The 72,089-nt window shown below is 40.0% G+C and overlaps 2 protein-coding genes and 1 long non-coding RNA gene across 3 annotated transcripts; all 3 read left to right on the top strand.

Moving 5' to 3' along the window:
- The first annotated feature begins 33,182 nt into the window (after positions 1-33,182).
- On the top strand, positions 33,183-34,913 carry LOC144987813 (uncharacterized). The gene is made up of 4 exons (XR_013651484.1): positions 33,183-33,422; positions 33,561-33,578; positions 34,743-34,766; positions 34,888-34,913. It is a non-coding gene; the product is annotated as an uncharacterized LOC144987813 (long non-coding RNA).
- A 688-nt stretch (positions 34,914-35,601) lies between these two features.
- On the top strand, positions 35,602-43,449 carry LOC144987812 (dendrite extension defective protein 1-like). Its single transcript, XM_078937265.1, has 26 exons — positions 35,602-35,731; positions 35,976-36,254; positions 36,403-36,498; positions 36,587-36,752; positions 36,889-37,041; positions 37,447-37,470; positions 37,608-37,622; positions 37,754-37,777; positions 38,304-38,327; positions 38,481-38,596; positions 38,841-39,119; positions 39,268-39,363; positions 39,452-39,617; positions 39,754-39,906; positions 40,312-40,335; positions 40,473-40,487; positions 40,619-40,642; positions 40,985-41,008; positions 41,159-41,274; positions 41,519-41,797; positions 41,946-42,041; positions 42,130-42,295; positions 42,432-42,584; positions 42,990-43,013; positions 43,151-43,165; positions 43,297-43,449. Exons 2-26 carry the CDS (start codon positions 36,024-36,026, stop codon positions 43,440-43,442), a joined length of 2,625 nt encoding a protein of 874 aa, XP_078793391.1. The 5' UTR covers positions 35,602-35,731; positions 35,976-36,023; the 3' UTR covers positions 43,443-43,449.
- A 932-nt stretch (positions 43,450-44,381) lies between these two features.
- On the top strand, positions 44,382-59,751 carry LOC101160444 (alpha-tectorin). Its single transcript, XM_078937066.1, has 33 exons — positions 44,382-44,394; positions 45,224-45,247; positions 45,399-45,514; positions 45,760-46,038; positions 46,187-46,282; positions 46,371-46,536; positions 46,673-46,825; positions 47,051-47,074; positions 47,212-47,226; positions 47,360-47,383; positions 48,129-48,146; positions 48,291-48,406; positions 48,620-48,898; positions 49,836-49,931; positions 50,020-50,185; positions 50,476-50,876; positions 50,961-51,537; positions 51,629-52,209; positions 52,807-53,356; positions 53,432-54,024; positions 54,346-54,500; positions 55,218-55,618; positions 55,701-55,897; positions 56,337-56,732; positions 56,812-57,095; positions 57,181-57,452; positions 57,533-57,652; positions 57,827-58,011; positions 58,093-58,253; positions 58,628-58,873; positions 58,953-59,112; positions 59,192-59,285; positions 59,379-59,751. Exons 1-33 carry the CDS (start codon positions 44,382-44,384, stop codon positions 59,471-59,473), a joined length of 7,053 nt encoding a protein of 2,350 aa, XP_078793192.1. The 3' UTR covers positions 59,474-59,751.
- The last annotated feature ends 12,338 nt before the right edge of the window (positions 59,752-72,089 follow it).

Here is a 72,089-nt window from a genome sequence, read left to right as displayed (position 1 = left end):
TAAATAATGCCAGTAACAGTAACTTTTCACATTTTCCATCAATTTCGGTATCCACACCGCGGGATATTTAGCAAAAAGAAAATCCACTTAGTAAGTGAAAATGATTTCCCCTCCACAAAGTTTCCGCCTGTGGCTGTGGGGAAAAATACGCCGTGTCCGCGAGCGCCAACTGCCCCGTTTATCAAGAGCAAACTTCCCACGGCAGAACTACTCACCGCTCTTCGCGGCAATTCATTAGAACTCACCGCGGTTACCGCTGAGTGCCTGCGGCGTCAAAGTACAATACACCGCGCACACCTCCCTCTACCTGTTGTACTAGAGGGCTGCGGCCGAAAGGGGCAAAAGTGGCGCGCGCCTTAACTTTGATAACTTCGATACAAGTGGATTACAGAGCTCTTCCCCGTGAAAAGTAACAACATTAATAATAAATATAACATCTCCCACTTCCCTAAATGAAGTTGTTAAAGTAAATTCAACTTACCTTTCACAAGTTCCTCCAGCCAGCAGGTGCTAGCAGCTTCTCCAAAATGGCTGACATAAAAGTTTCTCCTCCTGGAATGCTTCTTGAAAAACAGGGTTTACCAGTCCAAAATTAAGGGGCAAAGGCCAAAACATAACTGTTTCAACTTTTGTCAACGTGGTTTAAATATTTAAATCTAACACTGCTAAAAATCAAGTGTGATCTTCAAGATTGTAATATGTTTCCAAGGTAAACATAATTTGTTCATATTAAATAAGCATGCTTAGTATTTGCAAATTCAACAACCCCACTTTTCCCCGTTTTTTTCAATGTACATAGGAGGCCGACATCTAACATAACAGCTCCATCAGATTGGTCAAATCTGAGTGAGCGAACCTTACAACTGCGCAAGCGCGGTGAGTGAACAGTGTCTGTATGAATAAAATAAGTTTTAAAATGTGTTAAAATGTAATTTACAACTGTCTTTATCTAGATTCTCAAGAACGTACAAGTTCAGACAGAGGTCTGACAGAAAACGGCTTCCACCCTGGACATCACCTTTACTGTCCTCTAGGTGGCACAGATCATTTTCAAACAAGGACAAATAGACTATGAGACAGTGTTTTTCAACCTGTTTTGGGCCAAGGCACACTTTAACCTTAACAAAAATCCCACGGCACACCAGCATCCAAAAAAAATTAAAAAGAGGTCATAGTCTGTATTGATGTACAGTCGCTGCACAATCTCACATGCAGATTGGTGTTAATTGTGGCAGAAAAAGCTGGAAGTTGCAGCTATTTTTTCTAAAAGTTGTAATAAAAGTTAAGTTAGTTTTCCATGATAATTTTTAACTAAATTATTTGAAATTTTATCCTGGAAGTTGTTTTTCTCTCCAGTTTATTAACATTCATTTTTATGTAACCTGACAAAAAACAAACATATTCTGTCTAAATAGTGATTTAGTTGTATGCGGGCGATGTCGGCCTCCTCATCCTTTTTGTAATGGTGGCATCAAAACAGATCACCTAAAAATAAGTAGAAAATCCAAACAATATGGGTCCATTTTTGCATTTAAAAAAAGCTAAATAAATCTGCCATTGGTGTAAGAACAAGAACTTTTATTTTAGTAAAAATAACTTTTTTTGATAAGATTTTTTTTTTGCAAGGAGGAAAATAAGACAAAATCTAGCCACAGGGGTTGCAAGCCAGTAACTTCTGTGCCGGTCCCAAGCCCGGATAAATAGAGAGGGTTGCGGCAGGAAGGGCATCCGGCGTAAAAATTGCCAAAATAACCATGCGAATCATCCACGAGAAAGATTTAGACATACCGGATCGGTCGAGGCCCGGGTTAACAACGACCGCCACCGATGCTGTTAACCTACAGGGTGTCGGTGGAAATTTGACTACTGTTGGTGGAAGAAAGAGGGGAGGCAGAAGGGTCCGTGGCCAGAGAGAGAAGGGAAAAGGCAGGAACATAGGTTTGAGAATAGGGACTCTTAACGTTGGCACAATGACAGGGAAAGGCAGAGAGCTGGCAGACATGATGGAGAGAAGGAAGGTAGATGTACTGTGTGTGCAGGAGACAAGGTGGAAGGGCAGCAAGGCACGTAGTATTGGAGGAGGATACAAACTGTTCTATCATGGTGCTGATAGGAAGAGAAACGGGGTAGGAGTGATTCTGAAGGGGGAGTTTGTAAACGGGGTTCTAGAGGTGAAAAGAGTCTCAGACAGGATGATGAGCCTAAAGTTAGAAATTGAAGGGGTGATGGTGAATGTAGTCAGTGGGTATGCGCCACAGGTTGGCTGTGAGTTAGAAGTGAAGGAGAGATTCTGGAGTGAGTTGGATGCGGTCATAGAGAGTATCCCCAGAGGAGAGAGAGTTGTTATTGGAGCAGACTTTAATGGGCATGTTGGTGAGGGCAATAGAGGTGATGAGGAGGTGATGGGCAGGTTTGGTGTGAAGGAAAGGAATCTGGAGGGACAGATGGTGGTGGACTTTGCGAAGAGGATGGAAATGGCGGTAGTCAACACTTACTTCCAGAAGAGAGAGGAACATAGAGTGACATACAGAAGTGGAGGTAGGAGTACTCAGGTGGACTACATCCTATGTAGACGAGGTCATTTGAGAGAGGTTAATGACTGCAAAGTGGTGGTAGGAGAGAGTGTAGCCAGACAGCACCGCATGGTGGTGTGTAAGATGACTCTGGAGGTCAGGAAGAAGAAGAGAGGGAAAACAGAAAAGAAGACCAAGTGGTGGAAGCTACAGAATGAAGAAACTTGTGAGGAATTTAGGCAGAAGTTGAGGCAGGTCCTGGGTGGTCAGGATGAGCTTCCAGAGGACTGGGAAACTACAGCAGAGATTATCAGGGAAACAGGTAGGAAGGTGCTAGGTGTGTCATCTGGAAAGAGGAAAGACGGTAAAGAGACTTGGTGGTGGAATGAGGAAGTACAGGAATGCGTCCAGAGGAAGAGGTTGGCTAAACGGAAGTGGGATGTAGAAAGGACTGAGGAAGGTAGACAGGAGTACAAGGAAGCGCAGCGTAGAGTGAAGAGAGAGGTGGCAAAGGCCAAACAGAAAGCTTACGATGAGCTATATGACAGGTTAGACACAAAGGAAGGAGAGAAGGACTTGTACAGGCTAGCCAGACAGAGACAGAGATGGGAAGGACGTGCAACAGATAAGGGTGATTAAGGACAGAGATGGAAAGGTGCTAACAACCCAAGAGAGTGTACAGAAAAGATGGAAGGAGTATTTTGAGGAGCTGATGAACGAGGAAAATGACAGGGAAAGAAGGGAGGAAGATGTGGTTGTTGTGGAGCAGGAAGTAGCACAGATTGGAAAGGATGAGGTTAGGAAGGCTCTGAAAAGGATGAAGAGCGGAAAGGCCGTTGGTCCTGATGACGTACCTGTGGAGGTATGGAAGTGCCTAGGAGAGACAGCAGTGGAATTTCTAACAAGGTTGTTCAATAGGATTTTAGAGAGTGAGAAGATGCCTGAGGAATGGAGGAGAAGCGTTCTGGTCCCGATCTTTAAGAACAAGGGTGACACGCAGAACTGCAGCAACTATAGAGGAATAAAGTTGATGAGCCACACAATAAAGCTGTGGGAAAGAGTAGTGGAAGCCAGGCTTAGGAAGAAGGTGGAGATTTGTGAGCAGCAGTATGGTTTCATGCCCCGTAAGAGCACCACTGATGCCATTTTTGCTTTGAGAATGTTGATGGAAAAGTACAGAGAAGGTCAGAAGGAGCTGCATTGTGTGTTCGTAGATTTAGAGAAGGCGTATGACAGGGTGCCATGGGAGGAGATGTGGTACTGTATGAGGTCGTCTGGAGTGGCAGAGAAGTATGTCAGAGTAGTTCAGGACATGTATGAGAGAAGTATGACGGTGGTGAGATGTGCTGTAGGTCAGACAGAGGAGTTCAAGGTGGAGGTGGGACTACACCAAGGATCAGCTTTGAGTCCTTTTTTGTTTGCTATGCTGATGGACAGGCTGACAGACGAGGTAAGACAGGAATCTCCCTGGACAATGATGTTTGCGGATGACATTGTAATTTGCAGTGAGAGTAGAGAGCAGGTGGAGGAACAGCTAGAGAGGTGGAGGTTTGCTCTGGAAAGAAGAGGCATGAAGGTCAGTCGTAGTAAGACAGAATACATGTGTCTGAACGAGAGGGATCAAGGTAGAAGCGTTAGGTTACAGGGGACTGAGGTGAAGAAGGTGCAGGAGTTTAAGTACTTGGGGTCAACAGTTCAGTGTGATGGGGATTGTGGAAAAGAGGTGAAGAGGCGAGTGCAGGCAGGTTGGAGCGGTTGGAGGAAAGTGTCAGGAGTGTTGTGTGACAGAAGAGTGCCAGCAAGACTCAAAGGAAAGGTGTACAAGACAGTGGTGAGACCAGCTCTGCTCTATGGGTTAGAGACGGTAGCAGTGAGACAGAGACAAGAGGCTGAGATGGAGGTAGCAGAGATGAAGATGTTGAGGTTCTCCTTAGGAGTGACCAGGTTAGACAGGATAAGGAACGAGTACATCAGAGGGACGGCCCATGTTGCCTGTGTTAGCGACAAAGTCAGAGAAGCCAGACTGAGATGGTTTGGACATGTTCAGAGGAGGGATAGTGGATATATTGGTAGAAGGATGTTGGAGATGGAGCTGCCTGGCAGGAGGGCAAGAGGACGGCCAAAGAGGAGATACATGGATGTCTTAACAGAGGACATGAAGTTGGCTAATGTTAGGGTAGAAGATGTTCATGATAGAGTGAGGTGGAAAAGGATGATTCGCTGTGGCGACCCCTGATGGGAAAAGCCGAAAGAGAAAGAAGAAGGAAAATAAGACAAATTTTCTTGAAACAAGGGATTTTCATTTTTCTCAAGAGGGTTAGTACAGCCAGCTAAATGGTTTTTAGCATGATAATAAAAGACTTTTTCTGAATTTTTACTTACTTTTGTTTTGTAATGCAAAAATCATACACCAAACCTAAATAAAACCTCCTCTCAAAAATGGAAGGAGCTGAATGGCTGGGCGAGTGAACGTAAACCCAAAAAATCGTTGCACCGCAAAAATGCCCCTCAGATCGTTTGTCCAGACATACCTTCTTCCATCGCCCAAGTGCCACACAGCCCCTATCTGCCTGTTCCGACTCCTCCCAGGCGGCATCGGCCATCTTCAGGAGACAGCAGCAAGTCAGATAGCGAGGCAGATACTGGAGATATGGACTACGATTCCGCAGATGATGATGCTTCTGCAACGATGTTGCCGGTCTATTCCAGGCTGTATTTATCGCATGTAATCCTATTGAATGGCGCCTATTCATAGACAGTTCATCCCGGAGCCTCAAAGCCGTGTTGCTTCACAATGGAAACAACTAACCGTCTCTCCCGATGGCCCACTCTGTGCATCTCAAAGAAGACTACACCAGTGTCAAGATGTTGCTGAGTGCATTAAAGTATGAAGACTATGGATGGGAGGTCATTGGTGACTTCAATGGCAGACGTGGAGAAGGGAGAGCTCTGGAGCAGGAACCAGGTGGACACTCGTGGATGTGGTTTCCTGGAGGCAAGGCGTAACAACAAGATTAGCAGGAGGCATAAGGTATGTGAACATGATACATGGATGACCAGACTGGGCACCGTAGAGGAGCAACGAACTACCGATGAATGCTGGATCTGGATCTCCTTAAGTAGGACTGGAGGTGATGGGCTGAGTGTCCACAGCTGGTGATGATCAGGAACAGAGCAGGGAGGGGAGGGGGAGGAGCGCTGCCAGAGGCACCATGATAAACACATCCCAGAGATTCTCCATAAATAGATAAGTGAGCCAAGGATGCCCAATTTCTCCATTTTTCTTTTTTAATTGTTGCAGAACTACTTTCATTAAGAATTAAAATGTTTCCAAACTGATTTGGTTTATCTATATTTCAGAAAGAAATCAAAGTGACACAATTAGCAGATGCGAACTTGCTTTTTTCCTAAAAGACAGAAACCAAATTGACCTTGCTATAAGCACAATTAATTCCTTTTCAAATGCTTCCGGTTTGCATCTTAACCTAGGAAAATGTGAAATAGTAAGTATTAAAAATGTAAAATATGAAAAAATTCATATTATCCCGATTAAAGATGTAGTCACATATTTAAGTCAATGAAAGTATGATCCAGGATGAGGAAAAGGGAGCTCCATGAATGTTCCTCTGGACCATAACCCTCCCAGTCCACCAGGAACTCGAGGCCGCGCCCACGGTGCCGGACGTCCAACACCCGGCTGACGGTGAAGGCCGGGGCGCCGTCCATGATACGGGCGGGTGGAGGGGAACCGGACGGCGGGCATGGAGGGCTCTCATGGACAGGCTTGATGTGGGAAACGTGGAAGGATGGGTGAATCTTGAGAGCCACAGGCAGCCGAAGGCGGACACAGGTCGGGTTGATGATTTTGTCAATGACGTAAGGTCCAATGTAACGGGAAGCCAATTTACGGGAGGTGGACTGGATGGGAATGTTCCTCGACGAAAGCCATACCCGTTGACCTGGTTGGTAAGTGGGTCCTACCACCCTGTGACGAATGGCAATCTGGCAGTTGCTCTCCGTGGTGCGGAGGAGAGCGGCCCTGGCTTGGTGCCAGATCTGTTGGCACCGTTGGAGATGGAGTTGGACTGAGGGCACTGCCAGATCAAATTCCTGTGACGGAAACAGAGGTGGTGAGTACCCTAGGGAGGCTTCGAAGGGAGACAATCCTGTGGGGGACCAGTCGCTGTTGTTCTGAGCGGCAAGGCATCTGAGGGCGGCTTCCAACTCCTGGTTAACCCTTTCGGGCTGGCCGTTGGGTTGCGGGTGGTAACCTGAGGAGAGACTGGAGGAAGCCCCCAGAGCAGAACAGAAAGCTTTCCAAACTTGGGAAATTGTTGCAGAACTATTTAATTAAGAATTAAAAATTTTCCAAACTTATTAGGTTTATCCATATTTTAGAAAGAAATCAAAATAACACAATTTGTAGATGATACTGCTTTATTCTTAAAAGACAGAAACCAAACTGACCTCGCTATAATCACAATTAATTCCTTTTCAAATGCTTCCGGTTTACATCTTAACTTATGAAAATATGAAATATTAAGTATTAAAAATGTGAAATATTAAAAAAATTCATAGTATCCCAATTAAAGATGTAGCAACATATTTAGGTATTAGTATAACTAAAGACATTAAATCTAGACAAAAACAAAACTTCTCCTTGAGAATTAAAAAATTCCAGATGTTATGAATATGTGGCTTCAATGAGATCTATCTGGTTTTTGGCAGGATCCTCTTGACTAAAGCGGAAGGGATCTCAAGAGTAGTGTATCCTGCCTTATCTTTATTTGTTCATGATTCAACTTCCAAAGAAATATACAACCTCTTAGTTAATTTTGCATGGAAAAATAGATGTCGCAAACACCAGAAAGAACAACTTTATGCCCCTCATGAAAAGTAGGGTATGAACTTGTGAAAGGACTGTATTATATTAGTTCGTACCCTCGTCTTGGCTTGGCATATATACCTTGCATTTGCATATTCAGAACCTCATTCGATGGATCATGGTGTGAAAAACCCACCCACAGACTGTTGCAGGCTAGATGTTCGAAGGTCAGAGCACCTAAAGTGTCAGATCTCTCTGAGGTTATCACAGACATTTGCCAGAACGATACACCAGAACACACAAAGATGAAAAGGGAGGATGTTAAAAGAGGTTTGCGAGACAATAGTCTTGGTTGTGCTCTGTCTGGAGTGTAATATAATTTTGAGATGATAATACATAGTGAATCGAGTTTAAGCCATTAATGTGATAAAAGGTAAAAGTTAGTATAATAAAACGTAAAAGGGAGTTTCTAACTGTTCTGTTTCTAATCACTCCTAACAGAACTCATACATTTTTCTGATTTGATTTATACATTTAAGATTAACTGGATTAAAAAAGGCCTTCAACACTCAAATTCAATTTGGTACTTCATCCCTTTCAATATTTTTAATAAAATTGGTGGCCTTCAATTTCTATACAAATGTATTTATAATATTAAAAAGATTCCCATCAATCTCTCGAATTTTTCATCAGCAGGCTCTTCTTGCTTGGAAGTTATGTTATATCGTAATGTTATATCACAATGAAGACATAACAATACAGAATAAATCTTTGTTTAAATAAAACTGGATTGACAAAAAAATACTTTATGTTTCGGATCTTTTTGATGAGAATGGTTAGCTTTTGGATTATGGCAGGTTTCTAAATAAAATGTGTTTTCCAGTAACAATCAAAGAATTTAACATGTAATGAAAGCTTTCCCCTCAAGATCAATTCAGCTGATGACCTCTCACCGTAAATATCAAGAAGCCTCTAAAATTGACTCTCCTTTAATAATTAATGGTATTGATATTCTCAATAAAAAGTGCAACAACAAATATATTCGTAATACTTTAAGTGAAAAAAGAAACATTATGCCGAAAGGAGAAATCTTTTGGAACAATCTTTTAATGATATAAATTGGAAAAAGCATGGCTACTGCCAGATACATTTTGTATAAATAACAAAATTAAAGAAATACATAAACAAATTCTACACAACATTTACCCCACTTATATGTTTATGTCCAAATTCCTTAATATAGAAAATAATTGTAGTTTTTGTACAGATTTCCCTGAATCAGCTCTTCACATTTCTACTTTTTTAAATTTTCCCGTGAATTTTTCCCGTGAAGCAAGCAACACTGGAACAATTTTTCCTTTTTTGTTTGATATATAATCAACTCCTCTAAGAAAACTTTGTATTGTAAATATTATTATTTTTTGTATTCCCTTTTATATATTTTAAGATACTTTATTTTCTTATGAGCAAGTTCTATTTTTGATATATTTCTCCTACGTTTATTACTTGATGTGGTTGAATAAGTTTGGAAAGATGGCATTGATTATTGCTGCTGAAAAAAAAGAATTATGCAAAGCTTTTTGCATGGTGGATGTGAAAACTAAAATGCAATCCCGTCTTTGCGTTATCACTTTAATTATGTTACAGAACGAGCGGTGAAGTAGAAAATAAAAAACATTTTGGAGGATTGATCCTTAATTTTATTTTTGAGCCACTTCATTTAGTTATATTATGAAAATGAAAAAGCATTTCTGTTAATCCGTTTTAATTTTCAAATTAGATTTTCTAATTGAATTTTGCTACAATTAGAAAATATAATTTGAAAATGAAAAAGCATTTCTGTTAATCCGTTTTAATTTTCAAATTAGATTTTCTAATTGAATTGTGCTACACATGTACCAGAGAACCTTTTAATGATGAAATGTCAAATACCACCAGAATGAGCACTGTTGAAGAAGAAAAAGAAAGCTATTTGGCGGATCGATTTTTTATTTTATTTTTAGTGTCGACAAACACAGCTTCATTGTGAAAAAGACAAAAAAAATCCATTTCCTTTCTGTTCAAGGCACACGTGTTCAGTTGGGTGATGTCTTTTGGAGCGACAGCAACTGCACACAGAATTGCACCTGCACCACATCGGGCATTAATTGTATCAGTGAGCTCTACTCTTTCCCCGAAATCTGCGTAGCGACAAACTTTCAGTTCCTCTGCTTCAACGGTAATTCACATTAATGTTCATGAAGAACTCGACCAAACTGAAGGTCTGAAAGAGTTAAGAAATACTGACATTTAAAAAAAATGCTAAGACTCAAAATGTTTATACTTAAAATATAACAAATCATAATTCAAAGTAAAGAAAGAATGGATGGAGTTTTAAAGGAAATATACGCCAAGAGAACAGTTGCCTTGATCAGCAAATTCTGTTTGACCGTCTTGATGTTGGAAAAAAAGTCCCCCCAGTTTGACATCCTGGGGCCAGTTGTTCAAAAAGTTTAATCTGGATCAAAATGATCCGTATTTGGAAATCACATTTTTTCCTATGCAGGATCAGGTAATCCGTCTTACTTTTATGCCGGTTTTTCAAAGCAACATTGGCCTGGATCACCCTGATCCAGATACACAGTTTTCAAGATTACCAAATCCAGATTACCTGTGCTCTAAATGGGACAACATATCACAACACGGGCTACCAGCTATGTAAAGAACAGGTAGAAGAGCCAACATGGGGTCACTGTAAGAGTTTGTTATTCTCAGACAAAACTCAAAAATAACAAACATCCACTTCCATTCATAATTTCTTTTATGACCCCTCATCTGAGTCACAAAAAATAAAAAAACAAATATACATTAACAAATACATTGTGGATATTTTGAAAACGTCTTAAATAAAATGGCTAAATGTTCAATAGTTAACAAAATAAAGAATGTTCAGGGAGTTTTTTTATCTGAGGAGGAGAGACCAGCATTTCCAAACTCTGCTTTTAGGAGGCGGATCTGCAGTTTTGCTTTGGTTTGCTGCAGTTTGGTCAACTTGATTTGTTCCTCTGCCAGGAGTGTCTGTGCTTCTGCTCTTTCAGTCTCTCGTTTTAGAAGTAATTCATAGGCATCATCGTTATTTTTCGGCAAAGGATGCTTCAAGCATCTTTTTCTGAGCTCCTGTGACTGCTGCCTCTACCAGTGAGGGTCCAGGTTGAATTTCAATAATAGGGCTGAGATCCAGAATGAATGTTTCCTCTGCATTAGGAGGAACAGGCTCACTTTCCTCTACAATCGTCGGCTCACCATCCCCTACAACACCTTGAATCCCGTGCAGAGCCTTAGAGTTCTCACCTCCAATAATGTCCAGAACCACATCTGTGTATTCACCTTTCTTAAAGGGTTTGTTGCCTGTTTGGGGCTTTTTGGCTTCACCAAGGTCTTTTGTTGTTCTGGCCCTCAGATTCTTCCATCTAAATTTCACTTGCTCCAAGGTCCACTTCTGGCCAGACCCCATTGCATTCACATTCTGGGTGATTTCAACCCAGATGTCTTTCTTCCTTTTGTTAGTCACCATTCCAACCGCAACAGAGCTTCCTACTATTGAGGCATAATGGCACTTAACACCCTCCAGCAGTGCATGGGTTTCTGCAACAGTGAAATTAGGTCCTTTTGAGTCCATGGTTCCACCTCATCTGTTGCAGCGAACATAGTATTTATAGGCCTGGGGCATGATGGATTTAATTGAACACAAGCCACAGCACGTCGCCCAATTGGTCTGTGGGAAATTGACAGCCATCTTATATTCAGCCTTTCTCAGAGGACTTAGAGAGAGGCGCTGACATGGCAGGTATTGTCCATCGCTACCACCGTTTTGGTGGAAGAGGATACCGTCAAAGTGTGTATGTTGAGCGTGCACAACCACTGGAGCAGTACACCACTGAAGAACTTTATGCTCGCTTTCGCTTTGGGAATGCTGATATTAAGTACATTGCAGACCTTGTAAGGCCAAAACTTCAACGGAGAACCAGAAGGAGTCACAGTCATTCTGTGGAACAACAGGTCCTCATTGGTCTGCGCTTTTATGCATCTGGGACTTTCTACCAAGTAGTTGGTGACAATATAGGAGTGGAAAAATCAACTGTGAGTGATGTAGTGAAAGCTGTGTCAATTGCTTTGGCCAGCCTGGTCAATCCGTTTGCATCATTTCCAAATGATGTCCAGATTGCCCAGACCAAGCACAAGTTTTTTACTCTGGGGAACATGCCCAATACTATTGGGGTTATTGACTGCACTCATGTGCATATCCAAGCACCTCATGAGAGGGATTGGGAGTACATCCACCGAAAGGGCAGGCACAGCATCAACATCCAACTTGTGGGCGATGCTGACCTCATCATCACAAACTGTGTCGTGAAGTGGCCTGGGTCTGTTCATGATGCACGTATCCTGAGAGAGAGTGCTTTATACAGAGAGGTCCAAACCAACCGACCGGATGGCATAATATTAGGAGACAGTGCCTAACAACTCCTACCATGGCTGATAACTCCTTTTCTTGCAGCATCCACACCAGTGCAGGCATGCTTCAACACTGCTCATTGCAAAACAAGATGTGCAATTGAGCGTTTAAATGGAGTTCTAAAAAGGCGCTTTGTATGCAACATAATACTAGCATGTAACGTGCTGCACAACATCGCTACCAGGCGCAATGTCCCTCTCTGTGATGATGTTTATGATGCACCTGAGCTATTTGAAGAACCAGACCAACCTCTGGCATTCTGTCAGAATGAGGGACTGAGTGGACGCATAGTAAGGGATGCAATTGGTAGACATTATTTTTGACAGGCTCATCTTTGATGATTGTTTCTTTGAAATTAATATATGGTGTTGAATTGAATATGTTATTTTTGTTTGTTATTGAAATGTGTTTCGGGGATTATTTCATATTTCATTGTTTTTACTTTACTGAATAGCTTCATTGGTAGCCTATGTCTATTATATCTACTTCATCACTGTCACAGGGGTTACACAAGTCAAGTGCAAAATATAAATAAAAGTATAAACACTAAATGAAACAAATGTATTATTTAACCAATTTAAAAGTTTTTCTACATTTCCCTCCTGGAATCCACCTTTAAATCCTACCCCCTGTTGGGATCAGGATAATCCAGTTTTTTTGGATCAAAGTTATCCAAATCCTACTGACAAGTTTTGAACAAAAAAAAACTGAAGGTTTGATCCAGATAAGAACTAGGATTGGATTCTGTGATCTAATCTGATTTTAGATTCCTTCTTTCCCTTTTGAACAACCCATTTTCAAGATTTGATCCAATCCGATCACCAAAATCCGATCAATTTACCTTTGAACAATTGGCCCCTGGGAGATTTTCGACATTCCATGAAATTTCAAGCTGGGCTGATGCTTCATCTTCCTGGAGTGTTGCTGCCTTTTTGTGGTTAGATAAAGAAGTGCAGACTAGACATATGGGATTCTGCCCTGTTATTATTATTACATACACAGAAGTTTTCTTTACAAAAAAGACGATAATATTCAAGTTTTAGTATTTTTAAATTTTTTTTAAAATTATTTTTAGGGGGGAAATACTCAGAAAGGTCATTTTGAGCTTTTAAGCAGGGAGGAATTTTATTATTACAATCCAATCAAGCATTGGATTCATAGAAAAGAAATATTTTGAACTTTTCTAAGTTACATTGGTTCTGGATCTTTGCTATACAATAGTTTACCAGTGAACTGGACTCATCCTTTAATATTTATTCCAGCTTGTCGCGTATTTGCAATGCAGTTTACATTGTGATGTGCACTTCCAGTTCTTTCCTACAGAAGCCATCAAAAACCTTACAGAGGCAAGAGATGGAATGATGCACACTGTTGCATATTGTTATCAATCTCTGAAAAGCCCTTTAAAGTTAATTATTCAGAGTTTTTTTTCTTACATTTGTAAGGTTTTTTGTGCGTTTGTAAAAACTTCCTTTGGTTTCAGGTGTTTTTGTCAACAGCAAGAGTTTTGTTGCAGGATTTTTAAAGTTTTAAGTCATAAAATATTACTGTCACAAGAACAGGGAGACGCATAGGCCCAAATGCAGAAGGTTTATTAGCTCAGCTAAAGTCCACAAAGTGAAATCAGGGTCAGGCAGGCAGGGGTCAACAACAGGAATAAGATCATCAGAGGAGAGACTGGGTAGTCAGGCGGCAGGCAAAAAGAGTCAGAAACAGGATCAGGAGAAACCAGAACAGGTCCAAATATAACAGTCGGTAATGAAGGCAGAGTAGCACAAACAGTACTTCACACTGAGCTTAGCTGTGGTTAATAAATGAAAGAGAGTCAGGTGTGTTTAGAACTTTGGAGACAGTTCCCGCTGGTGACCAGAGGGGGAGGCAGAGCTCTTACTTCTGACAGTTTTGTTGGATTTGATTGGTTTTAGATATCAAGTTAATACTTTGATTAGAAAATAAAGAAAAAAAATGACAAAATGATAACCTTTTTTTCAGTAAATGCATTCAGAATACAGATGTCACATTAGTTTGATAAAATAGAATGATTTTCAAATAAAGTCTAGTACAATTTGATTTGTTGCTTGAAAGGGAGTAGGAAGAAGCGAATTTATAAAATCCCACCCCTTGTGCTATTTTAAAATATATATTTTTATTATATATATATTCTGTAATTCTCTTCAGTTATTCTTTAACCAGAAAATTCTAGATATCCATCAGCATCTCCATTCCTCCACCTCTCCTCCCATCCCGTCAGACTCGTTTTCTGTATCTCATATATTCACTTCCTTTCTCCTCCCTGATCCCAGTGAGATATCCCGCCTCATCCATAAGTCCAAACCATCCACATGTTTGCTCGATCCCCTACCAACATCCCTGGTTAAATCTTGTCTTCCTTCTCCTCTTCCCTTCATTTGTGCCATTATCCACTCCTCATTGACATCAGGTATTGTCCCCTCACTCCTCAAGATCGCTGCCATCAGACCCATCCTAAAAAAACCCGGCTCAGACCCCAATTCCTTTCATAATCTTCATCCTATTTCTAACCTCCCCTTCATTTGAAAAATTCTTGAAAAAATAGTCGCCTTCCAACTTTCCCATCATCTCACCCAAAATGATCTTTTTGAACCCTTTCAATCTGGTTTCCGTACCCTTCATAGCACAGTTTCTAGCACAGAAACTGCCCTACTAAAAATCACCAATGACCTTCTCCTAGCAGCTGATTCTGGACTCATCACCATCCTCATCCTCGTTGACTTGAGCACAGCATTTGACACCATATCTCACTCCATCCTCCTCCACAGACTTTCAGCCCTCGGTATCGAGTCCACCCCCCTCCGCTGGTTTCATTCTTATTTTTCAAGCCGCACTCAGTTTATTCATCTGAATTCTTTTAAATCCCAACCCTCACTCATTTCATCTGGTGTTCCTCAAGGTTCTGTTCTCGGCCCCCTCCTCTTCATTACCTACCTGCTACCCCTTGGCAATATATTCCGTAAATTCAATATTGATTTTCATTGTTTCGCGGATGACACACAGCTCTATCTGTCCAGTGGCTCACCTTACCAACCTGAGTAGCTCGGTTGGTAAGGTGAGAGCTACCATACAGGAATCCAGGGTTTGATTCCCGGAGGGGAAGAAACAATGGTACTGGGGGCAATTACCATACCAATGGCGAGCAGTTAACATCACTCAGTGAGTTTATTTGCACCTTAGACATGTAGGGTCCTTGGTAGGGGGGGTGCTTGGACATCACTGCAAGCAAGCAGCAGATGTCCTCCTGGCACCCTACCCGCCAATTTTAACCGCACCTTAGACATTTAGGGCCCCTTTGTGGGGAGGGTGAAGGGACATCACTGTGAGTAATCAGGAGATGTCCCCTTAGTGCCTTACTCGCCAATTTTAACTGCACCCCCCTTAGTACACACACCCCTCCCCCTTCAATATATACATTCCAACATAAACACGCACACACACACCCTCTCAAACACACATACACGCATACACATTTTGCAAGGAAGGTGGGACCTGGGTCCATCTGTCCCCTACCCCTTCCCTGGTGGGGGGTGCGGGCCCCTTGGCGACGGCGGCCGTGTCCCCTGGGTGCCGGCTCCCTGGGCCCGGCGGTGCTCTCACCGCACGGTGGGGGGGTTCACATTACACCTGGGCCGGGGGTGTTCGTGTCCCTGGGGGGTGGGTCCTGGTCCTTGCCCCTGAGCGCTGGGCACCGCCAAACTTCCAACAGTGGCCGAGCCTGGTCGGGCCATATTTATAACACCCCTTGTGGGCCACCCTTTTTTCCCCGGGGTTCCTCCCTCCTGGGCGGGGGCGGCGAGCCCCTGCCTTGCTCCTCCCTGGACCAACCGTGGGCTGGGTGGGTGGCTGCCTGGAGTGCGGAGCGGGTCTCCCTTGGGGGGTCCTGGTTCGTACCTGGGGTTGGGGCGGGGGGATGCCCGGAACTCCTGGGTGGTGGTGGGGTGCTCGTCTGGGGCTGTGGGCGTCCTTCTCCGGTGGGGCCCTGCGTTGGGCTCTTCCGGCGCGGCGGGGGGGCTGCTTTCCTGGTTGGGCTGGGGCGGCGCTCTCTTTCCCTCCGCGCCTCCCTGCTCTCTGGCTCTGGGGGCCTCGCGGTGGTCCTGCTGGCCCTGGCCTGGGTGGCGGTCTTGGTTGCCCGGGGGGCGGTTGTTCCCTGCCTGTTCCCGTGTGGCGTTGTGGGGATTCCGGCTGCCGCTGCTGCTGCGGCGGGGGTCTGGGTGTGGGGGTGGCTGGGCGCTCCTCCTCCTTCTTTTCACATTCCACCATCCATTTTAGAAGAACATAATCACTCACCTGAGCACAGGTGTTAGCTCACCTTTGCACTAACAGTTTGCATGATTGAATGAATGAAAGATTTCACACTAGTTGGTTTAAAGGTATAGGTATGCGTTAGTGAACACTATCTGTTTTGTGTACATGTTGACATTTGGACATTTTTTGCAGCTAGCAGGTGTGTTGATAACATTTGAGTGTGTGTGGACAGGCCCCGCCCTTTTTGTACTACATTTGAACCGTACCGTAATGATAAACAACCAGTAAACCTGTCTGCTCTATGCTGCTTCATGGTCTTACCCCCCCCCCACCCTCTCACTATCAACCCCCCCTCTCTAACATCCCTCTCTCTTCTTCCCTTCTTTCCTTTTCCGTCCGGTCCAACACCAAAGGTTTTCAAACATGGTTGAAATTAATAAAGTTTGGCCTCAATTACAAAAGGGGTTTATTCAGTCATGCCTTTGGTTTATCTGAAGATTAATAACCCCTCTTGTTAAAGTAAAATATGTCCAACACAAGAGGCCCTCAGCTCTCATCTGCCTGCCTGGCTGTTGGACAGGACAAGTTAAAAAAATAAAAATAAAAAATAAAAATAACATCACACAGTGAGGGTGCCTTAGGCAAGACCCTTAACGCTACCGCCTCCCAAGCGCAGTTCAGCTGCAGCTCACCGCTCCCCCAGGGGATGGGTCAAATGCGGAGAAGAATTTCCCCATTGATGGATAAATAGAGTATACGCAAAATAAATAAATAAATAAATAAACCCAACTCTTCTATTCCACCTGCCTCCCTTTCCTCCTGCCTGTCTGAAATAAAAACCTGGTTTACCCTCAAACTTAACAGCGATAAAACCGAATCACTCCTCGTAGGTTCCAAATCCACCCTTCCCAAAGTTTCTAATTTTAACCTTTCCATCGATTCCTCTCCAGTTTTCCCCTCCCCTCAAGTAAAGAGTCTGGGTGTCATCCTTGACAGTACATTATCATTTCAATCCCACATCAATAGCATTACTCGGTCAGCCTACTTTCATCTACGCAATACTAATCGACTCCGCCCCTCCCTCACCATCCACTCCGCCTCCATTTTAGTTCATAGTCTGGTCACTTCTCGTCTCGACTATTGTAATGCTCTTCTCTTTGGTCTTCCCAACAAACTCTAAATAAGCTTCATTTGGTCCAGAATTCAGCTGCCCGCATCATCACCAGAACCCCGTCCTTCCATCACATCACTCCCGTTCTCCAGCAGCTGCATTGGCTTCCAGTAGCCTTTAGGATTAAGTTCAAGCTCCTTTTCTACACTTTCAAAGCCCTCCAAAGCCTGGCTCCCTCCTATCTCTCTAATCTCCTCCATATGAACACTCCCTCTCGCTCTCTTCGGTCTTCTTCCTCCCTTCAGCTCTCTGTCCCTCCGGCCCGTATGGTCACCAAGGGGAGCCGTGCCTTCAGTCGCTCTGCTCCCCAACTCTGGAACTCTCTCCCCCCAGACCTCCGTAACACTGACTCCTTTCTGATCTTTAAATCAAGACTAAAAACCTATCTGTTTAAGCTTGCATTTCCGGAACACAATTTCTCATTCTCTGTCAGCTGATTTTACTAATGAATCCAATTTCTTTATTGTTTTTAACACGTTGTGATTTTATTGTGTTTTACCTCTAACTTTGTACGGTGACCTTGGATGTTTTGAAAGGCGCTTTTAAATAAAATGTATTATTATTATTATTATTATTTTTACATAGTTGCCATAATCTCAATCAATAATCACAATTCATGCATTGTCATGCTAATCCAGCAATCATTGCTTAACATTACTGATCTAGTAAAAAAAATCAATAGTTCATGGATCATCATCAGAAAACACTTCATCATTTTCAGTAAAATTAACAAAAATTTACTATTCATGTTTGTAAACAATGAAAAAAAAATTAGCAGATGGTGAAAATCACTGATATTAAGCATCTTATGTTCATCAAACAGTGTTATTGATTAAAAAATTAGTGCGGGATTGTGAGTTCAAAGTGTTGCATTTCCTTGATGAGTAGAATCCAGTTAGAGCGGTGTTCTGTACAAACACTGACAGGAAAGAATGCTTATGCATGACTTATAATAAAAACACTGCTGTTCAATGCTGTCACCACAACTCTTTAAAACAGAAACTTTATAGACAATGAAAAGATAACACCAAACATTCTTCATCAAGAACAACTTGTTCTTTACTTTGTTTTGAGAAGTCATCAGAAAAATTCCCACTTGTCTCCAATCTGCTTCTGTTTCATGTAACGGGCTTTGTTCAGACCAAATGTCAAAGTAATGCAGACAAAGAAGTATCTTAATGGTCTTCTTCGGGGCCATGGTGAAGAAGGCTCAGCATCCTGAAGACGTGTCACCTGCATGGACCAGAAGCTGCTGGTAAACTTCTACCATTCCTTCATGGAGAATACCCTCACCTACTCCTTAAATTTGTGGTACCACTTGTGTGTGTTATCACTCCCTTTTTCCCTAATGTGGTATTTTCTTACAGTTGAAAATAAAGTAGATTTTTGTTGCACAACTGAATTAGTGTTGTGCGATGAACTCAGAATGACTTACACTAAATGCAAAACAAAAGCCACTTGGAACTTAAAGACTTGCTGATGCCGTGCCAAGAATAACATTTAGTTTGGAACATTTCTTGTTTTCAGCATTTCAGAGACACTTGATGCAAAATTTTCTTATGGTGGTGTACGAAAAAGGTTGCATTTTACAACGGATATTAAAGTAATATAACATCGACATTACTCTAAAAGTCAGAGAAAACAAAACCAATCAAATTACGAGGAAAGCATGATCAAAAAGTTGGAGCAAAGATTTTCTAACTGAGACGCTCATTAGAAAAAAAAAGAAAAAAGTCTGGGATGCAGTTTTTCCTTACATCGCTGATCCTGCAAATTTGGATTAGGTGGAGGAACAAATAACATGAAAGTACAAAAATATGCTTGGTTGTGTGCCTTAAACGGCAAGAGAATATGTGAAAAAAGTAGAATCATCCCTAAATTTCAAGCAATTGATCATGTAAGAGACAAGAGGAATTATTTTTCTTATTATGCTTGGATAGGATTAAAAGTAGCAGCTACAATCTTTTCACATTATAGTTCTGTGCTCATTGAAAATATGACTTGATTGACAGGCAGATGTAAGTCTTGAGCTTGGTTTATCAGGATTAAAAGGAAGATTTTTATCAATTGCTTCTGTTGTCGATCAATTAAAAGTCCAAATAAATGTGGCCAGTTCGTAAAATTCTTTTTGTTTAGACTCAAATGTTGTTTCATGTCTTTAAAAAAATGCTAATCTGGAAATCATTTAAGAATTCTGAGAAATCAATCCAGCTCAGAAGATTAGGAAACATCAATAAACTGTGTGGGTGATTAAAAAAGAGAAGACAAAAAAAGATTAAGATCAGTTATTTATTTTATTTGTTAAATTCTTAGGTGTTAAGGTGTGTCTTGTTTGACAGCTAAAATCATGTGCACACATGCAAATGCTTTCTTGTGGTTTCTTCAAAGACAGCCAGCAAATTCCTTTCCTGGCTGTCTTTAAAGAAACAGTTTTTGTGAAAGCGGAATCTTTGTCTGATTTGGACTGGAGCCAACTTATTTTGGAAGCATGAGCCAAGAGTTTTTAAGAGCCAGGAATTAATGGAGGTTGAAACTTTCATACAGTAGAAAATAAAAAGTACTTTTTAGTAGTAGTATCAGGTTTACTTCAGATTTTCTTAGAGCCCAATTTTACAACCAATGTGTTAAAGTGCAAAAAAATAAACCAAAATATCAGACAGAACTTTATTTATTGTGATCATTTTATTTTAAAAATAAAACAATCCAATGAGAACAACTTAATCAGAATCAGAATAAGTACTTTAATAATCCCACACATGGGAAATGTGCGTGTTATAGTATTATTGCAATCATAAATAAAAAAAATATTTATATTAAAAAAACTGTAAAAAAAAAAAGGTGATATCATTTAATGTAAAAACTATTTTCATATAGTCCAGGCAAAAATGTGCAAAGATTATCAATTACACAGTGAGTTATTGTAAAGGAAAATTATTTTACAAGCCACCCATATTGGTGACCAATTGATTACATTAAATAATTTTCAGTGCTGATCATGCAAAAGGAGACAATGGAAAGGAAAACTTGCAAAATACAGATTCAGGAAGACAGCTCTAGAGGAATCAGACTCCATCAGGGTGATCTGTAGGAAGACACACAGGCAGAGCAGTAAATGCAGCAATGAAAGAAAAAGCAGAGGAATGCACACAAAATCCATGAGATACCTGTTATTGGAGAAAATAAATAAGTTGGTCATTACAGGAGTAAGATACATCTGTTGTACGACAAAAGAGATATGTTTGGTTTAGTGCAGAAGAATATTCATTTGTCCGTACAGCAGCGAGAAAACTGGAAACAACAATAACATTACTAGTATATTTGTTGAAAGAAAAAATAGAAATAACAGCTACTGCTACAACAACAGAAAAGGACGGAGAGTTAAAGAAAACCAAAATTATTACTAAAAATGTAAAAGATTTCAAAAATAATGAAAAGAGGTGGATCTTGGTTAAATTTAACAGCAAAACGTTTTTCTCCTGCGACTGAAGTTGTGTTTGAACGCATTTACTGTTGATAGAAGCTATTGATTTCATTAAAGGGCCTGCTTTTAAAAAAACCATAAAAGCATTCTGTGAAGGGTATTCCTTTGTGAATCATCTTCCCGTCATCTAACTAAAACAGGTTGAACTGGATCACTGGTGTTCACTGTTCCCACTAAAAGCAGCTTAAACACATTCATCCATTGGTACTTAGCTGATGTCATACATCATTGTTTACAAATCTGAAAAACCTGAACAACTAATCAGATCTTTAGCTTGACATTTGTTGGAAAACCCCCAGCGGAGCTAACCAAACAGGTTTTGTCATTGTGGAAATGCCTAAAAAGCACACAGTGAAGGATGACATCCCGGGGCTTTACCAGGCATCTGATTGAAAGCTCACACATCAAAGTTTTGTCGCTGGTTTGAGGCTCTAGTTCTAGAACTTCAACTGTGTCCAAAGTTCACGGCCTGATATTCCTGAAATTTCTACCGACTCGCAGGATGCAACACCCATCGCTTTCTAAAAACTGTGTAAGATTTCTTGATTGTAATTGCCTATATTCTGCTATAAGCCACTGTAAGCCTGTGACAACCAAACGCGCCACGTCAGTCAGTGGAGTGTGAGGGCAGACGACGGCCAGCTACTCCAGAGTGTTTGCAAGAGGGCGGTGCAGCCACTAAAAAACAATGGCAGACAGCAATGCCTAAGCAGTGGTGTAAGCTGTAGCGTCAAACACTACCGGCAAAAACATCGGCACCTAAAACAGCACACAAAATTGCAAACAAAACAGCATCACCTGTGCATGGAGGTCAAGAGCACGACTAAATAAGTCACTCAAACGGCATAAACAAAACAGCCCATTTTACGTTAGGGCTAAACGTCACCAGGCTGAGCAGGGTCTGAAGCTACATTCACACCGGCTGCATTGACTTGCGTTCAAATGGCCACTTTCAATAAAAGGTCCATGTAGGTCCATGTAAATGCACGTAAACCTGCGTTCCGGGCTTCCACGTCCAGGATTCTAGTGTTCATGCATTGCTATGTAACTTTTTACGTACAGTTGTGGAAAGTTTGCACCGCTTTGAGTTTTTGCTCAGAGCCTCTACCAATTGTAGGTGGCGGACAAGGGCAAGGAAACGTTATAAAAAAAAACAAAAGAAGAATCCCCATACTGCTGCTCCCTGCGTGTCAGGTGTGACCACCACTGGCTGAATGCTTGTTCATGAAACCATGTCTAGTGCACTCTTGAATGTGCAACACATGCCCGATGTGCAACTTGAGGCTGCAATTAGCACAACTATCATTGCCAAAATGCATTAAAGAAAAAGGGACCATCTTGTTGTACACTGGCTCTTGCTGTAGAGTGTCTGCCCTGAGTTTAGAATGTTCTGAGTTCAAATCCAAGGCCAAGTCAGACAAATGAGACTGCCGCAACCCAGCGACAGCCACAAAGTCCCACTTAACATTTACAAAAAATACACTTTATATATATTTATTTGGCCATAAAGCCATTTATTTTTAAAATTTAGGTTTTAAATATTTACAATAATTGAATTATAAAAGTATTATATTTATCTAGAAATAACAACCTTAACTTATTCACTTTTGTCAGCAACTCATACCTGTCAAAATAAAGTACACCCCGTGTCAAATCAGATTCTCTTGCTGCAGCAGACTTACTTGCAAGAAAATGCAAGAAAACTAAGTCAAACATGGCGTCTTCTATCATTTTAACAACAAATAGATGCTATTGTGCAGCATAGATTAGAATGGTTTGTACTTTTTCTGTGAAAGCCAAAGAGCTGTTTGCTCCATTTCTGCCTACAGTTCAAAATCCTGCCATTCACATGTTCACAGTGTTTATCATATGTATGACTCATAGTTTAGACAGTTTTTTCTTGAAAATTTCTGGCTAAGTAGAAGAAATTGACATTTAGTTTTTGTTCCAGATCCCTTTATTCTCCATATACCTGCATTGTCTCAAAAGTCACTTTGTAAATGCTCAAACAAATCTGTTAGCAGTAAATCGTAGTTTCCACCCCTTCTTTTCACTGCCGGCCCGATCCTATTTAGCCGTGCCAGCCAGTTCCAGAAACTGACAACAAGGATTAAAAACTGACTCTGCCCAGATCACCTGTAAAGAATTTTCCTGTGGTGCCACATTTATTTCTATTGCTTCTCAGGAGTGCACAGCTCAACTAACGGCACGTTGTCACGACACAAATACCTACAACATGTGTTTGATGTGAATCTCTTTGCTTTGTCAAACAAAATTATTTTAACTCGGACAAAAACTTGAATGTGAAAAATGTTGTTGACTGGTCTGACAATGATACATGTCTGTACTATGAAAACACAAGCAATCTGCTGCCTTTATTGTTCCAGCCTCAGTTGTTAGCTCCTTTAGCCGTGCTTTTCCAAACAAATATTTAGGTCATACATGTAATTTGTAGGTAACAATTTCTAGCATTAAATAAGCCTTTCCTCTTCACCTTTTCTAGACCATTGACTTTTTATTGATGATAGAATGGCTTTTGGTTTGTTCATAAATTTATCAAAACCGCTTTTCTTTATGAAAGTAAATGTATCTTTAAAGGCTTTTCCACAGCACAAATGTTGGCTCTTGCAACATAAAAACACCTAATAGTGAGCTACAGTTGTTAAATTATTACAGCTTTAAGAGCTTTAAAAGCTTTAAGAAAAAGAAAAAATATATGTGTTAAGCGACAATGTTGATGGTTTTAATTGAATCTCTCTGAGAATTTGAATACCTATAATAATAAGTGTAATGAGATAGTGGGCAATTTTTTGTTAATTTCTTCCTTATTTCAAAGTATACAAAAAACAAAACTTAAAGCAGTCAGTGATCACAATGAGTAGCTTTTAGCTCAAAGGCTTTTTGGGACTGGTCCAATTATTTGTCCACAGTCTGCAGTGTCACCTGAGATCAGCATAAACACTGCAAGAACTTATGAAAAGGCAAAGTTTTTTTTTTTTGTCTTCATTACGTTTCTTAAAAATGTTTATGTTGCAATTTGTAAATGCATTATGCGTGATTTCAAAATTATTTTAATGGTTTATAAATATGTAATGGTCTTGGGCCTTCTTATTTAAATTATATTATTTCAAAAAACAATTCTTTTAGTCCTAAAATTTAGTTTTCAAATACTTACATTCTTTTCATTTACTCCCATGTTATTTTTAAAAAACAAAACTTGAAAACCACATTTGGCAATACTTTGGAGTCCATGCGCCGATCCATCTCAGTAAAAAGCTCTATGACCCTGTTGTAAAAGTCTTCATTATTTTCTTATAGTTTACTGAGTCTCTCCCTCTCATTGAAGATTATGCCAATGATGATGCCGTCCATGGTGTGTTGGCTGTTTCTACTGCACCAGTATAGCTACAAAGCAGCTGTCAGTTCACGTCTGCCCCCTTCGCATTTACAGTCAGCGCTCTGAACACACGTCACTATTAAAATTGAGTCCTGCGGTCAGACATGAGGCCAAGCACTATGGAGCCTCACCCGGAGTTTCTGCTTTGTGTGTGATCGCGCTACACTCAAATTTGGCGATTTTAATCTCAGAAACTGTAGAAAAAGTGTCAAGTCAACTGAAAATGTATCTTTAACATGGATCAGGGGAAAATGATATTTACTTAATGTCCTTTTTTCTATTCTGACACGATGACCGGTGATGCCGAGCCTCACTTGCCTCACCTGACCACATGTCACTGGTACTTTCTTTTCTAACAAAATGCAGTCATACATTCTTGTCAAATTTATATCCAGTTCAACAGGACTACTTAATGTCACATGCTTGACAAATTGTCAAAAATGTCCTCCAGAGAATTATTTTTCTTTTTTTTATTGCTATGTTGCATTTTATTCCAATTTGTTATTTAAAATGTTTTAACTAAAGTTAAAAACAGTTTCCCCTCCTTGATATTTTTTTAAAACATACAACGGAATTTTGCATGTAAAACATTAAAAAAAGTGGTGTATTTATATTCATGCAGACAAGGAAATATACCCCAAACCTTTTTTTTTTAGCACGAAGTCCTGCTGAAACATAAGTGCAGCCTTCTTAGAATTTTCACATAAGATCAAATTTCTGTACATACTTAACAGTTTTCCAAGACATTTCAGTCGAGAAAAATCACAAGTTTTACATGTGCCGTTGATGTTAGATACTTCAGAACAGCACTTCACATGTGTACAGGCCCGTACACACCGGGACGAATATTCGCCAGGCGTTATTCGCCAGCGTTTTTCGCCACGTCTTTTGTGTTCACACCCAGGCGATTTTCGCTGACTATGAGCCGAGAAAACATTCAATTTCATTCCCTGACATTAGATGGCGCTTAATGTAAACAGAAATACTCCTGTTCACAAGGTGGCGCTGCGCAACTTTACGATTCTTAAAGTCGCTTTTCACTCAGAAGAAGAGAGCAAGTATTTACGCGCTTGTCAGAATCAAACAAAGAAAACATGAATATTTCAAGCATCAGTAGCTCCAACTGGTGCTTGGTTCGGGGATATTTAAGAATGTCCGTCATTATTTCTTCGCGGCAGTGTAGACGCTACTTGACGTCTATCTTCTTCTCTGGTATGTGTGCTCAGCAAGGCAGTTTTGTGTTTGAGCGCCCCCAAGTTGTGTTTTACTGTAACTTCAGAAGCTCCAGACACGTGTGCAAAAGCGCCATTCTCAGTGGTCGAATAGATTTCGACGCGACGCGTCGAAAAGAAAAAACGAACCCGAGGCGTTTTTTTTTTTTGACGCTTTAACGCGTGGCGTTTTTTCGCGTCGGTGTGCACACTCACATTGGTGCCCTTTGTTTAGTCACGAGGCGTTAAACGTCGGCGAAAATCGCCGGCGAAATTCGTCCCGGTGTGAACAGGCCTTACCATTACTTACATTTTTTACAACCAGTGTAGATATCTAACTACTTCTGCCCATATCATAAAGAATCAGTCTTTAAATCAAAAATAGAAACTGATGAACACATGAAACAAGTTCTGTTTACTAATGATGCACATTCTAATTCATGCAGCATTGATGTACTTCGTGTAACTTTGGCATGTACTATTCAGATTTCAATTTTTATTGCTTTTGGAAAGCAAACAAAGAAAATTGACACTTAGTTGACATCAGTATCAACGAAAATCAATGGGAAAAAAAATTGGATAAAAATTAGCTCTATTTTTCTAATGTCACGTGACAGATTGCAGCAAGGCATGTGTTTTTCTATTTTGTAACTCAGGTTGATGAGTTTTTTCAACCTGCAAAACCAGTAAAGACAAAATCTGTACAGCCGAATGCATTTCCTCATAATTGATGCAATTGCACATTTTTTTCTTCACATTGCTGGTTACAGTTTATTAAATAATCTATCCAAGGAAAACCCCTTTTTACCTACATGTTTTTAGGATTAATGTCACAATATATGTTTTAATGTTCCTAAAGAATACTTTGCACTCTGAGTTCTGAGACATAAAATCTGTGCCATAAACACAATTTGGGGAACTACAGACTGATTAGGTATTTTCAAAACTATTTTCGAGCATTCTTTTCGTTTCTGTAGATTTGGGCTCAAGACAAGTAAATAAAGTCAGAAACTACATGTTTTAGTGTTTTGTATGTGGACTATTTGAAATGTGATGGGTGGGGCATAAACTGTCCTCCGAACCTTAAATGACCCATACAGGCCTCTTGTATGTTTGCTCATTTGGCTCAGAAAGGGTCAGTGCCTCACCACAACCCTCACTAAATGTCACTGATGTGGACATAGTCGATGTCAACTTCAATTTGCAGAAAATGAGGTTAAAGTTACTCTGGTTTGACTGAAACAGGCTTTTATAATGAACACTTGCAGAACAAGGTAAGCCGATAGGCTTTTCTATTGAAAGAACTGGAGAAATAACTGGAATCATCCTCAGATCTCAGAGTTCCAAAAAGCTTGTCTTGACTAAAAAGGTTAATTATAAGTTAAAAATAAAATCATTGCAATGCGAATGATTTTATTTGATCCAAAAAAGAGAATTTAGCTACAATACTTTTCTATTAGGGCTGCACGGTGGCGTAGTGCTTAGCGCTCTTGCCTCACAGCAAGAAGGCCCCTGGTTCAAGTCCCAGCTGGGGGACCTGAAAAACAACAACAATTGGGGACCTTTCTGTGTGGAGTTTGCATGTTCTTGCATGTTGTTATAATCTATTATCCGTAACTGAAATTATTTAAAATGGTAATAACAAAAAAGCAGAACTCTGCCAAATATGAATAACTTATTTCAAAGCAGGCCCATTAAAGTCACCTATCGTAACACGATTAACCTTCACAATACACTTAGCGTATAGTTTGAAACAGAATGTAAGTGTATCTAGTTAGTTTTTGGAAAGGCTTTTGTTTGATATTGCTAGAGGCAAAACTAGATTTGTTTTGTTACTCCTTAATGCTCAGTCTAACTTCCTGTCATCTGGTGCATGACAAAAGTATAAATAAATTTGAATTTTAAGGCTTCATCTTTATCATCCTTGCAGTAAACTTGGTTATCTGCTGGACTGGACTTTGACTGGAAGGGACTCGGCAGATTCTCCATGTGCTGGTGGACCTTCCACTTTTGCTGCGCAGATCAGTTCTCACTTTTGAACCCAGAATGGCAATTCCAGACACATTCAATGGGACCCCTGACCAATGCCTGGGCTTCCTCATGCAGTGTGATCTGTTTCTGCACCAACAATCAAGCCTCTATCCCACAGAAGATGTCAAAGTGTCGCTGGTGTGCTCCCTCCTGACCGGAGAAGCACGAGAGTGAAGTGAATGAAGACATGCAGCTTCAGGAAGTGTTTAACCACTCTGCTGACAGCAAAGATCTCGGTGAACAGAAATACAGGATCAAGCAGGGGCGACAGACTGCAGCCGCCCATTTGCTGGATTCTGGCGGCGTGCACAGACTGGACATGCTGCTCGCTGATGACAGCTTTTCATGAAGGACTCACCACAGAGCTGCAGTGGGAACTGGCGTGCCGCGACCAGGGATTATCCTTGATTCAACTCATAGCCCTCACCATCAAACTAAATAACCACGCGATCCCGCCTCAGCGAACGTCATGCCCGTCTCACCGTTTGTCCCAGGGGCCGCTGACTCCGATCACAAGGAGAGAGAGCAAGACTTTTCCGGGAGAATCTTTGTCTCTACCACAACGTCCCTGGTCACACATCACAGTGGACTTCCTTATGAATCTACCCCGATCAAGAGGTAACACCATCCTATCTGATAATGATCGTTTTTGTAAATCTTGGTGGCTGATCCTTTTGCCTAAGCTGCTCACAGCACTGGAAACAGCAGAACAACTCATTAACTACGTGTTCTGACACTATGGGTCTCCCAGAGGACATCGCTCACTTCACGTGTGTGGCGCGAGATGTTCAAGGGTCTGGGCATTAACATGAGGCTCACCTCCAGATACCAGCCTCAGTCAAACGGCCAAGTGGAGCTTCCGAACCAGGAGATTGCTTGGTTCCTTTGAACTTACTGTGGCTGACACCAAGAGGACTGGAGTCGATTCCTGGTTTGGGCCGAATATGCCTATAACTCCCCGAAGAGGGCATCCTCTGGACTTTCGCCCTTTCAATGTGTGTTGGGGTTTCAGTCTCTGTTCTTTCCCTGGGGAGTAGAACCCACAGAGCTACCAGCAGTGGACAAGTGGCTCTGCCGCTATGAGGAGATGTGGGAGGCGGCTCATGTCCGCCAGACCCAAGAGAAGGCTGACCGTCACAGACGGGAAGGTCCCAAGCTGGTTCCTGGTCAGTGAGTCTTGCTGTCCACCCGAGACCTCCAGCTACAGCTCCCCTGCTAGAAACTCAGTCCCAGGTATGTGGGGCCATTCAAAATACTCATAATAATCACCCTTGTGTCCTACCGTCTGCAGTTGCCACCTGAAAAGCGCACCTCGCCCACCTTCCAAGTCTCCCTGCTGAAGCCTGCCGGTGGACATCCAGATGGGGCGTCACGGTCCGAACCCGCGGACGTCGGCATTCCCCCCTTGACGGTGGATGACGAAGCAGCCTATCTCATCAGGGAGATCCTAGATTCCTGGCGGGGGGTCGGATTCAATATCAGGTGGATTGGGAGGGGTACAGCCCAGAGGAATGGTCCTGGGTCGCTGCTGACAACATCCTTGACCCCTCCCCGGTCAGCGACTTCCGAACTCGGGGTTGACCTCAGTGTTGGAGGGACCCTCGCTTCCGGAGACGCTTGCAGGAGGGGGGCTCTGTCAGAATTCAGACATACATTACCGAGCTATATATCTGGAGCTGATCTTCTGTCTTGTGACACTGACTCTGTTTGCCTCCCGACTGCCCCGACCCTCGCCTGTATTTTGACCATCCTGTTTCTCCTCTGATGAACCTATGCCTGTTTTCGACTCCTGCCTGCCTGAGCCTGATTTAGCTTTGTGGACTTTGAGCTGAACTAATAAACGTGCTGCATTTGGATCCAGCCATCTGCCTGTTCTTGTGACAGTGGGTGGCTCGGGGAACACATGGATTGTTACAATGATGCTAGGATGTACTTTGGACCACAATAAAGTTTCTGTTTTGAGAGACTTTGTAAAAAGGAAGTAAAAGTACATTTCTTTGAAATGACATGTGCTGGGTTGCACATGAGCAGACAAGCCTGTAGCTAAAGGGGCGGCAGTGACTCAGGTGGTTTAGCTTGTCCGCCAATGATCGAAGGGTCGGCGGCTCAATCATGGTTTTTGTGGGCATCCTACAGGCAATGATGTATCACCCGCACACCATGCATGCGTCATTTGTGGGGAGTTAGTTAAGGTCCTATACACACAATAATCATATTAATCAACAACGTCCCATGAGTTGGCCGTATAAGTCTTAATGAAAGTGCAAGAAACACTTGTGTTCCCCTTAAGATGTAGCCAGTTCTGTCTACCACCCTTCACAGGCCTGGATAACTCCAACAGGTGCATATGACTAAGGCTTAAAGCTACAACAGGGGTGTCAAACTCATTTAGGTTCGGGGGCCACATTCAACCCATCTGATCTCAAGTGGGCTGGACCAGTAATATAAAAACAAAATAACAGCTTTGTTTTCTTTTTTTTACTCAATTGGAAAAAATGCCTCAACCAACATGGTAGCCTAATCACTTATTATCACACATTAATTCACAGAGGCGAATGGATCTCAAATAAAATTAATTTCTCTGAAAAGAAAAATGTCTATTCATTTTAATACTAACTATTTTACATCTGACACTGAAGCAATCCCAATAATAAACGAAAGGGGGGCTACGGATAAAAATGAAACACCCCACCTATAATGTACATGTCCAAACCATTTAAAAATAAACTAAATGAAACTTGCAAACATTTGTGAACATAAGAGTTTGGAGTTAACCTCCCTTTCGCTCCTGAAACTTCACCCGACCATCAATATCAGGATTCAAATCCTGTGCAGCAACACATTTACTGTCGTTCAAGTGAGCAAAATACAATGAAATGTCCAAGAGTCTTTTCCTGGTTTCTGCCTGAATTTTGTGGCAACACCTGCCTTCTTCCTGACCTTTGATGGGGCGCCATCGGGGACCAGACTGACATCATGTGACCAGTTGACTCATCTGAAAAACATTGCCAAAATCAAAAACATAGTGTCAAAGCCAGACCTGGAGATACTTATTCATGCATTTGTCTCCAGTAGGTTAGACTACTGTAACGGCCTGCTCACCGGCCTCTCCAAACGAGCTGTAAAACAGCTTCAGTACATCCAGAATGCTGCTGCTCGAGTCTTGACCAGAACCAGGAAGTATGATCACATTAGTCCTGTGCTCAGGTCTCTGCACTGGCTCCCTGTACCTCAAAGAATAGACTTCAAAGCAGCTCTGCTTGTGTACAAGTCTCTCCATGGCCGAGCACCAAAGTACATCTCTGACATGTTAGTGCCATATGAACCATCTCGTACTCTGAGGACCTCAGGGGCCGGCCTCCTGTTGATTCCCAGAGTCAGAACTAAACAAGGGGAATCAGCGTTTCAATATTCTGCAGCTAAAATCTGGAACAGCCTCCCTGAAGTCGTAAGACAGGCCTCTTCTGTGTTCATGTTCAAATCTAGACTTAAAACATTTCTGTTTAGCTGTGTATATGACTGAAAGGTCCTATCTGCACTTTTCTTTCCTTTCCTTCCTTTATTTTTAAATCAATTTTCAAATTTTTTTTTCTTTTCTTTTAAAGTAAATTTTACGTTGATTATTTCTATGATGTATTGTGATTTTAATGCATTTTTCTGTTTTGTGAAGCACCTTGAATTACTTTGTGTACGAATTGTGTTATACAAATAAACTTGCCTTGCCTTGCCTTGCCTTGCCAATATGGTCTGCTACAGTAACAAGAGAGCCGACTGTGTCATCAGCTGTTGTTTGTCCATCAACTCAAGAAACTCCATTGTGACGGTCTGTTCAACACCTCTAATAAATATGCACAGCTGTATTTATCTGTGTCGGTGCTTTCATCAATAGTGACCGAAAATGCAATAAATGACTGGATACCTTTAGTTTGCTGCCCAAATTTTCTCAGAGATGTCAGATCTGCAATTGTAATCCTTGACAGACTCATGTTGGCAAAGGTCGACTGCTTTTGGGGGCAAAAGACTTCTGCAACATTTTTTTCAATAAGTTCACCATCTGAAAATGGTTTGGATGTTTGCTCCAACTTGTTTGCAATAAGGTAGCTAGGTGTTACTGCTCCAGCACTGCTGCACGGCTGCAGTGAATGCAGACGGTTGTTTTTCAGTCCAGCTAATAGTTGGTAAATCTTCTCTTTTCTTAACTGCAAATGGTGAAACTTTTCTTTATGGTGAGTCTCATAGTGGTGCTGAGTGTTATATTCTCTGAGCACTGCGACCTGTTGATGACATACCAACCAAGCAAGGTTTTGCACTCAGCTCCGGGAAAAAATTAAACTCTGTCCATTTTTCCTGGAAAGCTCAGCACTCCACTTCTTTTTGACAACATTTTGCGCATTGCGCATTTTGGTTATTTCTTTAAAAAAATCATAACTCACCACAGGAATGGACTAAAAAACGTGCTTTCTTTTTTAAACATCGTTGTGATTTTTGCTCTTCATGTGTGGGCTGGACTAAACCACCTGGCTGCCCGCGGGCTGTATGTTTGACACCCCTAAGCTACAACCTTCAAAAAAATCGGTACATGTCCTCCTAAATTTGTCATTCTTTGGATTATTGGTAATCTTTGACACTCTTTCTTTTTGGATTTGTTGCTTATTATGTATGCTTGTTTTTTCAAGATCAGGGACTCAAAGCAAAATAAATAATTGTAATGAAATAAAACCGAAAGCAAATAATTGAGAAAGGACTTTGCCAATACTAACTCAAAAAAGAAAACAGGGAGTAAAAACGGTATTTAATTCCAACTGACTGATATTCAATGTTAAGGTGATACAATACCAACATTCAGTGTTAACTGCTTTACAGGAAAATAGTAGTACATTTAAACTGATTTCATGTTTATGTTGTGTTTTGCTACCATGAAAATTGCATTAAATTACATATTTGTTGTCACTTAAGGGCAACACAAAAAAGGCCTGATACCCTCACAACTGGTTTCCAGTGTTTCCTGAACATTCTAACACACTGTCCTATTTTCAAACTAGATGAATTGAATTGAATTAAAATCTGTTTTTTTAATTTCATAGAACTCTGATCTTAACTTTTCAGGTGCTAACGTGGTTTAAAAATTATAACTCATGGAAGGAGTTGGGCCACACTAGTCTTTGATGACCTTGCAATAAAGTTGTGGTTTCTGCATTTTCTACGGAGGTAATCCAATGTTCTCTCATGCTGACAAGCAGAACTGCTAAACCTGTTGTAGTCTTAAGAAAACATTCTGCGCTAGTTTGAACACAATAGACTTGAACATGCATAGAAAAGCCTACACAGTCAGTACCTTTCAACACAGTATGATACACCCAGAGTTATCAAGGTAGCACTTTGAATTGGTACAGCATGTCAGAAGTCCGGATCAGGTGGGTGATCGCAGTCTTTGGTGATAATTGGCAGCAATAATTAGCAGTTAAATTTACATCAAGACATTCATGAGTCTCAAAAGTTTTTTTTTTCTAAATGAATAATGTCACCTTGCTTAAAATACATTTAAGGCCCCCCTTATTAAAAAGCAAAACAAACAAAACAACCTCCTGCACAAATAAGAGAATATCAATCTTCCTATAAAGTTACATGTTGTATTTCTTGACTCTTTGTTGGGAAACCAAACATTTTAGTAAAATAATCTACCAGGAAGTAAATGAAATGTCTTCCTGTCTAACATCTTACTGGCTAATGTTTGGCTAAATTGTTTGAAACTGCGCCAGCCTCCAACGTATAAATTCTTGCTGCATCCCTGCAGCCTCACCTGATGAACAGGCTTGGATGACATGAAATTAAAGCTGTTCACACCTCTTTTTTAAGAGTTGAATTCAATAATTTCTTTATAGAATCTTGGTGTATGTTTATTTTAATGTCACTGTAGGTACTTTTATTCAAGCTTCATCCTTTCAGTTTGAGCTCAGCTGTTTGAGCTGCAAAAATGGCAGGTAGATCTCTGCTGCCACTCCTGCTTCTGTCAAGGCTGTGTAAGTATTTCATCAAAACATTTCATATTCCAATAAATAATGCATATGTGACTGTGAAATGACTACAACCAGGTGAATGATAACTGCCATTTTAATTAAAAATCACATATTAAGTATCCATGTGTTTTTTTGCTACAGGTGTTGTGACTTCACAAAGTGAGTAAATGCATTTTCCATTACTTGTTTATGCTATTCCTATTAGGTTAAAAAAGTTCTCCTTTTCATTTCTTTCCAATATGGCAACCTATGATAAGTTTAGACATGGATTTAAAAAGATGTAAACACTTTGTTACGTAAAATCTTGACATTGAATGTGACAGTCAGAGAACAATTCCCATCAAAATAGAAATGGATTAGTCTTTTTTGTGTTCAAGAACGTGTGTGTGTTTGTAGGAATGTTTAGCACTAATAAGAACGCTGTAAAAAAAAAAAAAAGGATTACACAACCTAACTGAGAAGGACAGGGTCTGTCTTTGACGGAGGGAAATTAAGAATTTTACAAAACTGATAATGTTTAAATAAATTAGAGATCGTTGCAGATAACAAATATTGATAGAAAAGGAAATATTGTTGAAATTGGAAAATACAAATCTTTAAGGTTAGGAAAAGAAAAGAATAAAGTAACAACATCACATATTTTTATGGAAAACATGAATAATTACAGGCAGACCAGTTTTAATAACTTTACTGGAAGGTTCTCTAAAAATAGATAACAGGTTTTGCTCCATCTAAATGTCACATCGGGCATAGCCTCCAAAGAAACACTTTTTTAAACATTTTTAACATTTGATTCAACAATTTTTTGTCAAAGGATTTCTTTTATCTCTATGAAGTCCTCAAGTTGAGTCTTAGTATCTGATCTTAAAATTGTAAACACTTTTTGTTTATCCCACATTTAAGACTACTTTGCTTTCTGAGTACGTCAGATATGCTCCTCTAGTATTTGGTGCAACCACTCTAAATTATGAATGGTGCTACATAAATATGAACACCACTTGTCTTACCTTTTTTACAACTTACATGTACAGCATAAATCATTCAGAAACAGAAACATTCCAATTTCCATTTGTCTGAAGATTAGCTATGAAAAAGTTCCAGCAATCAGCTTTAAAAGGCTCTTCAGAAAGTTTAACATTTTCTTTGTATTTATACTAAAATAGACTTAATAAAGAGAAAAAATATACTTAAAGAGAAAGATAAAGTCCCCACTATCTGTCAAACACCTAGGTGTGCGAAATTTGTTCTGTGCATTTGACCCATCCCCTGGGGGAGCGGTTAGCATAAAGTGTCCTAATAGTGTTTTTTTTTCCCTTTTCACAGCAACGCCGGCTTCCCACACTGAGGGTAAGCAACATGTTTCAAACAGATTCTGGCCATTTAAGAAAACAGTTATTTGTGTAAATACATGACGACGTGTGGTTTTGTCAGGAAAGTAATTCTTATTTCCTCTTTGTTTCATATGCAGATCCAGGTACCTTCCCAGCTCTGGGTAGGTGACGTTTTTCAAATGTTTGTTTTAAGCAGTAGGTATGCAGACAAACTTGACAGCTTGCTTCACTTGCTTTATCTACCCGACCACGCCTCTTTCACAAGGAAAAATGGATGATCTCATCTTTTCTCTTTGTTTAAATACAGTTGCTTTGGAATGCTAAAGGCAAATATTATTGACATGTTGCTTTTTAATCTTTGCAGTTCTGGAAACTCCTTAACTTCAGCTGTGATTAAGACCCTTAAAAACCCTCTCATATTTTCAATTCAAAGGTGGAACTATTGGCATTAGTCATCTGTTTAAAGATTCTCCCGCTAGCTTAAAGCCCCTCACAACCCCAACATAAATTGATCTGTGCAACAAAAAAAGTGGGCAATATTGGAGCAATACAACTGTTCAGTTTTCAGCCAGCTCTAATGAGGAAAACAAAGACAACAATGGATCTATTTGTCTGGAAGTTGATGCATTGGAAAGGAGCAGAGCAGGGAGCCTGTGGCTGTAACACCAACGTCACAGCTGCAAGCGTTTTCTGACCTACATTGCGGTGTTCTAATTTTTGAATAGCACAGTGTGAACTACTTCCCAATTTAAATAGCTGACATTGGAACATTTTTCTGTTGCTCTGTCAATCTCAGTTTATCTCTAAAGCAATGTGCGCCAGTATGATGTTATTAGGAACGTATATAAACATATAATTTTTTCAGGTCATTTTTATCCCATTTCTGGAGCCACAACCACCCGCTCACTTGATGGAAGTTCTCCAGAGATTCTTCTGCAAAGGCCTTTTGTGTACTTTGGACAAACATACAACAACATTTATGTACGTAACATTATGAAGGACAAAACCCTTTACAACAAAGCAATGGATAAAACATTTTCACAAAGTAAATAGTTGTGTTTGGTTTTGAAAAAACTTAGACCACTTTTGGTCATTAAAGACATTATTGGCAACTGATCCATTTCAATTATTTTTCTTTTTAGCTCTAAGTAAACTCAATATGTAAAAAGAAGTTGTTGTGTAGAGTGAGTGTTTTCAACTTATCTGTATTTTTTTGTTTTTTTAGGTCAACCACAACGGACACTTGACCTTTAATTCGCCATATTCCTCATATATGCCTCAAAGATTTCCACTCTATGGACCTATAGACTTAATTGCTCCATTCTGGACAGATGTAGACATCAGACAAACTGGTTTGGTCCTCTACAACCAATACACCAACAGCAGTGTCCTCCAACAAGCTACACGGGACATTAATAGCTACTTCCCAAACCTAAACTTCAGTGCTGACTGGGTCTTTGTGGCAACATGGTATGAAGTGCCCTATTATCCAATGACAGCAACAGTAAGTCAAAAGATTATTTATATTATTCATTACTATACTATTTATTGTATTGTACATACAGACAAAAAGTTGAAAGAATACAGTAAAGATAAGATGATGGAGGGAACGTATTTCCAGAATGATTTCAAACCTTTATGACATTTTTCAGAAAACAACTTTCCAAGCCGTGTTGATCTCTGGAGGCCAGAAATCCTTTGTTCTCTTTAACTACGGTTCACTTGCCCCAACAGTTTGGAATGTTCAGGTTTGACTCATCACGCTCACTAAATGAACATTCATTTGCCATTTCTGAGTGGAAACACAATTGTTAATGTGTATTTTTGAACCTGCAGGCTGGATATGACACCATAAACTCTTTTCACCATTTCACCATTCCTGGATCTTTCTCAAGTTCTGCAACAGGAAACAACTCCACTTTCAGTCTCGGCAGCAACGTCAATGTAACGGGTCGCTGGGCCTTCCAAATCGACAGCGGTCCAGATGGATGCGTGTTTGATGGTAAATTGCTGCTTTCAATCCTGTTAAATTCAGGAAATTTGAAGGATCATCAGTTCGGATTTCAGCAACAGCACACAAGTTCAGCTGAAAGATGAGAATCAAATGACAATAAAACTGCTTTCCTGTTGTGTTTCAGGCACACGTGTTCAGTTGGGTGATGTCTTCTGGAGCGACAGCAACTGCACACAGAAATGCACCTGCACCACATCGGGCATTCATTGTATCAGCGAGCTCTGCTCTTTCCCTGAAATCTGCGTAGCGACAAACTTTCAGTTCCTCTGCTTCAACGGTAATTCACATAATAATTGAATGAGTAACTCGACCAAACTGAAGGTTTGAAATAGTGAAGAAATATTGACATTTAAAAAAGGCTCATGTGAAACTAAAAATGTTTATACCTAAAATATAGTCTATCAAAATTCAAAGTAAAAGAACTAAAGTTAAACACAATAGGATGTCCAAAAATGCTGAGCCAACATATTCAGATGAGTTTGTGGAAGTTTCTGGTTTGTGATGGATCTGGTCCAATGCATAGACATGTAGGAGTGTCTATGGAACATGTTTTAGAGCCCAAATGTATTAAACAACTGCTACGTATATAACAAGGTTTCCACCTGTTCTATCTAGACAAACATGAAGAGTTTCCTATTGTTTCTGTTTGAATCCTAACCTGTGTCTTCTGTTTGATTGACAGTCTCAGTTCCCGCCCCAGTTACAAGTAAGCTCTCATGTTTAACACATTGACTCAGTTGATAGCATGATTTGTTTATTATGGAGATCAACATTTTCTGTCAGGTCAAATGACTTGCTATTTATTTTTGCAATATCCTGAACTATCTCCTTTGCTTTTTACAGGCCCACCAATTACAAGTAAGCGGATGTTTGTTTTTTATTCTAATTTTAGCAATAAGACGATACAAAACATTCATGTGTTTAAAGAGTTATGGTGAAAGAAATGTTCTTTTTTCTGATTCTAATGTTTCTGCATTATTGATTTACAGCCACATTGCCTCCTACAGTAATAAGTAAGTTCATCATTTTGACAGATTTTGGATTTTTAATCATTCTCATTGATTCTGTCCAAATATATAAACAGATCAAATGTTTAAAGAAGAGAGACATTTTTTTGTCCCGTTTCAAATGAACATTCAGAGCTCAGAGTTACAACCTCTAACTTAAAAATCTGAACATAATGTGTGGTCAACTTAAGCTCAACTTTATGTTTAAATGGAAATACAAAACTTTAACATGTTTTAGCTCCAAGTTTGGTTAAAAAAACAAAACATTCTACTAGAAGTTTCAAACCCAAAAGTTTGAAAACTTGCACTTGAGAGCTGATAATGTAGAAATGCCACAGTGTCCATGTTTTTACACACCAAAACATGACCTTGAATTCAAAGAATGTTTGTCACAGATTACCAAAGACCTTTGGAAAAAAAGTTGATGACCAACTCATTTTGTCAAAATATAAGAACATAAAAGTTATCTGTATAAGAAATTGTTTTTAGGTTTAACATATTCACTCATGTGTTTACTTTGATTTAATTCCAGTCCCAAATAATGTGACACATCTAAGTAAGTTAACTCTTTGTATTTGCAACAATCTAACATCTTACTGTTTTAAAATGTTCTTTTTTTTTTTAAATTAAAATATATATGTTTACTCAGAAGTCCTTGCAACTTTGTCAATTAGTTTGGGTTTAATCTGCACTGATTGAACATTTTCAGGTCATTTTTATCCCATTTCTGGAGCCACAACCACCCGCTCACTTGATGGAAGTTCTCCAGAGATTCTTCTGCAAAGGCCTTTTGTGTACTTTGGACAAACATACAACAACATTTATGTACGTAACTTATGAAGGACAAAACCCTTTACAACAAAGCAATGGATAAAACATTTTCACAAAGTAAATAGTTGTGTTTGTTTTTGAAAAAACTTAGACCACTTTTGGTCATTAAAGACATTATTGGCAACTGATCCATTTCAATTATTTTTTCTTTTTAGCTCTAAGTAAACTCAATATGTACAAAGAAGTTGTTGTGAAGAGTGAGTGTTTTCAACCTATCTGTATTTTTTTGTTTTTTTAGGTCAACCACAACGGACACTTGACCTTTAATTCCCCATATTTCTCATATATACCTCAAAGATTTCCACTCTATGGACCTATAGACTTAATTGCTCCATTCTGGACAGATGTAGACATCAGACAAACTGGTTTGGTCCTCTACAACCAATACACCAACAGCAGTGTCCTCCAACAAGCTACACGGGACATTAATAGCTACTTCCCAAACCTAAACTTCAGTGCTGACTGGGTCTTTGTGGCAACATGGTATGAAGTGCCCTATTATCCAATGACAGCAACAGTAAGTCAGAAGATTATTTGTATTATTCATTACTATGCTATTTATTGTATTGTACATACAGACAAAAAGTTGAAAGAATACAGTAAAGATAAGATGATGGAGGGAACGTATTTCCAGAATGATTTCAAACCTTTATGACATTTTTCAGAAAACAACTTTCCAAGCCGTGTTGATCTCTGGAGGCCAGAAATCCTTTGTTCTCTTTAACTACGGTTCACTTGCCCCAACAGTTTGGAATGTTCAGGTTTGACTCATCACCCTCAATAAATGAACATTCATTTGCCATTTCTGAGTGGAAACACAATTGTAAATGTGTATTTCTGAACCTGCAGGCTGGATATGACACCATAAACTCTTTTCACCATTTCACCATTCCTGGATCTTTCTCAAGTTCTGCAACAGGAAACAACTCCACTTTCAGTCTTGGCAGCAACGTCAATGTAACGGGTCGCTGGGCCTTCCAAATCGACAGCGGTCCAGATGGATGCGTGTTTGATGGTAAATTGCTGCTTTCAATCCTGTTGAATTCAGGAATTTTGAAAGATCATCAGTTCGGATTTCAGCAACAGCACACAAGTTCAGCTGAAAGATGAGAATCAAATGACAATAAAACTGCTTTCCTGTTGTGTTTCAGGCACACGTGTTCAGTTGGGTGATTTCTTCTGGAGCGACAGCAACTGCACACAGAAATGCACCTGCACCACATCGGGCATTCATTGTATCAGTGAGCTCTGCTCTTTCCCTGAAATCTGCGTAGCGACAAACTTTCAGTTCCTCTGCTTCAACGGTAATTCACATAATAATTGAATGAATAACTCGACCAAACTGAAGGTTTGAAATAGTGAAGAAATATTAACATTTAAAAAAGGCTCATGTGAAACTAAAAATGTTTATACCTAAAATATAGTCTATCAAAATTCAAAGTAAAAGAACTAAAGTTGTACACAATAGGATGTCCAAAAATGCTGAGCCAACATATTCAGATGAGTTTGTGGAAGTTTCTGGTTTGTGATGGATCTGGTCCAATGCATAGACATGTAGGAGTGTCTATGGAACATGTTTTAGAGCCCAAATGTATTAAACAACTGCTACGTATATAACAAGGTTTCCACCTGTTCTATCTAGACAAACATGAAGAGTTTCCTATTGTTTCTGTTTGAATCCTAACCTGTGTCTTCTGTTTGATTGACAGTCTCAGTTCCCGCCCCAGTTACAAGTAAGCTCTCATGTTTAACACATTGACAGAGTTGATAGCATGATTTGTTTATTATTGAGATCAACATTTTCTGTCAGGTCAAATGACTTGCTATTTATTTTTGCAATATCCTGAACTATCTCCTTTGCTTTTTACAGGCCCACCAGTTACAAGTAAGCGGATGTTTGTTTTTTATTCTAATTTTAGCAATAAGACGATACAAAACATTCATGTGTTAAAAAAGTTATGGTGAAAGAAATGTTCTTTTTTCTGATTCTAATGTTTCTGCTTTTTTGATTTACAGCCACATTGCCTCCTACAGTAATAAGTAAGTTCATCATTTTGACAGATTTTGGATTTTTAATCATTCTCATTGATTCTGTCCAAATATATAAACAGATCAAATGTTTAAAGAAGAGAGACATTTTTTTGTCCCGTTTCAAATGAACATTCAGAGCTCCGAGTTACAACCTCTAACTTAAAAATCTGAACATAATGTGTGGTCAACTTAAGCTCAACTTTATGTTTAAATGGAAAAACCAAACTTCCAAGTTTGGTTAAAAAAACAAGCTTATTTTGTCAAAATATAAGAACCTAAAAGTTATCTTTATAAGAAATTGTTTTTAGGTTTAACATATTCACTCATGTGTTTACTTTGATTTAATTCCAGTCCCAAATAATGTGACACATCTAAGTAAGTTAACTCTTTGTATTTGCAACAATCTAACATCTTACTGTTTTAAAATGTTCTTTTTTTGAAATTAAAATATATATGTTTACTCAGAAGTCCTTGCAACTTTGTCAATTAGTTTGGGTTTAATCTGCACTGACTGAACATTTTCAGGTCATTTTTATCCCATTTCTGGAGCCACAACCACCCGCTCACTTGATGGAAGTTCTCCAGAGATTCTTCTGCAAAGGCCTTTTGTGTACTTTGGACAAACATACAACAACATTTATGTACGTAACATTATGAAGGACAAAACCCTTTACAACAAAGCAATGGATAAAACATTTTCACAAAGTAAATAGTTGTGTTTGGTTTTGAAAAAACTTAGACCACTTTTGGTCATTAAAGACATTATTGGCAACTGATCCATTTCAATTATTTTTTCTTTTTAGCTCTAAGTGAACTAAATATACACAAAGAAGTTGTTGTGTAGAGTGAGTGTTTTCAACTTATCTGTATTTTCTGTTTTTTTAGGTCAACCACAACGGACACTTGACCTTTAATTCACCATATTTCTCATATATACCTCAAAGATTTCCACTCTATGGACCTATAGACTTAATTGCTCCATTCTGGACAGATGTAGACATCAGACAAACTGGTTTGGTCCTCTACAACCAATACACCAACAGCAGTGTCCTCCAACAAGCTACACGGGACATTAATAGCTACTTCCCAAACCTAAACTTCAGTGCTGACTGGGTCTTTGTGGCAACATGGTATGAAGTGCCCTATTATCCAATGACAGCAACAGTAAGTCAAAAGATTATTTATATTATTCATTACTATGCTATTTATTGTATTGTACATACAGACAAAAAGTTTAAAGAATACAGTAAAGATAAGATGATGGAGGGAACGTATTTCCAGAATGATTTCAAACCTTTATGACATTTTTCAGAAAACAACTTTCCAAGCCGTGTTGATCTCTGGAGGCCAGAAATCCTTTGTTCTCTTTAACTACGGTTCACTTGCCCCAACAGTTTGGAATGTTCAGGTCTGACTCGTCACCCTCAATAAATGAACATTCATTTGCCATTTCTGAGTGGAAACACAATTGTTAATGTGTATTTCTGAACCTGCAGGCTGGATATGACACCATAAACTCTTTTCACCATTTCACCATTCCTGGATCTTTCTCAAGTTCTGCAACAGGAAACAACTCCACTTTCAGTCTTGGCAGCAACGTCAATGTAACGGGTCGCTGGGCCTTCCAAATCGACAGCGGTCCAGATGGATGCGTGTTTGATGGTAAATTGCTGCTTTCAATCCTGTTGAATTCAGGAATTTTGAAAGATCATCAGTTCGGATTTCAGCAACAGCACACAAGTTCAGCTGAAAGATGAGAATCAAATGACAATAAAACTGCTTTCCTGTTGTGTTTCAGGCACACGTGTTCAGTTGGGTGATTTCTTCTGGAGCGACAGCAACTGCACACAGAAATGCACCTGCACCACATCGGGCATTCATTGTATCAGCGAGCTCTGCTCTTTCCCTGAAATCTGCGTAGCGACAAACTTTCAGTTCCTCTGCTTCAACGGTAATTCACATAATAATTGAATGAGTAACTCGACCAAACTGAAGGTTGGAAATAGTGAAGAAATATTGCCATTTAAAAAAGGCTCATGTGAAACTAAAAATGTTTATACCTAAAATATAGTCTATCAAAATTCAAAGTAAAAGAACTAAAGTTGTACACAATAGGATGTCCAAAAATGCTGAGCCAACATATTCAGATGAGTTTGTGGAAGTTTCTGGTTTGTGATGGATCTGGTCAAATTCATAGACATGTAGGAGTGTCTATGGAACATGTATTAGAGCCCAAATGTATTAAACAACTGCTACGTATATAACAAGGTTTCCACCTGTTCTATCTAGACAAACATGAAGAGTTTCCTATTGTTTCTGTTTGAATCCTAACCAGTGTCTTCTGTTTGATTGACAGTCTCAGTTTCCGCCCCAGTTACAAGTAAGCTCTCATGTTTAACACATTGACTCAGTTGATAGCATGATTTGTTTATTATGGAGATCAACATTTTGTGTCAGGTCAAATGACTTGCTATTTATTTTTGCAATATCCTGAACTATCTCCTTTGCTTTTTACAGGCCCACCAATTACAAGTAAGCGGATGTTTGTTTTTTATTCTAATTTTAGCAATAAGACTTTACAAAACATTCATGTGTTTAAAGAGTTATGGTGAAAGAAATGTTCTTTTTTCTGATTCTAATGTTTCTGCTTTTTTGATTTACAGCCACATTGCCTCCTACAGTAATAAGTAAGTTCATCAGTTTGACAGATTTTGGATTTTTAATCATTCTCATTGATTCTGTCCAAATATATAAAAAGATCAAATGTTATAAAAGAAGAGGGACATTTTATTTGTCCCGTTTCAAATGAACATTCAGAGCTCCGATTTAAACCCTCTAACTTAGAAATCTGAACATAATGTGTGGTCAACTTAAGCTTAACTCTATGTTTAAATGGAAAAACCAAACTTAAACATGTTTTAGCTCCAAGTTTGGTTAAAAAAACAACAACATTCTACCAGAAGTTTCAAACCCAAAAGTTTGAAAACTTGCACTTGAGATCTGGGGGGTATTCCAGGAAGCATGTTTAAACTAGCCTGACTTTAAGCCTGAACTCTGGCTGAAATCCGCCTGAACTTGCTAACTCGGGGTATGTCGGTTCCAAAAGACCGGACATGAGTTGGCGTAAATACGCTCGACTTTGTAACCCTGGGTTAATGCTCGTGCACAGCAGGTACATAAAGACATTCTCAATGGATCGCTGATTTCTGGAGTCACAATGGAAACGCGTGGTGAAAAAAAGAGAGCGCTTTACTTTAGTGAGACGGAGTCTGAGATTCATGACGGCGTATGAAGATTATACGTCCATCAAAAAAGTAACACGGCTGCATCATCAAAAGAAAGAGTTTCTCCTTGTAGTAGAACAGACAAAGTAAACGCACGAGTTTCTGAACTTATTTCCATTTTCCTTGTGACCCATATATATATTTATAACTTATCCAATTTAGCCACCTTAAATGAATTACCTCTCTTGGTAACAAGTAATTGAGTTAAATTTATTCAACCTAATTTCTTACGTATATAGAACTCAATAATTGTTTATACAACTTAAATGTACATATTTATTTAACTAAATTTCATATTACTCCAATTCAATTAATATTTTTTCCATCTTAATGAATTATAATTCTTGAATTCTCATATGTCTAAGTTTGAGCCGGTAGATATACTCATTTTATAACGATAAAAAGAACAAAACTATATGCACTTAGAACATACATTTATTTAGGAACTTTCCGACATTGTCATCATGCTTCACCAATGTAGGGGTGCTATATACGGCAAAACACAGTAGAACAGCTAAACAGCTAAACACATTTGGTCAAAAAGCCACACTTAAACCCAAATCCGTCCTGACAGTCAAAGGGAATGGTATCCCACAATCCCTTGCGGTGCCAATCTAACAGCAGCACCAAAGTTACACCTACTTCATTGAATTAATTAGAATGAAAGTACAATAACTGTCTGAAAACTACGTGTTATTTTTAAACTGACTTAACAAAAAAAAAGATTTTTAATTATTTTAACTGAAGCAAATAATTAAGTTAGATCAACAATGTAAAACAGTTTATTTTTCCAACATCCATACGTGGTCTTATCACCCTCTCACGGGGGAAAAAGTAGTATCTGAGCTTCTTCATCCACTAAATCATCTTCAAATGGACACGCCATGCTGCTTCACCTCTCTGAAAACAAACTAACCTTCAACTAAACCTGCTCCAGACCAGGTTATGTTCAGAGCATGAGTTGCCATGGCAACTTGACATACCCTGAAACATACCTCCATTTCTGCAACCAAAAGCTGAGGTTATCAACTTCCTTAGCCTCCAACTTACCGTGGGCGCTAGCATAACCTGATTTCTGGAATACCCCCTGTGATAATGTAAAAATGCCACAGTGTCCATGTTTTTACACACAAAAACATGACCTTGAATTCAAAGAATGTTTGTCACAGATTACCAAAGACCTTTGGAAAAAAAGTTGATGACCAACTCATTTTGTCAAAATATAAGAACCTAAAAGTTATCTTTATAAGAAATTGTTTTTAGGTTTAACATATTCACTCATGTGTTTACTTTGATTTAATTCCAGTCCCAAATAATGTGACACATCTAAGTAAGTTAACTCTTTGTATTTGCAACAATCTAATATCTTACTTTTTTTAAATGTTCTTTTTTTTTAAATTAAAATATATATGTTTACTCAGAAGTCCTTGCAACTTTGTCAATTAGTTTGGGTTTAATCTGCACTGATTGAACATTTTCAGGTCATTTTTATCCCATTTCTGGAGCCACAACCACCCGCTCACTTGATGGAAGTTCTCCAGAGATTCTTCTGCAAAGGCCTTTTGTGTACTTTGGACAAACATACAACAACATTTATGTACGTAACTTTATGAATGACAAAACCCTTTACAACAAAGCAATGGATAAAACATTTTCACAAAGTAAATAGTTGTGTTTGTTTTTGAAAAAACTTAGACCACTTTTGGTCATTAAAGACATTATTGGCAACTGTTCCATTTCAATTATTTTTTCTTTTTAGCTCTAAGTAAACTAAATATACACAAAGAAGTTGTTGTGTAGAGTGAATGTTTTCAACTTATCTGTATTTTTTTGTTTTTTTAGGTCAACCACAACGGACACTTGACCTTTAATTCACCATATTTCTCATATATACCTCAAAGATTTCCACTCTATGGACCTATAGACTTAATTGCTCCATTCTGGACAGATGTAGACATCAGACAAACTGGTTTGGTCCTCTACAACCAATACACCAACAGCAGTGTCCTCCAACAAGCTACACGGGACATTAATAGCTACTTCCCAAACCTAAACTTTAGTGCTGACTGGGTCTTTGTGGCAACATGGTATGAAGTGCCCTATTATCCAATGACAGCAACAGTAAGTCAGAAGATTATTTGTATTATTCATTACTATGCTATTTATTGTATTGTACATACAGACAAAATGTTTAAAGAATACAGTAAAGATAAGACGATGGAGGGTATGTATTTCCAGAATGATTTCAAACTTTTATGACATTTTTCAGAAAACAACTTTCCAAGCCGTGTTGATCTCTGGAGGCCAGAAATCCTTTGTTCTCTTTAACTACGGTTCACTTGCCCCAACAGTTTGGAATGTTCAGGTTTGACTCATCACCCTCAATAAATGAACATTCATTTGCCATTTCTGAGTGGAAACACAATTGTAAATGTGTATTTTTGAACCTGCAGGCTGGATATGACACCATAAACTCTTTTTACCATTTCACCATTCCTGGATCTTTCTCAAGTTCTGCAACAGGAAACAACTCCACTTTCAGTCTCGGCAGCAACGTCAATGTAACGGGTCGCTGGGCCTTCCAAATCGACAGCGGTCCAGATGGATGCGTGTTTGATGGTAAATTGCTGCTTTCAATCCTGTTGAATTCAGGATTTTTGAAGGATCATCAGTTCGGATTTCAGCAACAGCACACAAGTGGAGCTGAAAGATGAGAATCAAATGACAATAAAACTGCTTTCCTGTTGTGTTTCAGGCACACGTGTTCAGTTGGGTGATTTCTTCTGGAGCGACAGCAACTGCACACAGAAATGCACCTGCACCACATCGGGCATTCATTGTATCAGCGAGCTCTGCTCTTTCCCTGAAATCTGCGTAGCGACAAACTTTCAGTTCCTCTGCTTCAACGGTATGGAATGGGAAGGAAGGAAGGAATGGAATGGAAGTTTCTGGTTTGTGATGGTCAAATGCATTGACATGTAGGAGTCTCTATGGAACATGTTTTAGAGCCCAAATGTATTAAACAACTGCTACGTATATCACAAGGTTTCCACCTGTTCTATCTAGACAAACATGAAGAGTTTCCTATTGTTTCTGTTTGAATCCTAACCTGTGTCTTCTGTTTGATTGACAGTCTCAGTTCCCGCCCCAGTTACAAGTAAGCTCTCATGTTTAACACATTGACTCAGTTGATAGCATGGTTTGTTTATTATGGAGATCAACATTTTCTGTCAGGTCAAATGACTTGCTATTTATTTTTGCAATATCCTGAACTATCTCCTTTTCCTTTTACAGGCCCACCAGTTACAAGTAAGCGGATGTTTGTTTTTTATTCTAATTTTAGCAATAAGACTATACAAAACATTCATGTGTTTAAAGAGTTATGGTGAAAGAAATGTATTCTTTTTTCTGATTCTAATGTTTCTGCTTTTTTGATTTACAGCCACATTGCCTCCTACAGTAATAAGTAAGTTCATCCTTTTGACAGATTTTGGATTTTTAATCATTCTCATTGATTCTGTCTAAATACATATAAAAAGATTAAATATCATTAAACATTGTTTTGTCCCATCTCAAATGAACATTCAGAGATCCAATTTACACCGTCTAACTTAAAAATCTGAATTCATTGTTTTGTCAGCTTAAGCTTAAATGTGGTTTTAATTGGAAAAAGTAAACAAACTTAAAAATATTTTGACTGTACGTTTGGTTATAAATAAATAAATAAATAATTGAGTAGGAGCTCCAAACTTAATTCTTTGACAATTTGCACATGAAAGCTGATAATGCAGAATTCCTGCATCATCGAAAGAATGTTCAAAGAGTTCGTGTCACCTATTGCCCCAACACTAATGCAAAAAGGTTGAGAACCAACTGAATTTTGTCAAATTAATACGAATGTAACCAAAATTTCGAGAAAACAAAACAGATGTTAAATATGTTTTATCACATTTGTTAAAAAAAAAGAAGAATAGAAAATAAAATAAATGTATTTTGAAATCTTCAAACTAAATTTTTTTAAAAATTTAACCAACAATGTGGTATAGTCAATTTGTCCATAATTTACACACACAAACATGACATTAAAATCAAAGAGTTTTTGTCACAGCACATCAAACCACAAAAAATAAAGTGAAAAATTGAATCTATTTTATTTAAGTTATTTTTTTTTTTTGTGAATTTACTTTCTACTGTCTTTACTTTTTTCACAGTCAATTCAACGCTACCTGGTAAGTTCTTTCTGTATATATACTAAGATCTACATTTTAATGTTAAAAATCGTTAACTTTAGATTATAAAATACATTTTATCCAGAAAGTTAGAAAAAAAATACATTTGACAGGGTTTAATCAGCATTTGCTTTTGTTTTAAAGGTTCACTTTATCCAATTTATGGAACTGCAAGCTCCAGATCTGATGATGGAAGTTCTCCACAGATTCTCCTGCAAAAACCATTTGCCTACTTTGGAAAAACATACAACTACATTTTTGTACGTAAAGTAAAAGCATAAAACATTCTAAACCAAAATGATTTTTTTCCTTTATCTAAAAATAAATACTTGACAGTTTATGTTTGACATAGCTGATAACAAAAAGTGTTTTAAAATTGTAGTGATTTTTTAATTTTTAATTTTAAATCTGAGCAAACTGACCTCTTCGAGTGAAATTGTAAAGATTGTTTACAAATACACTTCTGTTTTTAGGTCAACCATAATGGACACTTGACATTTGATGCCTCATATTCCTCATTTACACCTCAAAGATTTCCACTCTACGGAATCAGAGACTTAATTGCTCCATTCTGGACAGATCTGGACAACAGACAAACTGGTTTGGTCCTCTACAACCAATACACCAACAGCAGTGTCCTCCAACAAGCTACACGGGACATTAATAGCTACTTCCCAAACCTAAACTTCAGTGCTGACTGGGTCTTTGTGGCAACATGGTATGAAGTGGGCTATTTTGGAACTGCCGGAACAGTAAGTCTGTAAATGTATTCATATAAATACACTTCTCATAAAAGTTGACTCTGAGGCGTGAGTTCTGATGAGGAGCTGGGGGCGGGAGCATATTACACCGGTTTTAAAATCGCTGCATTAGCTCCCTGTGCGTCTCAGGGTTGATTTTAAAGTTCTCTTAATGGTTTATGAATCTTTTTATGGTCTTTGGGCCTTCATATTTAAGTGATTAGACTCTTAACCCCTGTGCTATCTTAGATGACCCCACCCTTACATTGACGTGTTCTCCCTACCATGACAAAGGTGGAAAAAGGTGGAAAGATTTCATGTAATCCATGGACACCAGTGAAGATCACAAATCATTGAAGAAAAAAGGTTCAGACCACTGTCTAGTGGGTCTAGATGACCCAACTCCCAACGATAAAGTGCCTAGGATAGCACAAGGGTTACGGTATGAACCCTCCCATACCCTGAGGTCCTCAGAGTATGGGAGGGCGTCTTAGTTGTCCCTAAGGTGAGGACCAAAACACATGGTCAGATCTCGTTCCACCATTACGGTCCTCGTTTGTGGAACAGCCTGCCGTAGCATCTCAGGGCCGCAGAGACTGTTAAGGTTTTTAGGAAGAGGCTCAATACCCACCTGGGTGGGCTGGGCCTTACAATAAATGGATCTCCACAATCCTGTTTCCTTTCTGTTTCTTTAGAGCTGCAGCTCTTAAGTCTTTGTTCAGCTTTTTTTGTTCAGTCATGGTTATAGTGGGGGGAACTGGGTGGGTGGAGGGAAGAGTCTAGGAAGTGAGGGGTGCTAATTTTGTTTAAATGTTTGTTTAATTGTTGCAAAATGCAACCTTCTAAAAAACATTATGAATACAAAAAGTTTTACAAATCCACTAAAATATTTAGTGATTGCAGGAAGAAATTTTCTTAAAATAATAAAAAATCCTTGCAACTTTTTCAGAAAACAACTTTCCAAGCCGTGTTGATCTCTGGAGGCCAGAAATCCTTTGTTCTCTTTAACTACGGTTCACTTGCCCCAACAGTCTGGAATGTTCAGGTTTGACTCATCACCCTCAATAAATGAACATTCATTTGCCATTTCTGAGTGGAAACACAATTGTTAATGTGTATTTTTGAACCTGCAGGCTGGATATGACACCATAAACTCTTTTCACCATTTCACCATTCCTGGATCTTTCTCAAGTTCTGCAACAGGCGACAACTCCACTTTCAGTCTGAGCAGCAACGTCAATGTAACGGGTCGCTGGGCCTTCCAATTGGACAGTGGAGTAAGAGGCTGCCAGTTCAATGGTAAATTTATGTCTTAAATATTTTTGAGAGTTTCAACGACGGTTACTGAATCAGAAAAATTACGAGTTTTTCAGCAACATTACAAATATATATAAATATTTAGATAAAAAACAGCAACTAAGCTAGATTGTTACCTATATTGTTTGACAAATTTCTTACGAGGGCAACTTTTAAATTTATCTATTTTTAATAAAGATATTTATTTATCATATATCTGTCTAAGTTGCAATGTAATATAATGTAGGTTCTATGTAAGAGTGAACTGGACTGTTTGCTTTTAAATCCTTCAGGTGAACCTGTGCAGCTGGGTGATTCTTTTTGGAATGATTCCAGCTGTGCACAGAAGTGCACGTGCACCAGAGCCGGCCTGCAGTGCTCTAACCAGCCCTGCTCCTTCTCCCAAGTCTGCATGCCAGCTTCCTTTCAGTTCTCCTGCCAGACGGTGCCGAGACGCACCTGCACTATCAGTGGCGATCCACATTACTACACCTTTGATAATAAAGTGTTTAGCTTTCAAGGCACCTGCACCTATGTTCTGTCAGAACAATGTCAGAATGAGCTGCCCTATTTCAGAGTAGAGGGCAAAAACGAACACTTTGGAAACACTCGTGTATCCTGGACAGGACTTGTCAAAGTTTTCGTCTATAATGAAACTATTGAGCTCGTCAAAAGAACCACTGGCAAAGCAAAGGTTAGTAAGGATTCATCTTTAACTATTTCTTATTCTTCTTATTTTTTGTGGTATTTTTTTAACCTGTTCCATGTGTCCTCACAGGTTAATGGCAACTTTGTAGCGACTCCGTTTTCCCTCCTCCAGGACCGTATCCAGGTCTATCAGTCAGGCATGTCAATGATTGTCAGCACCAACTTTGGCTTGATGGTAGCCTACGACATAAGTTATTATCTCCGTATCAGTCTGCCCTACACGTACCAGAATGCAACATGTGGTCTATGTGGAAACTTCAACAATGAACCTGGAGATGACCTCCGAACTCGCGATGGCGAGGTCGTCAGCTCTGATGTCGTTTTTGCTAACAGCTGGCGAGCTTCTGGTGATGAGGATCCTGGTTGTGATGCACAGTGTGAAGGTCTGGAATGTGCTGGCTGCACTGCAGCTCAGACTGCATTATACAGCAACAATGACCACTGTGGCATCCTTCAGAACAGCTCTGGACCTTTTGCAGCATGCCACCAAACACTTCCCCCACAGAACTTTGTGGACAGTTGTGTTTATGATGTGTGCGTTGGTGGAGGATACCAACCCATTCTGTGCCAATCTTTAGGTGTATATGCAAGTCAGTGTCAACAAAATGGTATCCAACCTCAAAACTGGAGAAGACCTGGCTTCTGTGGTATGTTTTCTACTCATTAAACACATTTTATAGAATACATTTTTAATAAATTGTCTAAAATGAAAGAATAATTATGTCTTTTTTCACCTAGAAATCCCCTGCCCAGCCAATAGCCACTATGAGTCTCAAGCAACTGGATGTCCACCCACCTGTGTTAATCCTAACTCCACCCAAAACTGCCCCCTTCCTGTTCAGGAGAGCTGTGTCTGTGATACCGGCTATGTCCTCAGTGCTGGAGAGTGTGTTCCTTATGCTGAGTGTGGCTGCCGCTTTGAGGGTTTCTATTATCGATCAGGACAGACTGTTATACTGGATGAAGACTGTGGGAGGCGCTGTAGCTGCACCGCTGGCTCAATGACATGCAGCCCCCATGGCTGTGGCCCACATGAATCCTGCAGTGTGGATGATGGAGAAAGAGGATGCAGGCCTAATGGTTACGCCACATGCTGGATCAGGGGACCAGGGTCCTATCAAACATTTGATGGACTGACATATCAGTATCCTGGAGCATGCAGACTAATCATTGCTAAAGAAATGGGATTGTCTGGTCACCCACACTTCAACGTGATAACAGAAAAAGTACCAAACATCCTGCAAGGTTTTTCAAATGTTTTAAAGGTTCGGGTCCAGGAAACAGAAGTCACCATCAACATGGACAACAACAAAGTCTGGGTAAATGACTGAAATGAGCTGTGAAAAAACAAATGTGAAACACGACCGTTTAGTTTAGCTACGACCTACAATGGCAAATGATCCAAACAAAATGACCCTTTTTTTACGTTGCCTATTTGCAAAACAACTATGTGTATGGATTGACAAATTTAACCCAAGTTTATACTATTAAGCCCAAAGTGTGCTAATTAAGACTGAAATACAGTTCTGGTGTCTAAAATGTCAAATACAAAACAGCAAGTCTGTGATAATCTGAAAACAAAAACTTTAAGGATAAAGATCCTGTCACCTAAATGTTAATATTTGTTTAATATTTTGTTTCAAGCCTTTTCTGGAAATTCATTTTACTGAATTTCTGTAATTCTTTTTTTTTGTGGACACCAGGGTTTCCAGCAGATATTAAACTCAGAAACAAACTTATTAGCAAACTTATATTGTATGTGTCTGACAGTAGATGCTGTTTGTTGGATTGCTATTTTTCAATTCTCCATCTCTAAGAACTTTCTGTTTGTTTTGAAATCTTTTTTTGTGTATATGCAGATTTTTCCCATCATGACTTTGGAAAAGTTTTCACAGAGTTGTTTCCATGTGTTCCAGGTTGATGGTCAGCTTTACAAATTACCTTTCACTTCTGGATCCAACCAAATCCGCATCTTCCATAGCAACACTCACAGCATCATCCTTCGCACATCTTTTGGTTTGACCGTGCAAACCGTCTGGCCTCACTTTGTTCGTGTCACTGCACCTGTAGTGTACAGCAGCTCACTTGGTGGACTCTGTGGAAACTACAATGATGAGCCCAACGATGACTTTCAAACACCAAATGGAACCCTGGTCCACAGTTCTCAGGTGTTTGGAGACAGCTGGAGAGAAGGCTCCCTGGCATCTCACTGTGTGGAGAACACAGTTTTTAACCCTCTTAATTACAGTTCAACTGAATTCTGTGGCATCCTGAGTTCACCACATGGTCCATTTACACCATGCTGGCCTGTGGTGGACCCTTCACAGCAAGTGGACGTGTGTGTGGACATCCTCCGTAGATCTGAAGATCCTGAATCAACACTGTGTGAGGTTCTACGAGATTATGCTCTGATGTGTCAACAACAGGGGGTTTCTCTGGGAGAGTGGAGGAATACAACTGGCTGTGGTAAGAACAATCCCGATCCTTTTTGGAGGTAACCTCTAATTGGATTATTTTTAAATCAGTTTTCTTTTTCTGCAGCGGCAACTTGCCCTTCAAACAGCCATTATGAACTCTGTGGGACATCCTGTCCCTCCACCTGCCCCAGTCTCTCTTTCCCCTTCAGCTGTGACTCTCCATGTCAGGATGGATGTCAGTGTAATGATGGCTTTGTCCTCAATGGAAACCAGTGTGTGCCACCAACATCCTGTGGATGCTACCATGAAGGGCGCTATTGGCAAAGTGGTCAACAGTTTTGGGATGGAGAAGAGTGTCAGAGTTTGTGCAGCTGTAACGGTGTGACTGGTGTGGTCAGTTGTGTGCCACACTCTTGTGGTCCCGATGAGGCATGTCGAGTGGTAGATGGCGAGTTTGGTTGCCATCCCAACCCTCATGGTACCTGCTCTGCCTCTGGAGACCCCCACTACTTGACATTTGATGGAAAGACCTACGATTTCCAAGGAACGTGTCGCTATGTTCTAGCAGAGGTCTGCAATTCGTCCAGTGGGCTCCATCAGTTTTCTGTGGAGGCAAAGAATGAGCCGTTGAATGGGCTGCCCGTGTCCATCACAGCTGAAGTTGCTGTTAGTGTGTGGGGCTACAAAGTGTGGATGTTTAGCAATAACAGAGTAGAGGTAAGTATCTTTTTAAAGAAATTACTGCTTATACTTTTAATATAAAGTATATAACTTTTAGGAAAAGTATGACCCTGCACATGTTTCAACTTCAAAATACTTTTTTTCAGTTAAAAAAAAGCAGTTTTGGACAATGTTTAAAGGGCCTATATAATGCATTTCTTGAGCAAAGTTACGCTTTGGAGTTTATTTTGTGAGGAGTTAACATTACAATAAACTTCGAAGCTGAAAATGTTGATTATTGCGTCATATAGGCCCTTTCATAAATTCCCTTGAACCTTTTAGGTTTTAAAAAAACATTTTCCATTTACTTTGATGTAGGTTGATGGAATAACAAGAAACCTACCATTCGTTTTGAATGGGACCATATCTGTATTTGCAAGTGGATATCAAACATTTGTTCGTACAAGTTTTGGTCTAAGCGTCATGTATGATGGATGGAGCACGGTGTCTATCTCTGTACCTCCAGATTACAGGTATGTACTTTTGTATGTCATGAGCTAGTTCCACTAAGTTGTTAGGTAACTTCAGCTAGGACTCTTAGTAGCATTGATATTTTTTTGTTAAACCTCTAATAATAACCACCTGTATGTTAAAGACCCACTCTGATCGTCTTTTGAGCTGTTGTAAAAGTGTTCCCAGTAACTATGATTATGCCGTTTTTAGAAAAATCAAAAGAACCTATCATTTTCTTGGACATAGTTCCTGCAGAGCGGCATAGTTCATTAGAATTTCCTCTCTGAATTGATGGCTGGACCATTGGTGCGCAGCAACCTTACCACCCCCTTCCCTTCCCTGTTGCTGAGAGCTCTCTGTTTACGCACTGTCCTGCTAGCTTACAGCCCCTCACACCTCCAAGTAAAAACAAAGACGTGCCTGGATCTAGTCATCTACAAGTTTATACATCAGAATGGAGCAGAGCAGAAAGTGTGAGGCCTGCTGAGGGTAGTTCCTACGTCACAAATAAGATCAATTTTTAAACAGCATTTCTTTTGTCTGCTCCTAATTTACAGCAGTTAAAATAAAGGAATGCTTAGAAATGCTATTTTTAGCTTTATTTTCTTCATACATGTCCTCCATTAGCAGAAAAATGTCACAAAAACATGATGTTGATGGGAGTGGAAGTAAAGAAAGTTTGCTGTCATCAGGGTTGCAATTCTAATTGTTTTACTTTATCTCAAACATTTCTTTAGAGGGAACATGTGTGGACTTTGTGGAAATTTCAACGACAATCCAAATGATGACTTCCACACCCCTGATGGAGCAGCAGTCACCACACCTGATGCTTTTGGGGCAGCCTGGAAAGTACCAGGCAACTACACCTGCAGTGATGGCTGTGGCTCCTCCTGTCCACGCTGCACTAACGATCAAGCCGCCAGAGTTCAGTGTGAGGTGATTCAGGCAGCTGACGGCCCCTTCAGCTTCTGTCACGAGCACGTGGATCCAGCACCGTTTGTCAGCGACTGCGTGTTTGACGTTTGCGTGGGTGGGAATGCTGGAAACGACCTTCTGTGCAGGGCCATTGAGACATATGTGAGCGCATGTCAGTCTGCTAATGTCCGGATCTATCCTTGGAGACAAAACACCACCTGCAGTGAGTCTCACACTCAAAGATCTATATGATGGTACATATGCTTCAAAATGTTTCTTAAAATGTTGTTCATTTTCCTTCTAAGGCATCAACTGTCCAGCAAACAGCCACTATGAGCTGTGTGGAACAGACTGTGGCCGCACCTGTGCCAGCAGCACTGATGCCACCTGTGAGCATGCTTGCTCAGAGGGATGTTTCTGTGATGAGGGCTTCGTCAGAAGTGGTACAACATGTGTTCCTGAGGGGAGCTGTGGATGTCAATATGATGGCTTTTATTACAGCGTAAGTGATTTTTGAATGTCGTTATCGTCAGTGTAGGACATTTTAGCTTTGAGCTATCTCCTTATTCATGTAGCCTCCAGACTAGTTAGATATTCACCCTATTCCTTTGTTTCATTATTTTTTGAAGTCTATTTCTAAAGTAATTTCCTTTCTCCAGAAAGATTGTAATTGCATATTTCCTGATAATTTACAGAGGAAGTTTAAATAGCTTTATGGAGACACTTGAAAAACACTTTTCAACCAAAGAAACAATCAAAGAAATCAGTTGAATAATGTAACAAAAAAGAGGCTAAAGTTACATAAAACAGGAAAAATATGTCAAACATTGTCTTTAAAATAAAGCGTACATTCCAGCAAAGACTTTTGACAATCTTTAATTGGGATTTCTAAATGTATTCGTGAAATGAAATTAATTTATTTGTTTTAACCATTTTCATAGGTGGGACAGTCTTTCTGGAAAGATGGTTGCTCTGAGCTTTGTGAATGTTTTGCCTCTGATGTTGTGCACTGTGCCGCTGCATCATGCACTGCTGCACAACAGTGCACCATCAAGGGTGGCCAGCTGGGCTGTTATGATGGGATGTCCACCTGCACTGTCTGGGGAGACCCCCATTACATCACCTTTGATGGCGCCCTGGCTCATTTCCAGGGAACGTGCTCTTATATCATTACTGAGACTGGGAGTCATGGCAACAATCACACCCAGTTTGAGGTTGTAGCCACCAACAATCACCGTGGCAACAACCATGTGTCCTTTGTGTCATTAGTGGACATACATTTCTCTAAAGATGCAGAGAGTGTGCATGTAAGGATTGGACCAAACAGAAGAGTGAAGGTAAACTCAACTCAGAACAAACTGCTTTGTTCTTCTGTTGTCACGTCTTCTTTAACTCTGTTGAATTCTTCTTTTCCAGGTAGATGGATCTGATGTGTCTCTTCCCACGACTGTAGGAGCCATAGCCCAAGTGTCAACACAAGAAGGCTTTGTAGTCTTTGATGCAGCTGACCTTATTGTCCAATTTGATGGTCAGAGTACTCTATTGGTCAGAATGAGTCAGTACTATCAGAACAAAGTCAGTGGGATGTGTGGGAACTTCAACGGAGATCCTTCAGATGATAAAGTAAAACCGAGTGGCACACTCGCCCAAAATGACACTGAGTTTGGACACAGCTGGAAGTCACCAACCAGTCAGCCAGGGTGAGCTACTGAACACAAGCATCATTCCATCACACAGTGTTTTATTGGTGCTGTATCAGACTATACATCTGTAATTTTTCTCCAGATGTGGATCCACTGATGAAATAAAAGGAGATGGACACTGTCGTTTTTCACAAGAATACTCTGAACTCTGCAGCATCATCACCAACACCAGTGGTCCATTCAGTGCCTGTCACCTGCACTCTGACCCACAGCCGTTTTTCTCTTCTTGTGTCTATGATCTCTGTCTCTACACTCCAGCCAATGGCATGCTGTGTTCTGCAGTTTCAGCCTATGAGAAAACTTGCACTGTTTTAGGCTTGAACATCCCCGAATGGCGCCCTGCTTTGCACTGTGGTACGGTTACATTACTTTGATGTCATTTTGTAACCTGTTGAAACAGATCTATTATAAACCTTCTGGTCTATTCTTTTCAGCTGAGTCAGATCCCTGTGAACAGCTGAACTGCACAGAGAATGAGTGGTGTGGAGAGAAACATGGTGCGTACGGCTGCTTCTGTGATGAGCACCATCATAGACCAAACAATGACAGCTATGGTAAGGAGAAGGTCTCAAAGCTCCTGTGTGTTTTAGATGCCTGTATTGAGTAAAGGAACATGTTTCTTTTGTATGAAAAAGAGCAGGGTTAAAACAGCTAAATTGGACTTTTTTTTTAATTAATATGTTGCTAACCTTGAAATGCTTTCTTTATTTGCTTTCCCTGTCAAATAGACTCATCTATTACTTGTGAAAGCAGTTCAGGCACAATGTCTGTGTCTCGCTGTCAACTGTTTGAAGCCGGCTTTCACTCCAGTGCTCTCCATCTTCGCGATAGCTCTTGCAATGGGATTCTTCAAGATGGAAGACTGGTTTTCCACTTTGACAACAATAATCATCTTTGTGGCACCGTTCTCAGGGTACAAATCACACACAAAACTTTTGCTAAAAATTTCTTTTTTTTTGCTTTAATTATACTAATTTCTCATTTCTATATTTAGAGCAATGGAACCCATTTCATATACGAGAACGACATTCAGAGTGAAACAGCTCCTCCTGGAACTTTAATCAGTCGTCAGAAGAAACTCAAGCTGTGTTTTAGCTGTGCTTATCCACTTTCCCAGGCTCAGTCTATGGATGTGGGCATCAACCCTGTGGAAAGGTGACATTACCTTCTGTTTTACATGCTTTCTTTGATTATTGGATAGCTACTTTATTAATGTTTTAAAAACCGTCCTGCTTTGGGGTATCTTCATGGATTGATCAGCCTGTAAGTCAAACAGTAGGTCAGGAGTTTAAAATATTGGACTAGATGGTAACTTTGTACTTCAATTAGTCGCCAAACCTCACACTAGAAAAGTAATTTTCAATTTTAAAAAATCTGCTTTGTAATAATTTGAACTTTAATTTTAATGAGGTTTTCCTTATTTCTATAAATGTGTAAAAAAAATGCATGTCTTGCCTAAAAAAAGAAATACATTTTTGACCACTGAGTTTCCCTAACCAATCTAAGGATCTTAACTGTCTCTTTTACAGTATATTGAAGAAGAAGCTTCCAGCTGGCAGAGGTTCTTATCACATAAGGATGACCTCCTATATGGATGCAGACTTTCACTTTCCCTTTACAAGTGAAACAGACATAGAAGTAGATGAGAAGCTTTATGTGGAGGTGCAGACTGAAGGGGTGGATCAACACCAACTTGCCACCATTCTTGACTCATGTTGGGCGACACCAGTCAACACTGAAGACTACTCTGTCCGCTGGGATCTCATTACTAATGAGTAAGATCTCATCTATGTTCAGAAGTTCCTAATATCTAATCTTTGTAGCCCAAAATCTTACATAACTTTCCTCTAACAGATGTCCTAATCCAGATGATGGTACAGTTGAGCTGATTCAGAGTGGCATCTCCACAGTGGCTCGTTTTTCCTTCAGGATGTTCACTTTTACCAACTTTACTTCAATTTTCATTCACTGTAATGTCCACTTGTGTCTCCTGAATGGTAGCGATTGCACTCCTGTAAGTAAAACCAGCGAAATAAGACAATATGTTTAACGCACTGAAGATACTAAAACATCTGAATGTTGTTTTGCTGCAGCAATGTTACCCAAATCACAGGAGATTCCAAAGGGATTTGTCTCATTATGACTCACAACCCATTTCCTTTGGACCTGTCGGCATGAAGAAATATGGTACAACTTATACTCTTATTTTTTTCAAAATATTTGATTTGTTTGTAAAATAAAGTTTGACCAATCTCTCCTACCATTATTTTGTATCTACAGACAGAAAACTCAAGACAAGCCGCGCTCCGGGACAGCTGACATCAGTCTTCACTGTGGTTGTTACTTTGCTGGCAGCCAAAACTCTAATCCTGTGAGATTCCAGGGACAAAACTTTACATGTTTTAAACCTTTTTGGTTTTTTTAAACTTAGTTGTATCTGAGGGGTTTAATTACTGGGTTTGTTCTTTTTGTAATGTTGTCTAAAGTAGAGGCTTTTAAGATGAACTGACATTTTATCTCTTCATTCACTCCTGAATGTATTTCTATTGATTAAAAACACTTAATTCTGTGTGATTTTTAGGGTTTAGGTATGTTTAATGCAGACATAGGCTATAGTACATGTCCAATCAATAAAGTTACTTTTTCTTGTCAACTCTCTCTCTCGCGCGCTCTGTTAAGTTCTTATTGATATCTCTTTTAATGGACTTGTTCCTCAAAAAGTAACTAAAGTCACAAAGTGACAAAGTAACTAGTAAAAGTAACTAAAGTCACAAAGTGTGCAAGGTATTTTCATTCTAATTCTTTCTTTTCCAGGCAAGGTCATTTCTCTTCTTTTTTGTGCGCAAATGTTAAGAGACAAAGACAGCATAGCAAGTTTTACAATATTACATTTGCTGATAACTTGTTCATCGTGTCTTCTCTGAAATAGATGGCCATTGACCAAAGTTGAGGTTGCCCTAAGTCGCAGGTTCTGGGGTTACTAGGTTTTTTTTTTTGCCTGAAAGCTTATGGATTCTGTAAGTCTTGAGAACGGAGATCTGACCACACTATTAGTGTTACCTTATAGACTGGTACAAACTATACTTAGTAGTGACTGAAATGCACCAACCAGAATGAAGAAAACTACCACCAAGACCCTCCTGCTGGGTCCTTGTTTACCAGTAAAGGACCCAAAATGCAGGCAATCATCTTAATAAATCAACTCAAAGTGAAGTAAAAGCATGCCACAAGGGAGGAAGAACCAGTATCTGAAAACCAGGCACTGAGATAATAATAACTACCTGATATGAAAAGAATTGTGAATAATTCACAACCTAACATGTTTTGACTGAAAGGGAGGAAGGCCTGACAACATAACATGAAAAAAACAAGAAAACATAACTGAGATCGAACAAGGTAAAAGTAAAGACACAATCTTCATAGGTTCAGATTCGCCTCCTTACTTAAAAAATAAATAAAAACAGGATTTACTAATGTAAAGGTGTTTAGAAAGTTCAAAGGTTTTACTATAAATGATCTCAGTGAAACACTGAAAGCCTTAGCCACAATTGCCGTTCTGTGCTCAGTGCAGGCAAGTAATGGGCAAACCTGTACAGGGGACGCAGGTGGCCCACACGAAATGTAGTGGTCTTAAAACACTCGATGAGCCTGTTGAATGCAAATGTTTATGCAAATATTTTTACTACAGGCATGTCGGCGACAGGTCATGGCCAACATTTAAACAACACTCAAGAGTAAGTGAAATAGTTGAAACCAGGCGTGTTATACGGATTTTTCATGCTTCTAAACCCGCCCAAATCCAGTGAACTGCGCAAAGTGCTTGTAAGTGCTGTTCACATGATTTGGGCGGACTCCTTGCAGTACAGCCAGGCTGTTAGAAATTAAGAAATTAGACAATCAGAGCATTGTTTGTGCGGGCATCCTACAGGAGTCCTACGAGCACTGATGCATCACCTGTACACCCTGTGCATGTGCGTTTGTGCAGGATAAGTAAGGGGGCAATATTTATCCCACAAGGATAAATATTCTAGTTTTCTACTCAAAAAGTGTTGCATAATCCCTTGCCAAAAATAATTGAGTAAGGCAAAATATGAAATGTATTAAGTAATATTTACGCAAGCATTTTTGAAATGAGTGAAAAGACAAAACTGTTAAACTTAAGATAACAAAATGCACTTGAGTAAAATTAAAAACAGCCATAATTATTTTTTGAGTGTATATTATGAGTGTGCGCAACTTACATTAGCCATATAAATAGTTCACAATACACTTACACACGCAAAACAATCATTTGTGCCGCATGAGCTTCAAGGTATCTATGAGCTACACCTGCGTTCTCTTTTCATGTCTTTTGCTGAAGACACAACGTATAGAGTGTCAGAAAAGAGAAATTGAAAGCATATATGTTGCTCCTGTAATTTTTAAGTAGTTTCTACCAGTTATCTTGATGCAAAACATTTTCCCTTAGGATAAAATAAATTGACCCACACCATTTGACCCACAAGGTGTATATTTAAATAAACCCCTTTTATAAATTAGTCTAAACTTTATTCATCTCACTCATATCTGTAACAGTCTTGTGTTGGAGCGGACAGAAAAGAAAAGAAGGGAAGAAGAGAGAGGGATGCCGGGGGGTGGAAGGGGGGTTAAAAAAGAAAGAACCGTGAAACCGTTTTGCCGACTGTTTGCAATGTAACCAGTGGGATCAATGACTTTTCTGTGGAAGCAAAGAATGAGCAGTGGAATGGTTTGGCACTTTATCTTGCTGCTGAAGTTGTTGTTAAAGTGTGGGGATATTGGATACAAATCTCAAAGAATCGGCATGGTGTGGCAGAAGTAAGTTGTCACAATTACACAGACCCCCTGCATGAATGATAGTAGAAAATGTTGGTCTTAGGCGCTGCTTGAGTAGAAATGAGAAAACTAGTTTGTAACCCTTCAGACTAAATCCACCAAGCCCACTGTAATGCTGTGTTCATACTGAACACAATTCACTAGTCAAATTTGGGACTGCTTTTTAATTTAGGTTATGTTTACCATCTACTGCATGAGCTGCCTCTGAATGACAGCGCATTCAGCTGTACTTCCATGTCTCAATAATCCAGTTTAATGACTTGCTGTCCAGCAGTAGTCTAAGGAAGGATAAAATAAAAAATAAAAAAACAAGACTAATAATGTCTCAATGCAAACAAGAAAAATGTCACAAAGTTCAGAAGGGGGACAATCAGATTCTGGTCCTTGTCTTGAAATTCAATGCTTCTTTCTCTGCGTTGCTGTCAGTGGCAAATACTATTACACAGACCTACAGTGCCCTCTAGCGGTTGTTTGTGGGGAAAAAACGCCAAAGAACAAGCAGTTTCAGGTGGGAAAATGAAGGATATATGAGGCTTTTTATGTTTGAAAAAAAAAATTACTCATATGTTTCGCCCAAGTATAACAACAACAACAACCTGCAACTTTTACTCTGAAAATACTGTAAACATCACACTTTCAAAATCTTATTTCCAGTGGACTTGCCTAATTCTGACTTGTACTTCAGTTTTACTGATACATGTTTTGTTTTATCACCCAACAGACTCGTCCATCACATGTGTGAGCAGCTTGGGCACCTTGTCCCTCTCTCGCTGTCAGCTGTTTGAAGCTGGTTTTCACCTCAGTGATCTCCATCTACGAGACGATTCCTGCAATGGGACTCTACAGGACAGGCGGCTGGTGTTCTACTCCAATAATGTGTGGGACAGTTCTCATAGTACAGTCGAAACTACGTTAAAAATGAAAATTGAGTTATGTGCAGGAAAATAAAGATGATATACATTTTTTTACATGACTCTCAAAGAGCAACGGCACACATTTTATCTACGAGAACAGTGTCCAGGGAGATGTGGACCCTCATGACAGTATCATCAGTCGTGAAAAGAGCCTTCACCTGCTCTTCAGTTGCGTATATCCTCTAGCTCAGACCTTGTCTATGGATGTGGACATCGTCTTTTGTTATGTGTGGTTTGCAACTTTTTTTTGCTTCTTTTAACATCTGGAGATGTGTAAAATATTCACATATTTGATATGATTTGATTTCAAACACAAATTTAAAAATGGTTTAATATCAGGATAAACATGTGAGACAAATGAATCAAAAAGGGAATGGGTAGAGGAAAAATCTTATTGATTTCCATCTCCTATCAATATTTTAAAGATACATTTTTACATGAAGATTTAATATTACTCACACAGACACAACAAATAAAAGAAAAAAAGCATCAAGGTACCTGAAAAACATCATGAAGTCATGATTGTCCATTGATTGTCCCATTAGGCTTCATATTTCCTAATTAATACATTTCCAAAATATTTCCTTTAGTTTTTGTTTTTTTATTGTTACATTCTTTCAATGATTAGCCAAGTTCCTTAACTTAATATAAACAGATTACTGTCAAATGGATAACATAGCAGTTACATTCCATGTGTAACTGTAGTTTTATTACATTTCTTTACACACATTTTAAGTGCGTAATTTGCAATAATGACGCCACTATTTTTTCAATTTTGGTTATCAGCATTGTTAACAAGAGGCTTCCATCTGGTGAAGGCCACTATCATTTGAGGATGATACCATATGAAGACCCTAACTACCAATCCCTTCTAAACCGAAACAGAAATTTAAAAATGGAAATAAACCAGAGGTTGTATATTGAGGTGCTAACTGAGGAAGTTGATGAACAGCAGATCTCCACCATTCTGGAGTGTCTGGGCGACACCCTTCAGTGATGTCAGCTACCCAGTCCGCTGGGATTTGATCAGCAACGAGTAAATGAGTCATTGCTGTTTAACATTGTTTCCATACTTCAGAAATAAATACCTCTCATGCTTCGGTTTTTCAAATGACTTTGAAACAGTAACAGAGTCCTTTCTACCACCAGGTGTCCCAATCCAGGTGACGGTACAGTGGAGCTGGTTCAGAACGGCATCTCCACTGTGGCTCGTTTCTCCTTCAAGATGTTCACCTTCACCAACTATTCCTCCATCCAGCTTCACTGTCAAATTCACTTAAGACAAAACAACTGCACTGCTGTACATACCAGTTACCTTTGTGAAAACTAGCTGTGTAAATGCTTCAGCTGCTCTAAAGTTTCTGTCTCCTGCAGCATTGTTACCCAGGTTACCACACAAGGGAAGCAAGGGATGTTAACCACCATTACACTGCAGCTATCACCATAGGACCACTTCACATGGCCTTAGGCGTGGTCTTATTTTGTCTTTTTTGCTATAACAGCTAAAAAAAAATCAAAACAAAAACACTATTATATTGATGTCTTCCTCCATAAGTCCCTTTAAATTGATCATATACTGTTGTTGATGCCTTACAGATGAAAGAAGAATGATGAACAGCGTCCCAGGCCTCTCTGCACCTCTGATGATTTTGATTGGGTGTTTATTTTTTGCAAAAACTCTAATTTAGTTTATGGACAGATTGTTTTTATGAATTAGTGACTTTACTTGTGATAACGTTTAATCTAGCCACAGGGGTTGCAAGCCAGTAACTTCTGTGCCGGTCCCAAGCCCGGATAAATAGAGAGGGTTGCGTCAGGAAGGGCATCCGGCGTAAAAAATTGCCAAAATAACCATGCGAATCATCCACAACACTTTAGACATACCGGATCGGTCGAGGCCCGGGTTAACAACGACCGCCACCGATGCTGTTAACCTACAGGGTGTCGGTGGAAATTTGACTACTGTTGGTCGAAGAAAGAGGGGAGGCAGAAGGGTCCGTGGCCAGAGAGAGAAGGGAAAAGGCAGGAACATAGGTTTGAGAATAGGGACTCTTAACGTTGGCACAATGACAGGGAAAGGCAGAGAGCTGGCAGACATGATGGAGAGAAGGAAGGTAGATGTACTGTGTGTGCAGGAGACAAGGTGGAAGGGCAGCAAGGCACGTAGTATTGGAGGAGGATACAAACTGTTCTATCATGGTGTTGATAGGAAGAGAAACGGGGTAGGTGTGATTCTGAAGGGGGAGTTTGTAAACAGTGTTCTAGAGGTGAAAAGAGTCTCAGACAGGATGATGAGCCTAAAGTTAGAAATTGAAGGGGTGATGGTGAATGTAGTCAGTGGGTATGCGCCACAGGTTGGCTGTGAGTTAGAAGTGAAGGAGAGATTCTGGAGTGAGTTGGATGAGGTCATAGAGAGTTTTCCCAGAGGAGAGAGAGTTGTTATTGGAGCAGACTTTAATGGGCATGTTGGTGAGGGCAACAGAGGTGATGAGGAGGTGATGGGCAGGTTTGGTGTGAAGGAAAGGAATCTGGAGGGACAGATGGTGGTGGACTTTGCGAAGAGGATGGAAATGGCTGTAGTCAACACTTACTTCCAGAAGAGAGAGGAACATAGAGTGACATACAGAAGTGGAGGTAGGAGTACTCAGGTGGACTACATCCTATGTAGACGAGGTCATTTGAGAGAGGTTAATGACTGCAAAGTGGTGGTAGGAGAGAGTGTAGCCAGACAGCACCGCATGGTGGTGTGTAAGATGACTCTGGAGGTCAGGAAGAAAAAGAGAGGGAAAACAGAAAAGAAGACCAAGTGGTGGAAGCTACAGAATGAAGAAACTTGTGAGGAATTTAGGCAGAAGTTGAGGCAGGTCCTGGGTGGTCAGGATGAGCTTCCAGAGGACTGGGAAACTACAGCAGAGATTATCAGGGAAACAGGTAGGAAGGTGCTAGGTGTGTCATCTGGAAAGAGGAAAGACGGTAAAGAGACTTGGTGGTGGAATGAGGAAGTACAGGAATGCGTCCAGAGGAAGAGGTTGGCTAAAAGGAAGTGGGATGTAGAAAGGACTGAGGAAGGTAGACAGGAGTACAAGGAAGCACAGCATAGAGTGAAGAGAGAGGTGGCAAAGGCCAAACAGAAAGCTTACGATGAGCTATATGACAGGTTAGACACAAAGGAAGGAGAGAAGGACTTGTACAGGCTAGCCAGACAGAGAGACAGAGATGGGAAGGACGTGCAACAGATAAGGGTGATTAAGGACAGAGATGGAAAGTTGCTAACAACCCAAGAGAGTGTACAGAAAAGATGGAAGGAGTATTTTGAGGAGCTGATGAACGAGGAAAATGACAGGGAAATAAGGGAGGAAGATGTGGTTGTTGTGGAGCAGGAAGTAGCAGAGATTGGAAAGGATGAGGTTAGGAAGGCTCTGAAAAGGATGAAGAGCGGAAAGGCCGTTGGTCCTGATGACGTACCTGTGGAGGTATGGAAGTGCCTAGGAGAGACAGCAGTGGAATTTCTAACAAGGTTGTTCAATAGGATTTTAGAGAGTGAGAAGATGCCTGAGGAATGGAGGAGAAGCGTTCTGGTCCCGATCTTTAAGAACAAGGGTGACATGCAGAACTGCAGCAACTATAGAGGAATAAAATTGATGAGCCACACAATGAAGCTGTGGGAAAGAGTAGTGGAAGCCAGGCTTAGGAAGAAGGTGGAGATCTGTGAGCAGCAGTATGGTTTCATGCCCCGTAAGAGCACCACTGATGCCATTTTTGCTTTGAGAATGTTGATGGAAAAGTACAGAGATGGTCAGAAGGAGCTGCATTGTGTGTTCGTAGATTTAGAGAAGGCGTATGACAGGGTGCCGAGGGAGGAGCTGTGGTACTGTATGAGGTCGTCTGGAGTGGCAGAGAAGTATGTCAGAGTAGTTCAGGACATGTATGAGAGAAGTATGACGGTGGTGAGATGTGCTGTAGGTCAGACAGAGGAGTTCAAGGTGGAGGTGGGACTACACCAAGGATCAGCTTTGAGTCCTTTTTTGTTTGCTATGCTGATGGACAGGCTGACAGACGAGGTAAGACAGGAATCTCCCTGGACAATGATGTTTGCGGATGACATTGTAATTTGCAGTGAGAGTAGAGAGCAGGTGGAGGAACAGCTAGAGAGGTGGAGGTTTGCTCTGGAAAGAAGAGGCATGAAGGTCAGTCGTAGTAAGACAGAATACATGTGTCTGAACGAGAGGGATCAAGGTAGAAGCGTTAGGTTACAGGGGGCTGAGGTGAAGAAGGTGCAGGAGTTTAAGTACTTGGGGTCAACAGTTCAGTGTGATGGGGAGTGTGGAAAAGAGGTGAAGAGGCGAGTGCAGGCAGGTTGGAGCGGTTGGAGGAAAGTGTCAGGAGTGTTGTGTGACAGAAGAGTGCCAGCAAGACTCAAAGGAAAGGTGTCCAAGACAGTGGTGAGACCAGCTCTGCTCTATGGGTTAGAGACTGTAGCAGTGAGACAGAGACAAGAGGCTGAGATGGAGGTAGCAGAGATGAAGATGTTGAGGTTCTCCTTAGGAGTGACCAGGTTAGACAGGATAAGGAACGAGTACATCAGAGGGACGGCTCATGTTGCCTGTGTCAGCGACAAAGTCAGAGAAGCCAGACTGAGATGGTTTGGACATGTTCAGAGGAGGGATAGTGGATATATTGGTAGAAGGATGTTGGAGATGGAGCTGCCTGGCAGGAGGGCAAGAGGACGGCCAAAGAGGAGATACATGGATGTCTTAACAGAGGACATGAAGTTGGCTAATGTTAGGGTAGAAGATGTCCATGACAGAGTGAGGTGGAAAAGGATGATTCGCTGTGGCGACCCCTGATGGGAAAAGCCGAAAGAGAAAGAAGAAGAAGACTTGTGATAACGTTTAAATGGTGTTAATGGTATAAATAATGGTAAAACTCAAGTTTGTACACATCTTTAGAACAATGACATGTCTTTTAACACTAGAGGGCGATAGATTCAAAGAAAAAAATGCTTTGCAGTTATATTTGTGGCTTAATCTTTTGCAGGCAATATTGTGTTTTTTATTGACCAATAATAAAATGAGCTATTTTACAATTTGTGGGTTATTGAAATATAGATATAACTTTACAATCAAACTCATACAATAAACTGCATGCTATCTAAAAACGCTATTTGAAAAAACATGACATATTTTGTGTTTTTTCATTGTAATAAAAGTGAGTTTTTCTTACATTGTTGAGCCAATTTGTTTTTGTTGCATCTAACACCACAATGTTCTGTACATGTTAAACTTAGAATAAACATAATCGATCAAAACCAGCACACTCACACTTTACTGCTGCTCTGTTGTAATACTCCTTGTGCTATCCTAGGCACTTTAACATTGGGAGTTGGGTCATCTAGACCCACTAGACAGTGCGCTGAACCTTTTTTCTTCAATGATTTGTGATCTTCACTGGTGTCCATGGATTACATGAAATCTTTCCACCTTCATCCACCTTTATCATGGCAGGGAGAACACGTATATTATAAGGGTGGGGTCATCTAAGATAGCACAAGGGTTAACCCTTGATCACCTGAAGTCTCACATCTGCTCAAACCAATTTTAGCTCTGCATTGTCGTGGTTACTTTTGAACATTTCAAGTCATTTCGGTAAGCATTGTGGATTTTCTTTCTTTAACTGAGGGGTACCAACAATTTTGTCCACCACTGTGTGTGTGTGTGTGTATATATATATATATATATATATATATATATATATATATATATATATATATATATATATACATAATTATTTTAGCTGAGAGACTGCTGCCAAGGAACCGTCTACAAAGTTCAAGCTCCAGGAAAAAATTATTTTAAAAAATCTTTAATATCTCATAAATAGCCCAGACGAATATATGGTTACATTGACATGAGCCATTATTGAATACTTGTCATCATACTCACTTTACAATATTAATTTTGAAGAGCTTTTTTTTATTTTTAGAAATTTTAATTAATATGAATCCTATTTGATCAGAAATGTTTAATAGTTCTAAAGATCCTATAGTTACACTCAGCAAACATAACCTAAACAAAAACGAGTCAGCAAACCGAGCGAACCAATGACAACGAACAGACTGTCGATGCTCATGACACTCCTAACCAATCTATCTTTTATAGAACCAGATCTAGCAGACAAGTGAGACTACCTGCTAGATACAGAATCTCCACCAAAGATTTAATTCAGAGAGTAAATCAAAATGTGCACCGAAGTCCATCAGGTCACAACAGAGGACGAGACCGATTTTAACAAGCACATTTTTATACAATATAAAGGCCTGTTCAGTGATGAACTAGGAAAGCTTCCCATTACTTATTCAATGACAGTGGACCCAAATGTTCCACCAGTAGTGAGACCTGCGCATCGCATTCCTGCTGCAATGCAAGACAGAGTTAAAGCAGAACAGGAGCACATGCAAAACATGGGCGTCATAACTCCAGTCACAGAACCAACAGACTGGGTCTCATCTATGGTTGCGGCACACAAAAAGGATAAGCAAGAAATAAGACTGTGCATAAATCCAAAAGATCTCAATACAGCTTTAAAAAGACCCCACTACCCTATGCGCAGCGTTGAGGAAATTGTTGCCAAAATGGCTGGCGCAACAGTATTTTCTGTACTGGATGCAAAGAACTCTTTCTGGCAGATCAGATTGGACAATAAGTCCTCTATGCTGACGACATTCAGCACACCATTTGGATGTTACAGGTTCCTACGAATGTCGTTTGGAATTAACTCCAGCCAGTGAAGTGTTCCAAAGAACTATGGAGCAGCTCTTTGCAGGTTTTCCATGCTCAGTGATTGTTGATGACCAAATGTTGGTGGCCGCAACACTGCAGAACATGATGCAACCTTGGAAAAGGTGCTCAGGCGAGCGAGAGAAATAAACCTCAAACTCAATCCAAGTAAATGCAGATTTCGCCAAAATGTAGTCTGCTATGTCGGTCACATCTTTACAAGCAAACGCCTCAAGGCTGACCCTGCTAAGACTGCTGCTATCTCCATCATGCCCACTCCCACAGACGTTGCCTCAGTACAACGCTTTCTGGGCATGGTGAACTATCTCAATACATACCAAATTTTAGTGACATCGCAGCCCCACTCAGAAAGCTCACTCATAAGGACACGGCATGGAGCTGGTTTCAACAGCATCAGGATGCTTTTGATCACCTCAAAGCATGTTTAACAAACCCCCCAGTGCTGGCCTTTTATGATGTTAAAGAGCCTGTCACACTGACCTGCGATGCTTCTTGTAATGGGCTGGGAGCGGCCTGCATGCAAAATAACAGACCTGTTGCTTTTGCTTCTCGCACCCTTACAGACACGGAAAAACGCTACGCGCCGATCGTGAAGGAGCTTCTGGCTGTTGTGTTTGCGTGTCTGAAGTTCAAGGACTATATCTATGGAAAAGCCACCATTGTGGAGACAGATCATCAACCCCTGGTGACGATTTTCAGGAAACCCATACACTCAGCTCCTGCCCGCCTGCAGAGAATGCTACTGAGACTACAGCATTTTGACATCACACTGGTCTACAAAAAAGGCAAACATATGTACCTAGCTGATATACTTTCAAGGGCTCCCCATCTTCACAAACCCCAAAATTCAACAGAGGACAACGCTTTCAACGTCATGTCCGTCAGCTACATCTCCACCAATCGCATGGAAGAACTGAGGAAGCACACAAAGGAAGATGCAGAGCTCACGGCTCACGGCTGTGATCAAACAGGGCTGGCCAGACAAGGAAAAACATTTGGACCCCGCCTTTCGCTCTTTCTTTCCATACCGGGATGAACTCACAGTAGACAATGATATTGTTGTAAAAGGCCTCAAAACAGTTGTTCCAAACGTCCCTGCGCAGAGAATATGTAAAAATAGTGCACGCAGGACATCCAGGAATAGAAGCGACAAAACGCAGAGCCAGGAACATCTTTTACTGGCCCACAATGTCCAAAGACATAATAGAGGAGTTGGTCTCATGTGCAGTGTGCAACAGCACAAAGAAACACCAGCAAAAGGAGCCACTTCTCCTACACCCAGTTCCAGGACTTCCTTGGTCCACAGTAGCAGCTGACATTTTTGAATGGCATGGAAAACACTACCAGGTGCTTGTCGATTCATACTCTGGTTTCTTTGAAGTTGACCTTTTGAGTGACTTGAAATCATCCAGTGCCATCAGGAAGTTGAAGAGACATTTTGCTGTTCATGGCATTCCTCATGTTCTTCTCACAGACAATGGGACTCAATACACCAGCCAGATGTTTAAGGATTTTGCAAAGCATTGGGATTTTACTCATGTCACCAGCAGTCCTGAATATCCACAATCCAATGGTCTTGCTGAGAAAGCAGTGGGCAGTGCAAAACAGCTCATGGAGAAGTCTCATGGAGACAGGACCGATGTGTTCCTCAATCTTCTAAATATGAGAAACACTCCTCGTGACTCCACACTTGGCTCTCCGGCTCAACGATTAATGTCGAGACAGACCCGTATAGCCTTGCCAGTAAGCACTTCACTCCTAACACCTCGACCACTGCAGGCTCAGCAGGTCCATTCCCAGCTTCTTCACAAAAGACTGGTTCTTCAGCGTCATCACGACAAGTCAAGTTGCCCAATTCCACCTCTGACAGAAGGACAAGCTGTTCGGATGCAGATCCCTCATGGTCATGTCAGGGGCATCTGTCCAGAACCAAGATCCTACACCATACAGTCACAAGGAAGAGAATACAGAGGAAACCGCCGCCACATCTTTCCTGTGCCAGAACAGCTGCCAACCAACTCACCTCACAGACGACTCAGACAGTGAAACTCTAACCGATTCCAAAACGAATGGTGACAAACACACACTTCCGTTACAATGCCCACCACTTGCCAAGTCCACGCCCAATACATCACCTTAGAAGGATTCATCAGGTGGTCACTATAGAACACGTTCTGGGCGTGTCTGCAAGCCTAACCCCAGATATACTGACTGAATGTGAAAAAAAAAAAGTTTTAAGGCTGTTGGGTTTGTGTTGATCTGTCAAAAGCAATGTTTCATTTAAGTGTTTTGAACATAAACAAACGTTTGTTGAGAGCTAAAACATGTTAATGCTTGTTTTCTGCCAAATATATTTAAGTCGGTAAGATGCATTTCTTTTAACAATTTGTTACATTTTGTTTTATACGCCTGGAAGGTTTAAGCTA

Source organism: Oryzias latipes, chromosome 19 (genome assembly GCF_053564925.1).
Source record: "Oryzias latipes strain Hd-rR chromosome 19, Olatipes_Hd-rR_3.1".
Classification (NCBI taxonomy): domain Eukaryota; kingdom Metazoa; phylum Chordata; class Actinopteri; order Beloniformes; family Adrianichthyidae; genus Oryzias; species Oryzias latipes.
This window is presented reverse-complemented; position numbering and strand designations above follow the sequence as displayed.

Coding starts and splice junctions, on each gene's coding strand:
- LOC144987812 (XM_078937265.1), top strand. CDS start 36,024: ATGCCTCAAAGATTTCCACTCTATGGACCTATAGACTTAATTGCTCCA. Junction 42,296..42,431: donor AGATGGATGCGTGTTTGATG/GTAAATTGCTGC, acceptor GTTGTGTTTCAG/GCACACGTGTTCAGTTGGGT. Junction 42,585..42,989: donor TCAGTTCCTCTGCTTCAACG/GTAATTCACATA, acceptor TTTGATTGACAG/TCTCAGTTTCCGCCCCAGTT.
- LOC101160444 (XM_078937066.1), top strand. Junction 54,501..55,217: donor TCTGTACCTCCAGATTACAG/GTATGTACTTTT, acceptor ACATTTCTTTAG/AGGGAACATGTGTGGACTTT. Junction 55,898..56,336: donor ATGATGGCTTTTATTACAGC/GTAAGTGATTTT, acceptor CCATTTTCATAG/GTGGGACAGTCTTTCTGGAA.